Source organism: Tachypleus tridentatus, chromosome 4, assembly GCF_004210375.1.
Source record: "Tachypleus tridentatus isolate NWPU-2018 chromosome 4, ASM421037v1, whole genome shotgun sequence".
Taxonomy (NCBI): Eukaryota; Metazoa; Arthropoda; class Merostomata; order Xiphosura; family Limulidae; genus Tachypleus; species Tachypleus tridentatus.
The window spans coordinates 45652659-45718053 of NC_134828.1; the positions used below are offsets into that span (position 1 = coordinate 45652659).

A 65395-nucleotide genomic window follows, 5' to 3' on the forward strand; every position below is an offset into this window, starting at 1 on the left:
GTTATAAAGTGACAGTCAATCCCACTATTCGTTGGTAAAAGAGTAGCCCAAGAGTTGGCGGTGGGTGGTGATGACTAGCTGCCTTCCCTCTAGTCTTACACTGCTAAATTAGGGACGGCTAGCACAGATAGTCCTCGAGTAGCTTTGTGCGAAATTCCCAAACAAACAAACCCAAACACCGAGAGAGAGAGATTTAATACCATGTATTTGAAGTGAAGTAAATCAATAAGTAATTATTGAAAAACAAAATTGTAAATGTTATTATTGTATTTATAATTCTCTTTAGTAGAAAAAAGGTAAAATATTCTGTTCTTCAGTGCTCTTTTTTGTTCTTTTTATAAGCAATTAGCCGGCATAATAATTGTACAATGCTAAATTAAGCCTGAAAGCTAATGACGATTTGGAGCATGACTGAGTAAGTTATTTTAGGGGTTTACACTTTATCATAGTTACTTTTTAGAATTAAGTTTTATAGTTGAAGAAGTACGATATTAATGGATCTATGTATTTAAACAAGGCATGTTAGCAAGTACTATTAATTCGGCTGCAGTGGTTGATAAAAGCCCGTGTTTAACCTTTTTAGGGTTACGGACCCATTTGAGTTTGAGAATCTAACTCGAAGGCTGCGAATCCTGTCCCAGAAATATTTACATATATACAAACACACAAAATAACGGAAGAAAAAAATCAGTTTTTGTGCCCCCAGTTTACTGACTCCTCCATAAAGCCCTTCCATGAGCCACCAGTTAACTGTTATGAACCTTCGATTTAAACTATGGTTAGACAAAGATGGAGGCTGTGATATTAGTAAAATTATGAAAGCATAATTTCAGGAAAACATACAGAAATGGTATAAAATATGAAAGTGTTTTAACATCTAAGAATAATTGTCATTACTGCAGTGTTAGAAGTATTAGAAATAAAATTGATGGATTCAAAATAGTTGTAGAAACAGGATTTTGATATTATGGGTATCCTGGGACTTTGTCGGATTTCAACAATTTTTTATGATAATTTTGTTTGAAATAGCATGTTATGGATTATTTACTATAGATAGAGTATTGAGAAAAGGGGATGAATAACTGTATGCAAGGAGTAAGTTTCATCTGGTTGAGTTGGAACATATTAAGAAAATAGCACTGGGTTTGAGTGAGTGTTGGTGGATTTAAAGGGAAAAGTCTTTTTTTTTTTTTTTAACTACAATTTGTTGTAGACCACCAACTCAGAATATGGAATTTTATGAGAAACTGTATAATGAAATCAGAGTGGTAGTTGAAAATGATGTTATGGGATATTTTAATTTCAAGGATGTTAATTGGAAATATTTTGCAGTTTGACAGTGAGAGGGATAGGTTTTTAAAGATTGTTCAGAATACTTTTATACACCAACTACTGATGGAAACTACAAGAGAAAAACTATATTAGATTTAATATTAACATGTGATGTGAATATGATAAAGTTGAGGTTGGTGAGCACTTAAGTACAAGTGACCATTGCATTATTATGTTTGGGATTTTATTACATGTAGAATTTAAGAAGTGTGGTTTAGTAAAGGTTTAAGAGGTTGTGTGAGGGATAAACATAATGCATTCATGAAAATTAAAGTTATTGAAATTAGTAGAGACTTGGAGGACTATAAAAAATCAAGATGGTTAATGAGAAAGTTAAGAGGGCAGATAATTCATTTGTATGATGGTTGGTTCAAACAGTTGAATGATAAGGAATTCTTCAGAAATATGATGGGTAAGCAAAATGTCAAGACGAGGATTGGGCCTCTTAAAAGACTATAGTGAAGGGCTGAACTCAGAAAATTATGAGATATTGATCACATTACATTATAAGAGTTCTTAATTTTTTATAAAGGTATATACAGGTATTATGCTTTAACCAGGGCACTTAATGTTTGGGGAAAATATTGATGCGAAAGATATTTTAAGTTCTTAAATTGTAAGAGAAAGTTTGGGAAACCTAAAAATTGTTAAATTCCTTGTCCTAGAAGTTTAAAGAAACTTAAATATTTTTATTTGTGAACTAATAGCCAACATTTGTTTATAAGTCATTGGCTCATGGAAGAGTATTGGATTAGAAGTTGGCTAATAGTAGTCCAATATTCAAAGAAGGTGATGAACATTGTCTAGACAATTATAGGCTATTTAATCTTACATCAGTAATTAGAAAGGTTTCAAAAAGTCTGATTAAAGATGTACTGCAGAATCATTTGAAGAAGTTTGATGTAGTGTCAAAGAGCCAGATTAATTGCAATGAGGGAAAGTCTTTCATTATGATGAGAAACCTGTTTGAAGAAAAATGTATTCTCAAGATGGTTGGTATGTGTATTAAAACTTCAATTGAAATAAAGTACAGATAACTTAAGAAGGGTGAAATTTTGTTGTGTACTTTATTTAAATTAAAGGGAAAGTCTTGTTTAAAATTCCTCTGATCTTTTTAGAGGATGTTACTGTAAGAGTTGATGAAAGAATTTTGAATTTGGTTTATCTTGATTTTCAGAAAGCATTTGATAAGTTACCTTGTAAAAGACGTGTTACAAAAATTAAACCTGTGTGTGTGAGGGAAATGTTATTAAGTTGGAAATAAAACTGTCAGGAGTATAGAAAGCAGAGAATAGTAATAAATAGAGTTAGGTATGACTGTGTGATAGTTACAAGTAATGTGCTTCTAGGCTATGTGCTGAACCCTCTGCTGTTTATGACTGGTATAAATGATATGGACTCTTGAATGACTAATAAAAGTTTACAGATAATTTTAATATTTTTAGGTTGGCTACCTGTATCAAAGATGCTGCAGACTTACAAGGAGATTTAGATAACTTGATGCATTGAGTCAGTACATAACAGATAATGTTTAACTATTCAAAATTAAGGTGATGCACGCAGATTTTCATGATTCAAAAAACTGTGGTTGAACAAAAAGATCTTGGTGTTGTGATCACAAAATCACTGAACTTATTCAAATAGTGTATTGTTGTCAGAAGTGAGGCTGATAGGATTTTGGGTCGCATCTGAAGAAATATTGAATATATGACAAGAGATATAATTGTTTCATTCTATAAATCATTCATAAGACCTTATTTACAGAACTGTACACAGTTTTGGGCTCCATTCCTCAACAAAAATATTGAATTGTTCGAGAAGGTTCAGAGAAGAGCTGTCAGGATAATATCTTGGCTGGGGTACTGTCTCAATTATTTTTTGGATGTGACACTTGGTTAAGGTGTTTAACATTATTAGGGGTAGGAGTTTAATATAAAATATTGCTTTATTGATGTCAGTAAAGGATTATGGTAGTAAATGTGATGATAAGTGTTGTGAGATCTGGTAATTTGTCTTGTCGTCCTTTTAAAATCAGTTTCAAACAATAAAAATGGATTGAATTGTTAAATTATTGTCTTTAAAGAGCTCTTTGTTTATGAGAATGAAGATTTAACATCACTCTGATTGTTACAAGAAGTTTGAAGATCATTTCCACTACAAGAACAATTTCCACACAATTACACCACTTCTAGTACATGCACTGTCAGAAAAACACATTCCAGACTAATATATCTTTCTTCATGTTTTTCATAATTTTATTCTTACATTAATATAAGACATAAAATGTTGCTCATCAGACCATGCCATCTGTTTTCAGTCATTCATTGTGCAGAATTGTGTTTTAAGCATGATTTTATGTATTTTTAATTTACATAAACATTTACATAATTTATTTACATTTGTTGTAATGTCATTAGGGTGGTATGGTTGGACATAATAAAATCCTGGCTGTTGTTGAAGAATTTGGTAGTTGTGTACAGTCCACTTTAATATATCTGCTTCTTCATTTGTCTTTCCTTGCAGCCATTGGTGGAAATTTTTGTCTCTTTCTCTTCTACTCTGCACAAACTCAGATGATATGTCTTTGTGAGAACCCAGTGAAATGAAAGGTTTCTGGGAATCATGCAGTGTTGAATGTAAAATTAGAAGGATTCTTGTTGCTATCTATTTTCTTCAATTCTAACATTTTGGAACAAGTAATAACCAGCAATTCACATATGTTTTACATTTGTAGATAAATAGTGTTTCTCAAATGTATGTGTATATGTTTATGAAGTAGTGACTTGTGTATAAAGTTATTACAATTACATAAAGGTAATATTTTCCAACACACTAGAACTATATATCTTTTCCCCATTTTTAATGTATTTGTTAAAGAAGAATATACAAGATACGTAGAACCTGATTAATAGCTGTCTTGATACTTTTTACCCTGAAACAAATTCAAGTATATATGTTGCTTTTGACATGTGACTGTTTTTATCACAACTGATGTAATCAGACTTAACTATTCATTTACTATTTTGTTTGCACGTTTTTTTTTTCTTCTTACTGAACTGAATCAACTTTACATTTATAATTATAGTGCTTATAACATTTAGAGGTTTCTCTAAACTTTAAAATAAAGATATGATTATAATACCATCCTGGTCTTAACAGTGTATTTTTGTATTTAGAAACGTGTGTTCAAAATTATAGCCACTTGTATGTTGACTTAAAGCTTCTAAAATGGAAAAAAGGATTTTATTATACCTATTTTAATAGGTTATTTCAGCATTTAGTTCTGTTATGAATTCAAATTTATCATAATTTGGCTGTTATTAGTTACATAGATTGGATCTGTGTCAAGATTTTGAAGTATATTCATGAATCAAATTATGTTTTCCAAATTCTGGCATTAGATACATGACATTTGGAATGTGTACTACACAATTTAAAACTAGGCTTTTGGATAGTGTGGCAAGTTTAAGATCAGTTTCAAATTAGTTTTGATACATGACTAAAGATACAGGTGTGTAGGAACAAATGTTAGAAATATGTTCAAGTCTGTCTTTTAGCTGAGTTTCAGGGTTAATTAAATCTAAATTGTGAAAGATTATGATTAAAATATTCATACTTAACACTTCAGATTAAGACAGTTTTTGTTTTAAAGAGCTGTAGGAAACATGCAGATGTATTGTAATCAGTTGAACCTCCAATTTTGGATGTGTTTTGAAAATCTTTTTATCTTGTAAGGTGGTACCCCTGAGAGTACACCATAAATATTTTGAACAGTATTTGTCTTCAACATAGATGCAACTCTGAAGAAACAATTACTTGCAAGTGCCCCAGTGTTTTAGGCTTCATGCAACCTAGTACATTATTTTGGGACCAACTATTGAGTTTATAGGAATCTAAAGACCCACCATACATCCAGAGCTTTTTGGCCAGTTAACACTGATGTATTTCAATAGCCATTTGCATGTCCTTTGATATTTTTCTCTTCTCCTTTCTCACATTAGGTCATATGAGAGTTCTAGCTCAAAAGCTATGATATAGGACATTCTTATATCTATGATTAAAATTTTCATAACAAAATGAAATTCAGATAAATTCTTATCTTTATCACAGTCTCCTCCTGTATGAAAGATTTGTACCTTTTACACAAGAAATGTCTGTCATACTCTGCTCTCTTGGAACTCAATTTTCTCATACATGCTTTCTCATTACAGCTGAGTGATTGCCATCATTTGATAATTGATCAGTTAAGAACCACAGTAATCAAATACATTAAAAACCAGTTGTCTTTGTTCTAGTAAGTAGTTGCACAGAAAAAAAGTGTTGGTTGTAGGATCTAGTCAGTTCCTCAAAATGAATGATATTGGCTTATGGCTTGAGTGGCTTTGATAGAACAAAGAGCGAGCAAATTTTGTGACAATGTTTTGTTCATCTGGAAAGGTGAAATAATTGGAAATGGTAATTTTGATTAGTTTCCTGATAATTGATGTAACTGAAATTTCTATTAATTGAATGTTGCAAATAATGAGAAAACAGTAATAATTGGAAATAGTAACTTTGAGTTTCACTTGCTAATCAGTGTAGGAGCATGAGAGAGAGATCAACAAACACAAATTGGTAACTTTGTTGTTCATCAGGAGACGAGTTAAAATGTTTTTGTAAAAGTATTTATTTAAAGACTATTTTCATATTATATTAACTTTATAAATTCTGTTGTAATTTGTTTTGTTAAATGTTATTTCTTTATACATTTTTGAGAAAAAACAAATACCTGCTCAAATTTTATCATTTTTCTTACTACATGAAAATGGAGATTTAAGATTGTTATTAGAAATAGTAGCTCATTGACAGTTTAGTTGTATATTAATCTTGTTTTTATTGTGATTTCCATTAGGATAAAGTTTATGACAACTGCCGAAATTACTCTAGTTCTGAATGGCACATTTTAAATTAATTCTTTCTGTTAAAATGTTTGAAGTTATTTTTATCATAATTATTTAACCTATTTTCATCTTCTAGTGTCATAATAAATTATAAATTTAAATTTACCACATAATATGAAGAAATTTGTAATAATAATAATTTATAATAAATTATAAATTTAAATTTACCACATAATATGAAGAAATTTGTAATAATAATAATTTATAATAAATTATAAATTTAAATTTACCACATAATATGAAGAAAGTAGTACATATATGTGTGTAACATTTCAACTTTTACAGCTCGGATGTTATGAACCTGTTGAGATTGCTTTGTCAGAATACATTTTGAAATAATTATATGGATGAAGCAGAAAAATCTTGGTTACAAATATGTTCATTTCTATATCTCTGTGGATCAGTTATGTGTTTTAATTTACAGTTGCTGAATATCTGGGAAAGTAAGCTGCAGCATCTCCAACTCTTTTAACATGTTAATAATTGTAGAGAAAAATTTCCCCACATTTTTATCATGGAAAGACTGAGTAGTAAAGACCAGGAATGTATGGAAACTGATGCTGGAGATATTACAAACCTGAATGTGACAGTTCTGTCTAGTGATAAAGTATTCTGGCTTTAGGTCGGTTGTTTAATTGGAAAATACTCTTGAGATATGCTTTAGAAATTATTCTTTGATTGTATATGTATTGAAGTAACTCAGTGGTTTCATTACAGTTAGTTTTCCTGGAGATATCTCTCCTTTTTCACTGGTATTTCCTGAATTTTCAGTATTAATCCTGTCCATCCCTGAATATCTTATGTTTTAAAAATTTCTGTGATAATTAATCCAAAATTGATACAAAATAAAATTATAAATGTCATGATATGGTTTCAAGTTTATTTGTCTTGATAAAATAACTCGTAAAATTCCATATTACTAACTGTAAGTTTCTATTTGGTCTCCTCCATCAAATTTGTAATATTTTATTATATTTCCTGCATTCACTGATACAAAACAAAGCTACAAACCTGTAAACTATGATCTATTTACATTTTTATAATATCTACCCCTGACTTTGTAAACTTTGTTGCTTCTTTTTAGTTATTAACACAAATGGTTCAAAAACTGTATTTTTTCAAGTTCATTGCAAAAAAGTGCAAAATTTTCTTTTTTGTCATTGATTTGTTATAAAGCTTCCTTCCTCTTTTATATGAAAAGTTTTAAAAATTCACTGCTACATTTTGGGCATATTAACACTCCTACGAAAAGACGTTTCTAGTCCTGATTTCTCCAAGCCCATTATCCTGGCTGTGGTTTCGCTAGATAGTAGATAGGGACAGTGGGAATCTCGTTAATCCATTCATTAATGGATTTAAATGGCAATTTTATTTAAATACAAAATTATTAGCCTAATATTAATAACCTTTCAAGTTGCTCTGGGGCCTATTAGGCCCCAGTTTTCGTAGGAGTGTTAAGGTTTTGCAGGTTTAGTTTCTTGAAATTATAAAAGTTTTTAGCAGTTTTATATAAGATGGAAAAAGTATGTGGACTTCTCTGCATTATTTTTTTTGTGTTAAAGTAATTGTTTTTGCATTTTATATTTTGTGTACAAGAACTCATTCTGTTGAAACTTTGTACAAAGTGGATCAGGTGGAGGTCCAGATCATGATGGAGTGTATTCCTTTTAAACACCATTTCATAAATTTGTAAAAGAAGGGAGAGATAAGTTTTATTTATAAAATCAACTACCATTTATTTACATTTGTATAGTATCTACCTCTGACCTTGTATTTAAAAAGATTTATAAATCATAAAAGTCACAGTATTTTAAACAAATGCTTTATTCACTAGATAATGATGGAGTGTACTGAAATAGAAATTTCATTTCTTTGGTCGAATTATGATTTACAATACGATAGCAATCACATTTAAATATGTTATTTTACTGAATGGTTCTTTTTTAACACAAATATGAAAGATAAATATTTAGGTGAAAAGTATCTAATGCTGGTAAACTAAAAAGAAATAATTTATTTCAAGTTATATTGACTCTAATGCATATGGAGGCAATATATTTTGGCTTAATTTTCATGTACGTGTTAAAATGACGTGATTACTAATTTGCTGTGTGTTTGAGGGTTGGTGTTTTTGTTGGGAATCCAAACTAAAGCATTTCTAATCTTCAATAGTGAAAATGTGGAGATGAAAAGTTTCTGGTCATTTAATGTTATGAACCTATAATTTTTTTTTCTTTGCACTTTGGGTCTATTAGCTGTATACCTTTAGAAAAACAAAAATAAGATTTTATAATGTTTTCATACATTATTAAACAATATTACTTTAGCATGTTTTTTGTTTCTCAAATTTCAATAGCTAAGTCAAAATGCTTTGTTTGCTGTTGAGCCTGAGGCTACAGAATGGACGATTTGTGCTATGACAACTGTGGGCATCAAGACAGTGATTTAATGATATTTACTTGAGTAATGGCCATTTATCTTTAGGCTATCATAGGTTTTATAAAAATTAACATTGAGTGACAGGCAATAACATAAGCTACAACTTTATTTTTTCATATTTAAAGTGAATTTGATATGTTGGGAATATAGTCTTGAAGTGCAGAAAAGTCTTAATAAATAAAATTAAAGAATGACTTTAATATTGTTTTGATATTGTATGTGCTTGTGGTCTGAAAACAACAATCAATTTTGTTAGATCCTGTACCGGGAAAATAGAAAGGTAAAATCTTTGTAAAATAATAAGCTACTATATTTTAAAAACTGATGTTTTTCCCATAAAAGTAATAAAATATAGTTTTGATGTACAATATTCTTGTAGGTTTTTGGGTTATAGAAATATATAAGAAAAACTTAGCAACATAATCTGATTTATTGTGATTTCAAAGAACAAGCTTAAGTGAATCATGTTAATAAGTGAATAGTGTTCTGTTAAGCATTCCTTATCAATCACATTAAAGTGCTATTACAGCTAAAACATTTGTTTATGACATAATGTTTCCCAGATTATGATGATTTTTGTTCAAAGTGCAGTTCGTTAACATTGACAGGTTTTGACATCTTAACAAATCATGTCTAATATTCCTTGAAATTATACACAAAACTTTTCTATCAAACTAAGAAATGTTATCTTAAACTTAGATTACAGGGAAGATAACAGAAGAAGATGAAACTTCATTCTTTCAAGATTAAGCCTTCTTTAACTATGAAGAAGTCCCAGGAATTTCTGGAGGAATCTGGAAAAGATATTTTGGTCTACTTGACAGAAGATAACTGGTTGGTATCTAATCATATTTTTATAATTCATGTACATTACAAGTTGTATGCAGGGTGTCATATCACTATTTTAAGATGCAAGTTTAATTAAACGACTGCAAATAATCGTGCGATAACAGTGAAATCACTTGATTCACGTAAGAAGAGTTTGTGAACAATATTTAATTTATTAGTGTTTATTAGTCTTCGTGCAGAGACATACAATGGGTTTCAGGCACTATCTACCTCAAGAAATGAAACCCCAGATTTTAGCATTGCATAGTAGTGGTGCAGTGTTAAATAAAGAAGTTGGGGAACATGTTTTAAAAGTGTTAGTATTATTTATATTTATCACATTTCCTATATATTAAAACACAAATTTCAAGAATATTAGCTATAATGGGATGGTTTTTTGAACACCGAATTAAAGGATTCAGATCAGATGTAATTTGGTGCCCAATGTTCAGAAATTCTCTATATGCAGCAATTGAGTTTGAAAATGACATTCTGAAACATTTTCCAAGGAGATCTATTTCCTTTTCTTCAAAACCCTGACTTTTATCTGCTGACCATTTATTGAATTTTAAGGTACTTAGCTCAGAAATTATGTTTGGAATGGAATTAGAAGTGCCTGACCTTGTTCCAGTTGGTTCATGAAAAGAATCTGTGAAACACTGTTATCTCATATTTTTTATAATACTAGTTATAGGTCACTATGACTGATTGAAACAACCTTGTTGCTACCTGCCAGTTATTGATATAAACTTCATTTCCTTAATGGTATTCCAAGAATTTTGACTTTACATTGTTTGTAAAAAATAGTATGGTGCAGCAAATTAACTTGTCTGCATAAACTGTAGTAATATTTTCTGTGCATGGTTTTGGAAAGAAGAGGTAGTTTTAATACATTACATGAACACTGGTCAAATTTTGATTGATCTTTATCAATGTTACTACTAATTGACTTGAAATGGTAACACTAAGACATTTAACATTTCTGAACAGCTGAAACAGTTATGAACGAACTTACAACTCATCTGGTTCTCAACATGTCTTTTTTTTTTTCTTCATCCCGATTTTATACTACTGGAAACTAAATTTGCTACTGTTGTAAGTATGGCAAAATAGAAAAGACAATGTTCAAAAGCTCTTGCACACTTTGACATCTATACTGCTAAACCCCAACTAATCAGGGAGGATAACTAACAAGTTTATTGAATCAGATCACACTTTCTGTAGAGAAATGTTGTAACTATTTTCTCCCATTTCTATACAATACTTTAGATAATCACTATACCACATACAATACACTATTGTCTTCAAAGCTGGGAAAATAACTATCCATAACATCAAAGTAGAGTGTTACTTAACAGTAATGTGATCAGTGGAAATTCATTGTTTCATTTTCACAAGGTTTCTACTTGAGCTGTTAACAGTAAAATAAACATAGGAAATATGTGTCAAAAGTTCAGAAGTGGAATATCTTGGGAGATTTACTGTGGAGTTTCATGGTCCATGATGAAAAAATCCCAAGTGTTCTCTTAAGTTTTCAAGTTAGTTGCTTATAACATGATAACTACAGCAAATAAGTATGAAAAGTATAAACTCTGTCCATAAGTTATTTGGAATTATAACTAATAGAACTACACAATTTTATTTTCCAGTCATTTCTTTTACTATATTTTAATAACTACAACTTGAATGAAAGGGTTAATGAATCATTCTTCTGAAGGTGGACAAAATTTCATGAAGTTAGAAATTTCCAAGTTCTAATATGTTTGAAATTGTGAGGGATGGAAGGGAATGGCATTCTGCTTAAACAGAAATGTAGTTGAAAGCTGTTCCCACACTATTACATCACTGCTGTTAACTTATGAAGAGAACAGTTTTTAATTTAAAGGTGGGGGACATTATTTAAATTTGTGGGTAGTATTTAAATTAAAGTAACATTTTTTTTATTCAGTAAACTTGAATATTACTTAGTCTAATAAATTGTGGCATAAGCTAAACAAAGGTTTCATAATTAATAATTTCAAACATGATAAATCACATAAACTAGGACTTAATTTAGAAAAATAATATATTAGTGGATTGCAATCTTTCTGGCAACACTGTTTAGGCCTATTTGACTAGCCTGTTGCTTTAGGCCTTCCATTTTACTTGCAGCAATGAAATCAATTACAAAACCAAAGTTTATTTATTACTTGTATAAAAAAGTTGAATTGACACAAGTGAAATAACACAAAATCACACTGATGATGAAAATGTATAGCACATCAAGGCAGTAAACTAAACCTGATTATTTTGTTGCTTTAAATTAACACTACAGTCTCTATTAGTCGGCGAGTCAGCTGAAAGCTAACAAACATATAAAATCAAAGTTTGGGATTCGATTCTTCACAGTGGATGCAGTAAAATCAGTGAACACATTTTATATTAATTTTACAGGGAGACAAAAATTAAAGGAATTAAATGCCTTGTAAACCTGGCTAGAAAGACACAGTACATATCCCTGTCTTGTGTTAAATAATGATTTTAGTGAATAACTTTTTGTGTGAACTGGTTGACCTTGTTCTAAAGATGCTCCTACTAAAAGCAGAAGAAATTATGCAGTTTCTTCAATGAGATTAAAAACCTTAAATAACATGGTGGCCAATATTCCCCCTAGATACTTTGTGTCAACCCTTCTAAAAGTTGGAATAGGGTAACTGTCAAGACTGAAAATAATATCAGTTTAATTTTCAGTAATATTTTAAACTGTTAAAGTAAAACACAAGCTTAAATGTTTAATATAATGGATAAGAAAACAAAACACAGAACCATAACAATAGTATACAACTTAAGGTAAATATTATTCTTTCTTATCACAAAAGTGTTATATCAAAGATAAAAGCACAAAGCTTAAACTGGCCAGAGGAACACACAACAACGTAAATACGATGGTAGCACCTATCATGAAAACAATTCAAAATGTTGCTTTAAAAGCAGACTAAAATATTAAAATTATTTTATTACCCTTCCAACAGTTTAAAATTTAGTTTTCAACCACCTCAGTGAGTACCTTACAACCCTGAATAATGATATTTTTATGATACTGTTCTGAAAAGAGACAAAAAGAAAGATATATAGGATTATTAATTAACTTAAAGTATTTGATAAAATGAATTAATTTATATTATTATTTTCTGCTAGTTTATCACAATTATCAAACATATTTCTAACTTGTAGTATCTGAATATGATAAGCATTGGTTTGTTTATTTGCATGAGGACTACCTGAGGTCGACATCCCTAACTTTAAAGTAATAGAGTAGATAAAAGACAGAAAGTCAAAACCAGCCACCGCCAACTTTGGAGTGCTCTTCTTAGACCAAATTAAGTAAGTTGAACTCTTCGCTGATATCACTTGTACATGTACGTCTGCATAGAACGGGTAGCAATATTTTTTGGCGTTAACATCACCTTTCTTTCGAGTCCTTTAACTTGTTCTTTCGTAAACTTTTATTATTTTGGAATTTGATGATAACGTAACTTAAACAATTCTTCTGTAACTGTAGCAAACGTACTGAAATTTTTATATGATCGAATGATAAAAGAAAAAAGTAAAAGAAAAGTTCGAGATTTTGTTTGTAGCAGTTGTTGATAAGCTGGAGTCACTACACTAAAAGTTATATCAAAAGTGGTAAAGGAACAAATTGTTATACTATGATGTTTGTTTTGAACAAACCGTCTACTGAGAAATTTGTAGCATCATTCTTAAGTTATCGTCTGAGGTAAATGTTTGCTTTTATTTTCTAAAAAAATAAGCAAACTTAACTTATAGACATTAATAGAGGATTGGCTATTTTGTTCTCTTTCTTTTAGATCAAAGACATACTGAGCTCTCTGTAGTGTCCACTGTTGGGAATTGAACACCAGATATTCCTAAACTTTCCGCTGTTCCACCAGGGAACACAGGGGACTAACTAGTATATTTGTGTGGTACATGATTTCTTGCTTTTATTGAGTATATATTGCACCATATTTGAAGGTTATGTTAACTGGCGTAATAGCCACAAATATCAAATGTTTTATAAACGTCACTGTACTGAAAACTATTTATACGTGTTATAAATTTTAATAAAGTAATAGTTTGTCTCAGAATCTTTAAGGAGACTTGATAATCAAAATGATTGATTTCAATATATAATTAACCTATTACTGTGAACAGTATACCAAATGGAATTGGTGCTTAAAGACTGGGCTGGTTTTGAACAATATGTTTTAAAATGTGAACAACTATCCTAAATGTTAACAAACGTGGACAATACTTGTATCTTAAGGCTGCAAATACCACATTAAAATACAACACTATTCAAAATATCCAAACAACATTGCACAGTACTAATAGAGCTAGCTGTAAAATAAAAGCACAAATAAATTCACTGTTGCAATGTTCGTGTACGCACGGTATCCATCTTTTATACGCCTTTTGGTTGGTCATCGATAAGTTTACAAATTGAAAAGGCTTAAACCTAGGTTTTTACTTTCTGCGATGAAGAAAACGCAAATAGCAGCAATGAATCGTTTTGTGCTTCGTAAACAATATCCATCTTGTGCTATTTCGTTCTTCAGATGTTCGTTTTGCCATCTGTTGCGCAATGTCCAAAGACTGCATGAAGTTTTCGGTTCTAGTAATTTAGAATATTTTTGTTTTGTGAAATTCTTACTTAACTACCAGACGTATCCATCTCCTGGATGGAAGTTATGTAAATTTATGATTACAGAAAGGTTATCGTCAGACGTAAAATTTGTTTCTCTGATACGCAATTAATTGTAAAAAAAATACCCATAGAAACCGCAAAATTGAACGTTTATTTTTTTTTTCACGTAAACCCCATGAACGATTCATCCACAGAATGTAAGGTCGTAGTGGAAAACACAAAAATGGCCATAAAAACCGCAAAACGCAAAATACAAACCTAAAAACTGTATGTACTTCTGCATGGAGCTAATGAACCATCATATCAATTGTGTTAAAGATCCATCCACACCTTGCGAAGTTGTTTTGTGGACAGAAAATAAACAATACTATTATATATATGCAAAAACCTAAACCCTCAACCTCAAAATCATTTTCTTGTGGAAAAGTAATGTCATAATATTTCTAACCGACGGGAAAATTTTACACTGATCTCAGGAAAAAAGAATTCAAACATTTAAATTTTCTGCTTTAAAAGAGCAACTGTAAGAAGTAGTTTTTAACCTGTGTTCAAAACTATACAATGTATCCGCACATTGCTCATCCCAGATAATCGAACCCTGGATTTTATCTCTCAAAATATAGACAGACTACAATGGAACTAACTACGTTATTGATAGAAGGCTGTCCTGACTAAATTGATGTTTGAAGGCACAGAAGATCTAAACATCTAACTTTATATTTATGTTGATAAAATATCAAATTACAACTTGTTGTTTGACTTTATATATTTTAAAGAAGATTTAATGTTCATGTTTATTTCATTATTGAAAGATTTAAGTCGTGGAAAGTGTTACACACTTATAAGAAATGGTAGCGACGCGATAAGTATTTTTGTGAATTTGGATCCTCTGATTGCTTGTTTAAATTCTCGCAAAACAATTCTTGGGGCAGAGCGTGACCAGGTAGTTGAGGCATTCGACTCGTAATCCGCGGGTTCGAATCCCCATTATACCAAACATGCTAGGGCGAGCTACGCAAGCCGTCCATATTTCATCTGCAGATAGAAAGAGAGGGAAGATAAGTAGTCTAAAGCATCCACAGTAACTTTTACCAAGGAATAGTGAGTTTTACCATCACAATATTTTTCTGTCACAGATGTTCGACGATGTGCCTCGATCCTATAACACATAGATTGTGAGTCTTTTGCTGAGACAGTGAGTCCACATAAAACTTGACAGCATTTTTTATTTGCTTGGAATTGAGCCCAAATATATACAATGGGCTGTCTGTGCTTTGCCCATCACGAATATCGAAACTGTTTTTAACGGTTTGAGTCAGACATACCGCTGTGCCATAGGGAAGCATCTGAGAGCGAATTTGGATAAAATGCTTGAAGGAGACAAGAGAAATGTAAAGAAAACTCATTATAATTTCAGAAATGCTTTATTTTCATTTTTATTTACGCTTGCCAGTAAGTTAAAGAGAAGGCATAATTCACGATATAATCGAACATAAAATTTAGGTTCTAAATTTAAAAAAAAAAAATTAAATCACACTATATATTTAAATGTTTAATAATTAGCTCAAAGAGCTGTAGAAGAAATTATTATTTTATTTGAAATGGTAATTAAATTCTCTCTCTAGAGTTCTATTGCTTGTATAATTACATAACTGCACTTTTCAGGGTAGTTAATTTGAATAAACTGAAAATCATTTCTTTAGATGTCAGTGTTGGTTATATTACACAGAAATAAATATAGCTTCAAATACTGACTGCTCTATCTGGGGAGAAAATAACAAAACATATTTTAATATGGGACAATAAATGTCTTAATGATGTTGACAATAATAATCTTAGGGAAACAGATAGGTTCAAGAAACCGGTTTAATACACAAATATGATACCCTATAACATAAGCGTTTTCAATATGAGGACATTTCTTCTTCAAGTACAAAAGTACAAACTTAGATTATTAGCCCCTGAATAATAAAAAATTAACTATTTAACAATTGTATAAACAGTTAAAAATTATTTCACTATGTAAACGACCCACAGAAACTAGAAAAGTAATAAAAAATATATCTACACAGAATGGAAACAGGGTCTGGAAGGTAAAGAACCAAATATTTTAGCTACTACACCACATGATAACCTCAGTCACTTTCGAGAACTTTAAAAAAAAAGAAGAAAATATTATGTTTGTTTTTTATTTATTACTTGTAATTTTATACAAGAAGAATATCATAAGCATAAGCCAAACATTTTTAAAGAAAATCAGCCGATTTAAACTTCCAACTTATACATCAACCAAAGAACCTAATACTCGTGGAATAGCCCTATTTATCGAAACAATCTCAAAATAATAACTATCCCCCATATTAACATACCCTGTACCACTGAGATCATTATTTTCAAACATACTGACTTCGGTTGTACAATAACTAACTCATACTGAAACACTTTAGAAACTCAGTAACCTAGCATTTATAAATTACGACACTATGAAACGATAAAAGACTCGCTACAGGTTTTTAAATATGAGATAAAATTCGAAAGTAAACTTATGAAAGTTATTGCCAGTTTGTTTTTGAATTTCGCGCAAAGCTACTCGAGAGCTATCTGCCTACATCAGAAATTGCAGTCACTAACATTCAACCTCAACTCAACAAATTTAGTGAATACTGCCAAAAATATGGAATTAAAACAAACACAGCAAAGACACAGTTAGTGATATTTTCAAAATCAACGAAACATCAGAAAGTACATACCCAGATTTACATGAACGGAGAGCTTCTCCAGACTGCTACATCTGCAAAATGTTAGGACTAACACATGATTCTAAACTTACCTGGATAAAACATGTAAATAACATAAAAACTAAATTTGGCGAAGAATAAACTATGCTAGAAGTCTAACTGGTAAAAATTATGGAACAGCACCTGAAAACATCATTAAAGTATACAAAACATGTATAAGACCAGAAATAGATTTTGCAGCTCATGCATGGATAAACGTAAGTAAAAAACAACTGCAAACCAAACTACAAACATTACAGAATACATTAATAACAAAAGCATATAGAGTACCCAAAACCACTTCCTCAGAGTTCATGCACAAATACTTTTATACATAAACAATACCACATGGAGTTCTGGATAGTACAATAAAATATTTCGATAAAAATTCGAAAAAAAAAAAAAGAGGTGTTATGCGAACTAGACAGGTATTGCATATATGATGAAGAGAGTCTTAAACACCTCTCCCGATAAACTTATACATTAGATCATTAAGCTAAAATTAAGTTGAAAAATAATAATAAATAAAAATAGAGAAAGAAAAAATAAAATAAAAAGAAAAATATATGAAGTAATTAAAAAAATAAAACTTAAGAAAAAAGCTAGTGCTAAAATAAAATAGGCCACCTATGTTCTAGACTTATAAAAATACAAAACTGAAAAAACAACATACGTGGACATTGCCCTGTAAAGGGCCTGAGTTATGATTATCACTCTGTCCCTCTGTATTTACTTTAAATATATTAATAAGTCCACTAAAACAATGTAAAGGAAGGAGGAAGAGGTCTTGTGTACCTGACCTTCCTGGGTATACAAATTTATATACCCAAACAACTAGAGAGAGATAGAGGGCTATCTACGCATTATTGCCAGTTAGCAAGGACTGTGTAAATGTAAAGAAATGAAGAATAAATTGCAAATGTATTACATTTGTACACTTCAGAATAAATTAATAAATGTTAGTTATTATATTTATACTCACATTAGTATCAGTATAAAAAATATAAAAGTACTTATATCAAACACAAATTACAAAGCCGCTGATAGCAAATCAACGCTATCTTCATATCGTATTTTTCCCTTTAAGCCTCTCGGTAAGATGCGTGAAAACACTTTAAACTTTAAACGTTAACGACTTTAACCCAACATTAAACAAATCAATAACAACATACATTTTAGCGTAAATATTCCATCCAAATATCTCGTGCGATATTGACGCCTGCTAGTCAAAATCGCTATGACTTACCATAACAACAAAAATACATACTATAACTCTTTATTTAAAATTAGGCATAAAAGCACACAGTGAGCTATATGTGTTCTGCCGACCACAAGGATTGAAAGACGGTGATTAACAATATGAGGCCATTGACATACTGGAGGGTTATGTACTAGAAATTGAAATAGCAGTGTATAACTTATAATGTTATAAAGCTTTGTTACTTTTAATCATACTCTGATTAAATCTGATATTGTTGTATTAACAAAAAGTATAGGACAGTTTCTAGGAACTACCAATCGTCATGGAGTAATAAAGCTTTTCCTACGTTTATAATACATCAACTAATTTCCAAATATCCCTCCCAAATTACCGTACTAGAATTATTTTTTTACACGTATGTAAAAGGCATTGCTTTCGATGCTTGCTTAATTTGAAATTATATTTTGTTGAAAATATTAAATACAACCTTTCAGAAAAAGCTCATACGAAATAAGATGTTAGTCACTATTTTCTTTAGAACATTTATTTAATGAATATTTTTACACGAGTTTTTTTTATTCAAGTTTTAAAACTTTCTTTGCTGTCTTCAACTAAATAAGTTTGGTATAGTAGCACATATGGTTGTTCTTGCCATTAAAATAGAAAATTGCAGCAATATCCACCCCTCATAACAACAATTGACTCGTCTCGTTGCTATGAAACCAGTTCGAACTGCGTAAAACGGTCAAAGAGATTCAAAAAAACGTTCTGATAAAATGGATTTGCTTGCTTATGATATTTACGTTAGTCGTATAATTTTGATTTACTCTCCGTGGGTGGAAAATTGCTACCACTCGAAAAAGTATTCCTACTTTTCGTATGTGGTATGTCAATAATGTTAACTACGATGTATTTAAGACTAATAAGATCAAATTTGTCGAAAGCCATCAAGCTTTTGCGATTTTCACTCTTCGTCATTATATCACTAATTATTGCTTCACTTGTCTTCCAAGTTCTGTTCTTAACATACATACAGAAAATAACCCACGAAAGAAATAACCATGGGTGGAAATTGAAAAGCTTTCTTATCTCAATCATGAACACCAAATATCCTGGTTATGGGTAAGTCATGAGATTCGATGACACCAGATTTTATCGTTTTATAAGTAAAAAATTTACTTGATTATTTCGTGTTAACAGAATTTGCGAAACATATCGGTCTAAAACAAAGATGATATTGTGTCTTTTATTGGACTGAATGCGTCATCAATAAGTTGTCTCTTTAAACATGTTGTGGAATGAATAATTAATGAAGCAAGTCTTTTGTGTTAATTTTCATAGTTACCGTATATTTACAGAAATGTAATTGCAGTTGTTGGTCGTACGGATTTTTGCAAAGATTTGTATCTATATTATCGATATGTATTTAAGACTAATGTTACATAAATTACAGTAGAACTACTTAACATTCTAAATTTACTTTCTATTATCAGTTATCCTGATTTTAGGAGATGTAACCAAGGTTGCTCAGTGGAAGGTTCATATTTACACAACCTAAGGAACCTTATAATCTACTTTGCGGTGTTTATTGCATTCGTAGGTCTTGGCTTATGCCATCTAATCCTTCGGGTATTAAAGGTGAGATTTTAACTCAAACACTAATGTATTATGTTTACTGAGAATCCCTTAGGCAATTAAACAAAACAATAGCAAAATCTTTCATTTGTACGAAATCAGACGATTATCTATTGCATTATTTATTGATGATTAAACACTAACTAAATGTCAATATTACTTGTCTGGGCTTTCTTATTTTTTATTGTCATTAAATGATTTATATTGCACCAACGTAATAAAACAAGAGGTGCTAGAATAAAAACACGAGAGGTTGATTCTTTGTCTGAATACGATATTCAACTTTGTAGGTAACTTTAATGGTGTAATTAATAACATTCTATAAAAAAGTCGAGAGATAATAATTAATCTTTGTTGACAAAAGCATGTTCGTGTGATATTTTAGTAGTTGTTTTATAATACTTTATATTATTTACTTTCTGTTATGCGTATTGGTGTATAAAAGACATTATTACGAGTAGTAAACAACTTTACAACTCCAAATCAATTTGTTTGTGCTTAAGTACAAAACTACAGGGTGGCCCGTAAGTCCCTACCTACACCCATGTAATTTTACATCTAATAAAATTATCAGTGGGCTCCCATTAAGATCATGGGCTTTGGGGCTGAGCCTTCTCTAACCTCTACCTAAATACGCATTTGATTACGTCAGAGTTGCAAAATTAATAACTACGTATCTTTACCAGTACGTAATATCTGTTGAAAAAGAGGAAGTCAAGAACTACTCACCACTTGGGAAAGATGTCATCATAATTAAGAAGACTGTGTCCACCAAATGTAATGACAAGGAAGTGACAGATAAAGAAAACATGGACAAGTTTAGAACTGCTGTTTCTTTGAAGGAACTAAATAAAGACAGCAATGACAAGGAAGTGACAGATAAAGAAAACATGGACAAGTTTAGAACTGCTGTTTCTTTGAAAGAGCCAAATAAAGACAGCAATAAGATGTCAACCAAGGTAAATGAAAAAAGAATGACAGACGAGGAAATTATGACAGTGTTGAGAAGTATTGTTTCTGAGGGAGATCCCAATGAGAAATATACAAAGATGAAACAAATTGGCCAAGGGTGAGTTTGAAAGTCTTGTGTTCAAAAGAATGGTATAGTGGCTTAATTTGTACTCAGTACTAAAATATTATAGATAAAAACTTCATTTTTGGAACGTAGAACTAATTAATTAGAATGTATTATTTTACATTAATTATATCACTTCATCAGTCAGTTTTCTGTTTTTATAAGAAAATATGTTCCTTTTTGTTTAATTTTTGTTATACGTTCAGTAGCATTTAAAATCTTTCCCTTATAGCTCCGCAGTTGTGACCATATCTTTGGGGTGAGTTATCAGCTTTGCATACTAATCCTTGATTTGGCCACTTGTGTTTTTTATTGAATAGGTTTAGGATTCTCTCGACATTCCTCTGTTCTCAGGATACGTTTTCATTATTATATGGATGACTGGTTACTGATAGCTCATTTTCAACAGGAGTTTGCCTTTGATATTCTTAACGTTCTCCAGATGATAAGTCGAGTGGGCTGATTAATCATACCAGAGACGTCTTCCTTCAACATTCCTAATATCTGCCCCATTTGGGTGTTTTTCAATGCCCATCTTAGTAAGGCCTAATGTTCTACTCACCAACTTCATTCAATGGACGCTTCATTTCACTGCATTCTTACTGGTCTCTCCATCTATTTTGCAGTTGTGGCCTGCCCCGACTGCTCTAATCCCTTGTTATTGAGTTGATATTTGAGCTCTTCACAATTAGTAATCTTGCACAGGAACCTTTGCAGTCATCTATTGCTCTTCATTCTACGATAAACAACGAACTGTTTTTGTAAATGGACAAAATCTACACATAGGCAAGTATATTCCAGTTTATCGTCTTCATTCGAATTTACTTGTTACATTCATGAATAGAAGGAAATGGTCGATCAACAGGGAGGCTTCGAGGTGTTGGTTTGTAGCTGAGAAGTCTTATCATATCAACACTTTGGAGCTTCTGGATTTAGGATAATTTACTCCATCTGATCAGACATCGTTTGTCATAAGTCAATCAACAGTTTTGCAGTGGTTGCGTATCCGAATCATCAAAGTGTCACCCTTTCTCAATATGTTTTATTTTGTTGGACTTTAGTTTCTTGGCCAACACGCAAGATATCCATATCACTGTGAGTCACGTTCTCGGAGTTTCAATCTAGCCGCAGATCATCTTTCTTGTCCAGACAAAACTATCCAATGAAGTGGTCTCTTGGTCCTCTTGTTTTCTGGTGGCTTCAACTGCAGTGAGATACTCCTTATACTGATGTCCTTACCACATCCCTCAACCACCAACTACTTCTATTTTCACCTCCAGTCTCTTATCCTCTCGCCATGACTATTTGTGCTTCAGTTATGACTGGACCAACAAATACCTATATATTTATCATCACATGCAAGTTTTTCATTGGATAATTTTTCATCCATACCACTCAATCTCAGGCTCATTGCCCATCATTTCAGCCGTGATTTCCTTGACTTATCCAGCTTCCTCTTTCTCCGTCTATCTTCCTTCATTTGTAACTCAATCATCAGTGCCTCATCTTGCTCTTCTTGTCCTTCATCTTCATCCTTCGTTTTTACCTGGTCCTTTGTGAGAATTTTTAAGCATGTTAGAATATGCAGTTTTATTTCTGGAATGTTACATTTGCCCCTCCTCCATGGAATGTTAGTTAACTAAATGGAATGTTTTGTGACATTGGTCTCCGGGCCAGGAGTTTTCAGCCGATTGGACCATTGTTCATTGTATTTCTAAGATTATTACTTGGATTTTTTATTTGGAATACTCTATGGCCTTTGGTTTTCTGTTATCGGTTGGGTTTGTCCCACATTTTTCATTTTCTTTCAGTATCATAGGGTATTTACCTCTCACTCCATATTGATAAGTTTATTTCAGATTTGTCGTCCTCTGTGGTTTTCTTAACTGATATTTTAATGTGGTTCTCCAATGCCTCAATCAGCCCCATTCAAACCACTTTCTACGTGTTCTTTGTTCCAACTTTTCTTAATATTTCTTTCATTATACCCTTAATCTTGACGTTGGTAGTCTGATTTATTTGCCAATGATATTTCATTTATTCTTTGTCATCTTACATATCTTCTTTTTTAGTTGAATTGCTCATTATTTTCCAAAACCTAAAAGACTAGGGAGAGTATATTCTACTTTTCTCTGATTCACCTTCCTTCCGTTTTTTACTCTTATCCTATGTGTAAATCAGAAAGACTTTTTTTCCTGTGCGTGCTCTTCAATGTTACATTGCCACATGGTTTCCATCTGTGATTTTCCTTCCTGCCTCTCTATCCCTTTGCAACCATACTCTGTTTGTGATATTTCTTTTTCTACATTTTACCGTCTATCTGCCTTCTTTTGCAACTGATATAGGGTTTTGGATATAGTTTGCTTGCTTATTCGTTTCTTTCGTTGTCCTCTCATAGTTTGTTCCAGATCTCTTTTTATCAAATTTGACACCTTACTTTTTCTCTGTCGTCTCATCTTTGTTATTCCCAAGAGGAACTTCTTCAGTCGGGCATTTAGACGATTACTAATACATTAATCTCCCACTATTTGCATGATATCAAATTTCTTCCTCTTTGGACTATCGTATTCCACATGCAGTCATTCTTCAAATTTCCATGTGACTTTGACTTGTTATTTTTTAATTCTTATTTAATTTTTTCAGGAACCTTATTTCCTTTTTCATGCTAATTCTTATTGTTTAGGTCTCATTTTATAGTGAATTGTACCCGACGAGAGTTTCTTTAACGTTTGAAATTCACACTGTTCAGCCATATTGACTTGCTTATTATGTTCCATGGCGATGCAGTGCATACTGCTGGATTGGTTTGGTTGTTTTGAATTTCGCGCAAAGCTATACGGGGCTATCTGCGCGAGCCGTTCCTAATTTAGCAGTGTAAGACTAGATAGAGGGAAGGCAGTTAGTCATCACCACCCACCGCCAACTCTTGGGCTACTCTTTTACCAATGAATAGTGGGATTAATTGTCACATTATAATGCCCCCACAGCTGACAGAGTGAACATTTTTGGTGTGACGAGGATTCGAACTTGCGACCCTCGGATTACGAGTCGAGTGCCTCAACCACCTGGCCATGCTGGGCCACCATACTGTTGGAAAGATCACTTGAAGGTTTTCCTCACGATGGAATTTCTTTACAAATACGCTCGTCTCTGACCATACCACTTATGGCCTACATGGCTAAAGAACAATAGGATAGCTGTCGATCCCTACCATGTCTTGTATTGAGTAAGTCATCATGGTCTGCTTTTAAAATTTGGGTTTTTGTGGTCATCCATTGCACTGTTTTAGGTATTATTATTCCTTTAGACTCTCCACTGTGTTTTATGCGCCTCCCTTTTCTTCTAGTGGAGATTGGTAGTCCTTACTACCTTCCATTTCCAAGCTGGTGGGGTGGTGGATTCTAGGGGCATACTTTTTAATGATTTAATGCCTTAAAATTCTACATAGAAATATCATTCACTGCAGAGTAGGGTGGTGGTGTTCTGCTGGTGTAGAAGGCATAATAATCTCTACATTAAAGCATACAAAAACCAAGGAAGTAAGACGTCAAATTTCAGTTGAACCCATAAATTTGGATCTCTCATCCTACCCAGACCTCGATGTCAGTTGCCAATGGTTGAGTTTTGAATTTAGAGTAAAACCAACCAACATAAGTCCTCATACGTGTATTACAGATGCCGATCTTTCACGCTCAATAAATACTCCATCTGTGTCGTGGGTCATAGTAGAGGTGCTGAGGAATGTTACAGTTCCTTATGTTCTGCTGTCATTGATGTATCTTATTCCGAGGATGTTGCTGCACCTGGGTTGGTTCTGGTCAGTTTGACTCTTGAGAGAGAGTTAATTTCTCTGTGGTAGACATTTTATGAAGACTGGATATTGGGTTCCCAGATTGATATATCATTTTGCATTCTTAAAATGTGCTCTGTTCTGAAGTCGGGGTGGTTTGAGATCCTCTATGTCACTTAAACTTGAAGAAAGTATGATCATTATCCTCCCACAGTATGTATGTCGGCTCCCAGAAGTATAGGTTTCGGATATAATTCGCTTGCTTGGTGCTGTTTGTCACACTCTAGCCACTCTACACCCACTTGGATTATCTCCTTTGATTTACTACTCGTATCTATCACACCTTTCTTGGATGGTTGGAGAGTATACCTGGTTCAGACGTGGTACTGTCTCTCACATCAACATTTTGAATCTGACTCTTGTCTCCAGAAATGATCTTTGGATGATTTTGACGGATCCTTTTTTTCTCTCACACTGGATACTCTTGATAAACTGGCCACATGCATAGCAGAATGCGTCTGGAGAGTGCTTGCAGCTTCTTGATGCTAGCTTAGATAAAATCAGATAGGTCTATGTGTTCGCTTAGGCAGCTAGAACTAAACTGAAGTGGTTAGTGGTGAGCAACTGTATGTATATTTCCATGGAAAGTTCTAGAAAATTCCAAAAGGTTTTTTGTAAATTCTTGGAAGACATACCACATTCTAGAAAGTTCGAGAAAATTCTTTATTAGCTTCTTAGCACTGAATCTACATGGAATGTTCTGGAAAATGGGTAAATTTGAATATTTCATTACCCAGGTCACAAAAGTAAAGTTTGAAGAGAAAAATAGGTCTTTTTCATTTACATTAGGCATAAGCAATTGGGATATAAAACTTTCTACCCAGGAACAAGAAAAAGTAAAAATTTTGTAATGTAGTGTACTTTCTCTTATTGTTTTAGTGGATCAGGAACTGTCTATACTGCTGTAGCAACTGAGACTGGGTTGGAAGTTGCTGTTAAAAAGATCAATGTAACGAAGCAACTTAGAAAAGACTTTATCATCACCGAACTTTTAATAATGAAGAAATATAAACATCCAAACATAGTCAACTATTTGGATAGCTTTCTTGATGGTGATGAACTATGGGTAAGTGTTGTTAGTGTTACGTACAAATTAATTCTCTTTTGTTTTTAATCTTACCTGTTATAGAGTGTAGGCTAACGTACTGTTTTTTATTTAATTAATTGGTCAAATTCAAGCAACCCTACAAGTTTAAGAATATTTTTACATATCACTCTCAGAGGTCTGCTTTGTTTAAATTATAGTTATAAATAATACTTGATAGTTTTAGTGTGGGAGGTTGCAGCCACATTTGCTTCTGACACAATAACTTTCTATTTCCATTCTGAGCTTCTATCAGTGTGTTATCTCTTACCAGCATTCTTTAGTTTGTACTTTGATTTATTCATCTTCCTTGTATGTTTCACATACAAAGTTTTACACGTGGTTATTGAAATTATTTTATTCAGGAAAGGTTAACTTGTTAAATTAGCATATTATACAATACCCTCAAATGCAGCATTATTTACAAAACTGTAAACATTGTTTGGTGTGTAATACAATAAATATTAAATTTTCAGTTTCTCACACAAAATACAATCCAATTTAATATTTTATAAACATTGGGAATCAGATTACAGCTTTAGTTACCAATATATGAAAGAGCATATTTCATAAAATGTAAAACATCTTTTGAGGTAGAAAAATAAAAGTTAGAATTGAAGAAGTAACAAAAATGTAGAAAAGTGGTCTTTGTTAATTCACGCTTCCTTAACACTTGAAATTGAGTTTATATTTTTTTTTGAACCACAAATCTTTCTAGACAATAAAAATCTCACACTTAAAAAATGTTAAACAACTGATGTTACTTCAGTTCCTACTTCATGAACGATTGTTTGAAGAACTTTTCTGTTTTTATTAGATGTATGATTACTGACAGAATCTTAAAATAGGAAAAATATATTATTTTGTCTCATTGTTAGGTATAATTTTATTAACAAATGTAAGTGAAATTTTAAACTTTATTTATTTAGATAATAATGGAATATTTAGGAGTTGGCAGTATGGCTAGTGTTCTTTCCAAAACCCGTCTTCATGAAAATGAAACAGCAGCAGTATGTAAAGAAGTAAGTTATATTGATTGTTGTTAGTAACTATTAAGAGGTTTTATAGATCTGATGATTGTAATTTATTTTAACGTTTGTTCAACAGTCATCGTACTTCCTTGCCAAAACTCTGGATACTTGAGAGATGACAAATTTTAAATAACATTTCAGAGAGTAATTATGAAGCTCCATCTAGTGTAAACTCTCTATAGTTCTTTCTAGAGTTACAGAAAGTTTCATTTCCAGTGTATTATATAGAGCACATCTTCAACAAGTGTACAAAATTATTATTAATTTACTATTGGGAAATTTCAACTGCACTAAATATCACAAGAAACTTATATCTGTGGTATTAAATGCATAGCACCTTTTTAATCTTCTATCACACCAGCTGTTAATTTCAAAATAGAGTAACATTAAGAAAGAAGTGATAGTTAAAAAAAAATAGATACTGTGTAAACTTACAAAGTGGTTCGGTATGAAAATGGGTTACAAATTTACAATTATAGAATTGATTTTGTCCAAAATCACAAAACTAATTAAAGTTATCAAGAGTACACATTTAAAAACTACTGCAGGCAACAGTCTAGTCTTTCAAGATTACATGGAAACATGAAAAATCTACTATGTATGTCGTGCAAGCAATATTATGCTAAACATTGTTTATCTATAATAATAAAATGGTGTGTATCTTTGTGTATGTGTGGGCACCATAGCTCCAAAAGGAAAGAACCTTGAAATGTGAAATTTTGCACCCTTACTAAGTGGATCTTGATGGTGTGCATCTCTGTGTTAGTACTTATACACCTGTGTATGCATCTTCTTAATGTGGAAAGGAAAGGTAGCAAAAAACCATGTAGAAAAGAAGTGGTACCTTGTATAACAACTTCACGTGTATAAAATGGTCAATATATTTTGGTAAAGATGTTTTCCAATAATGAGTTTTATGTCATGTTGCTGAGCAAGAAAACTATATAGGTTGTAGTTTTATAGTGAAATAGGCTCAGAATATCTACAATCACATACTCATGTAGCAGAGGTGGTCTGAGACCCTTTGTGTGTGTGGGGGGGGGGGGAGGGCATGCCATCTCATTATGAGATGGGGCTCATACCATCCCACCAGTAATCAGAGTCATATGTAACCTATAAATTTCATACAAGGAAGCCCATGTGCCTTGGCACAATAGCCAGTTCACCTCCGTCACACGGAACATATCAACCTTAAAACATGACAGTTGCTGGGTACATTCGTTTGTTAAACATCTAATATATAGAGAAGCCAATGTGTTTTGGTAATCGTACTTACTTTTGTCATGTTGCTTAGCAACAAAAGTATCGCTTAATATTGTACTGTAAATATAAAATAAAATATATAAATAACAAAAATGGAAAATATTAAAAACTTCATTTTTCATTAAAAACATTGGTGACATAACAGCAAATACCTTAATTCAGAAATGATTTAATTTTAAAATTACCGAGGGTAGTCACTCAAGGTTTGGGTGTCAACCTACAGAGCCAACACTTCACTCATGGCCAGCTTGATGTTGGATGTTAGTGTTAGTAAGAATCTTTACCTGTTGGCAACAGATGTTAAAACAACTAATATATCAACCTAATAACATGATGAAAGTACTTCTGGAAGTTATTAATGTGCAGAAACTTTGATATTTTTGTGTTGTTGTCTCCAGCTATCACAGTATATACATACATATATAAAATATTGAATACAATAAGCATACTGAATTAAAATTACACTTCTCTCTTAAAATATTTAACTTTGAAATAAATTCATATTTCATTTAGATACTCCAGGCAATACAGTTCCTTCATCAACACAATATAGTCCACAGAGATATCAAAAGCCACAACATTTTACTGGGAAAGGACTGGACCATAAAACTAGGTAAGTGTTTAAACATATAATGCCTTAGTGAACACAAGCATTTTTAAGTATTTTAGCTTGTTTGTAACAGTTTCACGTTAACATAGATTACTTGACAATGTATATATATTATAATGCTGAAACATCACGTGATATCAGTGGGTTGCTTGATTATATAAAAGTAACTTATTAATCAACATAAATTGCATACCTGTAAGTACAAATGTTTCCAATTCTCACGTTCAGTACAAAATATGTACATTTTATAACTTGATACATCTTCTGAATGATTTCTAAGAGAATATATCCATGTTTTTATTTTATTATTTTAAATAGTTGCTGTTATATTTCATAGTTTGAATTTACACTCTGGTTCTTTATTTTTTTCGTTTCTGCTTCAATATCAAATTTGAAAAATATTATTAAGAAATAACTCCCAACTAAAACTTGACTTTTCTAGCTGTATAAAGCACTGAATACTTTTAAATCTTAATTCGATTTTTTCTGTAAACTTACAACATATAATGAAATAAATCCAACTGTGTAACACAGCTACTTATTGTGCTGTTAATCAATAGGATTGTAACTTGACATAAAAGGAAGATTTTATGTGTACTTACTAGCAACAATACAATCTATGTCAAATGAACTACTAGCCCACATTGTTGCAAGAAATTATCATAAATTATTTTCTGATTTGATACCTAAACGTTTATAAATATATGATCCATATGAATAAAGAAAAGGAAATCTGTGGCAAATCGATTGCAAAAAATGGAAATCATTTCATTTTCAGACTGTATTTTTAAGTGTTGGATTTAGGTATTTGGTAATTATAAAATTAACTAAATTGTATATTTAGTTGGATTTGACATTATTTAAGGGGATTTATATCTACTTTTCGCATGCTGACAAGTTTTATTTGTGCATTTGGATGATTAAATATTTCTATTTTACAGTCAAAATTTACAATAAGAGCAGAAGAAACCTAAATTAGAGTTAAGCTAGTTTTTTAAGGCTGACTACCAGTTATTTATGTTTTCTTTTTCTCTCAAATGGTAACTTAATGTTTGTTTCTTTCCATCACATAGCTGATTTTGGAACAAGTGCTCAGCTCTCCCCCAGAACAAAAGAAGCGAACATCATTGGTTGGAACTCGTCACTGGATGGCTCCAGAATTAGTAAAACAGATAGAGTATGGACCTGAGGTTGACATTTGGTCCCTTGGCATAACAGCCATTGAAATGGTCAATGGTCTACCTCCTTATCATCAAGAAAGTGGTGACATGGTAAATATTGGTACATTTACAACCAGTACCCAAATTCTTAAAAGCTACATATTTGTACTTTAAAACCCAATTGTATGCTTTGTCAAGAATGTCTTTCACCAACTACGGAGAATAGCTATAAGAAAAACAAAACAAAAATAACACTGTTCATATTATTCAAACATGAAGATGTATTGAAGATAGTGATGACAGCAACAATGAACATTTGACAAGACTGTATACAGTAACAAACAGTTAATTATTGAATGTTGTGGAATGTACATGTTATATTATTATCTTTCAACTTCTTAAACTATATTTTCTGCAGTAGTATGACTACCATTTTGTTACCCCTAAAATAAACACTAAAACACTAGATAATTCACCCACAGTATTTAACTACTATAAAGGTATACCTTTAGTGATATTTAGACATTATTAGGAAGGATTATCCAAAAATTTGTACATACTGTTAAGTTAGGTTATTGATTTAGTCATCAAGTCACACTCTTTTCCAGGTATTTGATTTAATATCAAAAAATGGAAGACCGAACATTGAAAATAAAGACAACCTGTCTCCAGTGTTTCAAGACTTCCTGGACAGGTGTCTAGAAGTGGACATCAATAAACGATACACTGCATCTGAACTCTTAGAGGTGTGGTATAAATTACTGTTATTTTACGAGGCTATGTTTGTTTGAGTTGAACCTATTATCCTCATAACACACACCAAAAAAGCAGTTTCATTAAATGTAGGAATTCATTGTTATTACTGGCTGTTCATCTTATGTTGTGAAAACTTCAGCTTACTATGGCACCATCTCATAGAGATAAATTTGATGGAGAGATCAACTAGTATCACATAAAGCTCTTATGCAAACTATCTGCTCTACTGACAATTCTTGGACATTTTGGTCTGTGGAATGACAAGATAACATTGTATATGTGTTATTACTGTTTTTATCAAGATTTATTTGTGGTTTGCTATTTAATTTATTCCTTCTAGTATATACTGGTACAAAATGCTAGCTTCTTTGTACACAGTTAATACATTGCATACAGTACCATGACATTTATTTCAGGCCCTGAATTTTATCACTATATTCATTCAAACAGAACCCTTATGACATGTTCAAGGTACAAGTGTAGGGAATTCTAAAAATAATAAGTAACACTATCCTGGCTCATTTAATTGTTAAAAGTGATCAGTGAATCACCACCATCACTACAATCAGTAATAACATAGAAGAATTAGTCCCATAAAATAGAAAGAATGACAAAATATTCTTTTGTCCTAACACTTTCACACAGTACTGTATAAAAAGACTAATTAACCAAACTGTATGTGATGTAGAATAAGCACTTTTGTTAAACTAATGTTTTTCTTAATTTTTACACAGCATCCGTTCATGGAAGTTGCTGATCAGTGAAGACAGCACAGGCCGCAACAGTAATAACTATATATATATTAAGAGCTCAAAAACCAGATATCCCAATATACATGTTGAAATATGGTGGCTATGAAGACTGGCATCATTCTAGGACAAGAACAGTAGCAAGTTGAGTGGCATGATTTCCTATAATTCAGTTTCATAGATTTTGAAAATAATATTCATTTTCTCTACCGAATGTGTAGCTTTGTGCTTAATTCCAAACAAACAAACTAAATTATGGAAATTATTTTATTAATTAGTAAATCTTAAACCATATCAAATGTTTCATAGTTTAAAACACAATGAATTTGAAACATAGATAAACCTTTGCATGAAAAATCTTGGAATATGCTTTTATTGTTAAGGAACTTATCAAAGAGTGCCTTATTGTGGAAACCCAAGAGTATCCTTTAATATCCGAAGATTTGTGTGTTTTATGTAATATTTATAAGTTAACAATAAAAAATCAATTTAGAATACATAAAAATATATTTTTCATACATATATGCACATTATTTCAAGTTGCTCTCTACTATTTGTTTTCTATTCATTCCATATTTCTGATGATTCTTTTGGGAAATATATTAACAAAGCAGCTCTTACAGAAAACTTATAAATACTATAACATATTTATCTATAATTTTCTTGTTTTATCAACTTTTTGATGTGTAGGATTTGGTTAAATATATAAGTTATAAATTATTCCTTTCTTTAAGTTTCATGCCCTCCTGGAGAGTTCAGAAGTAAACAACAAGAAGAACGTGTTCCTGTCCCAAGGACCGTCACAGTGGTTATTTTGGATCCTGCAAATGTTCGGCTTGTCCAGAAAGACGATTTACAAACCCTGGACCCTCTTTACGGGATGTATGTAAATGTAAGTTTTATCAGATACTTACCATGAACACTATGAACAACTTTATCTCAGTTAGATTTAGAAACTATATTGCTGCCAGTGCTCAACTCTCAAATAGCTTTAGAACTTCTAGTCAGTATCATTAACAAGTAATGTTATTTATGTAGTTTAATATTATACACTTCTCTTACAGAGAGTAAAGATATGAACTTTATACCAAGTTCAGGCAATTTACCTGTTTCTATTATTTAGACAAATTATTTTGCTATAATTTTATTCTTTGGTATCCATAATTTTTTTTGAAACAGACGTTTGACTGGTTTTTGTTTAGATGTTCGTTATCAGTTACCTTTAAGGTTTTATCTTCTCTTATTTTTTTGTTGGTCTTATTGTCACTTCTGTTATTTTTATTATCACCGTTTGTTCTCCGACCTTCCTCTTTGTTGTATAACATACATTTATCTTATCTAGCGATCTGAATTATACGTTCTCACAATACAGAATGTAAAATACAGCAGAGTGTTGTTGTATTTGCAAGTTATGGCCATCTTATATCTGAATAAATACAAAAACGTTTCAAAATAAAAATATTCTTGTGTTATGGTTGACAACGACATAAAAGTGTCTTTTAAAGTTTTGTTAAAGTTTTAATTTACTGGAGTACAGTATATTGTATACTTTTAACGACCATGAACTCCAGAAAAATAAATAACAATCTGCTTAAAATTTCGTTTCTACCGTTCTTTTTTTCAGGAAATATCATTCATAAGAAGAATATTCAATAACATGTGAAACATACATTTATTTATTGAAACAAGCCTCATTTGACAATTATTAAAATAATTTTTAGCATACGAATTAAATGAATTCAAATGTTTGTGATAAAAATTACATTTATCTCTAGATGTCACCTCCTCCCCCAACTCCCCCTTAATCAAGGGATCGCGGATTCGAATCCCAGTCACATCAAACATTCTTGTTCTTTTAGCCATAATGGGGTTACAAAGTTACGGTCAATCCCACTATTCGTTGGTAAAAGAGTTGCCCAAGAGTTGGCGGTGGGTGGTGATGACTAGCTGCCTTCCCTCTAGTCGTACACTGCTAAATTAGGGATGGCTAGCGCAGATAGCCCGAGTATAGCCTTGCGCGAAATTTAAAACAAAGAAATCTGACTTTTAGCATTAGGCCTCTCAAAACATTTGACATCCTAAATAATGACCCTCTCTTAACGGCTTCACAGGGAAAATAGTAATATCCTTTTTCAGGGATATAATCGCCTGAAAACAGGTGCGGTAATTCCGAAGCTCAGAAGAGTGCCCAGAATGGTAATTGTTATGAAACATGTCTTCTCAGGCCGAATTAAAGCATATGCACACATTTTGTGTTATAGCATATGGTTCCCAGATGAATTGACAAGGAGGAAACACACGAGATCAGTTCCCCCATATTTTAAATTTACTGGTACTTCCCCGAAATTCTTGCTAGGTTTATTAACATAGTTATTATAGTGCCTATCACTCGTAATCACACTGAATTAGAATTTTAAAATTCTGATATTAAATTATATACTTTTCACTCATTCTTTCAGTAAACTGATGTGCAAATTACAACTTTTTGAATACAAAATTTGTATTAAAACAAAATAGGTTTGATCCATGTTGTTTTTATGTTAGTTTAATGAATTTATTTATTGTACGAAATAATTTGTTTTCATTGTGAAAAGTAGAAGTTTTGAAGAGGTGCAGAGTTCGCTCCACAGTGGATTTATACACTGAAAACCCCGTATGTACAGAGCACAGCTAGCTTGTTATCTAACTTTGTACATAACTATAGAGAAACAAACGGAGGGAACGCTTATTTTTTTATCAATATCCAAAGGAATTTCTATCTAGTTTTAGGTAGCCAGTGTTTCTTAACTTTATCATTGTAGTCTTATAATCGAAATGATAAGAAACCAGTTTTGGGTTGACAACATTTAAAGTCAGTTAACACTTAACATTAAATAACTATGTTCATGGAGTTATTGTTTTAATGAAAGTCTCCCGATGGGACAGCGGTAAGTCTATGGATTTACAACGCTCAAATTAGGAGTTCGATTGCCCTCGGTGGACACAGGAAATAGCCCGATGTGGTTTTGTTATAAAAAAACTATGTGTATTTGATCATTCGAAAAGCTTTTCATTCTCTACAGTTAATTAGAAAGTTAAGTTCTTGTTTTCTACTCTAAGTAAGTTGTCAAATCTATTAGACAAAAGTGAAAGAAGATTATCTCATACTTACAGTTTGTGGTCCTTACATATAGTTTTCAGATTTTCATGTATTACACGTGGACTGATATTAATAAGTACAATAAGTACAGTTCTATGTAATAATTTGTCTAAACATTTTCAAGATATCTCTTATTGTAGCTGTATTAATATCAGTCCACGTGTAATAAATGAAAATCTGATAACTTTGCATTGGGACCTCAAACTCTAAGTGTGAGGTAATCTTTCACTTTTGTCTAACAGATTTGATAGCTTACTTAGAGTAGAAAGCGAGAACTGAACTTTCTATTTGCGGTCTTAAACAGTGCTTGTACTGACTTAGCTAATTTCAATCCACTGTTTTCCACTGTAAAAGCTGACTACTGTCAATTATCCTGAATTGTGTCATTGAAAACTAACATCTCAGCTCTTGTTTTATATATATATAATTTGTTTTTCTCTGATATGTATTGATATATTTGCGATACTTACCAATGATCTGAATACTTTTCTCATCATGGTATTCAGTTGGTTTTGTTAAATAATTCATATTATTCATTTGTTCACCTACAAAGTAAACAATTATCTCTGCTGATCGAACTGTTGTTACTGCACCAAATACGAATTTTAAAACATTCCCATCTACGTTAATTAAACTGTGTTTTTATCGATTTCGTTCACAAAACGATACGTTATCTTATATATAATTTAATTCTAATGATAATTGAACTGTCTTATCTTGATATGATATTTTTTAACAACCGTCTAATACTAGCTGCGTTACGCTTAGTATTCTCAGAATATTTTATAAATTAAAAAATATTGTATATTAAAATTATCATCTTCAAATTATAATACATCGAACAAGATTTATTGATGTTTATTAATATAGATATAAAAGTGTTTCTTTATGTTGGTTTAACGTGTGTTTGCCCTTGTATTACAAGGAATTATTTGGTTTATCGTCTAATGATGTTGGATTCTCTGTTTGGAATTTAAAACTTACGTGTTGTATATTTATTTGAGTTTCAGTGTTCAATTTAAAAAGTGAGATTCTATTTTTTTGTGTTACATGAAAGTTGTTTTGAGTTTTGGGCTTGTTTCTCCGACATAAAATACGTGGAAGTTGCCATAGTGTATTTTATAAGTGACAGTATTGTATTTGCTTTATTTTTAGAAAAATTTAGGTATTTTGTTTATTGTATTTGTTGTTATTGACTAGGTGAGTATCGCGTTGTTGATTGAGGTTTCTCTACATCACCGTTATTTCAAATCTCATTCGTAATCGCTTTATAACCTCCAAACGTCGAATTATATATGAGTTTTGTAATAAAAAGGTTTAAGTTACCCATTTATTATCAAAATTTATTAGCTTCAAGTGGATTCCTCAGAAATATAAATGCATAAAATAGATTATTACAATGAATTATTACTTTAGAGATAACATGAAATCAGTTTCTCTTAATTTTCATGAGAGGAAGTGTTAATGTTGAAGAATGGTATGAATAAGTATTGGTAAACATGTCGACATATTATTATTATAAATGTTACCATCAATGTTACACATTCTAAAGATAAACCCCAGGACCCTTTGTTTGTCCATATACTGGTCCAACTACTCCAGTAATGGGTGATATTGCCCAACTCAAGGTGCTAAGTGGGTCGACATATTATTTGAAGATGTTGATATTGACAGCTGTATTATACTCTTGGATGATGCATCACATTCCATCAGTTGATGCTAAAGATGTCCTAAAAAGAGCTATTTCAGGGTAGTGATGAAGACGAACTCGTAATCTTATTGGCACTCGTATTGTAAACATACACTATCAATGACAGGCTGCCACTGATGTTCATAACAATAATACTTTACAGTTTATAGGGATTAGTAAGCCATACCAAAACAGTTTTGAAAAAGCAACCTGACAAATAATGTGACTCAATCTCATATAAAATAGCGGTAGAACAGAATTTATCAGAACTACTTTATGACACAGATTAACATTTCGTAAATGGTGTGATGCAACCGAAAATTGTTTGTTTTTAGGAAAGGTATGGAACAGACCTTTCCAATGTAAATATTTATATGCTCGAATCATTAAAAGATATTCAAATGAGAATATAAATTTTTTGAAACAAAGATATTTATTGTACTTGAGAGCATCGAAAAAATAATTTTGGTTCATCAGAACAATTTGGAAATAGACCTGCAACAAGCCATACGAACATAAATGTAAAAGATAAAAACCGCCTAAGTGTCCCAGGCTACAGTACGTAAAAAAAAAATATCTCAGTATAGGAACGAGATAAACCGGTGAGCAATTAAATAGATATGCATGTTTTTGTACACAGACATACCATTCAAGTCACTGATGTAGTAACTATGGATTTCTGTGTGATCAGAGACGAGATGGATTATGCAAAACCTGTATAGAGAAGTGGTGAGGCTCCAAAGTTATTTTGATATAATGAACTCAACTTCTGTATACTGAAGAAAAATCTTATGAACTGTAAAGACACAAATCATATCTACGAAGTGTTTTAATAACGTATTATGAATAAACAATATTTAAAATTTATAGCGAAAGGTGTTATATCCCAATATTATTTAACTTGATAAATTCACAAAAAATGAAGTATTAACTTTTATATTAACTTCAAATGAAACATTTACTCGGAATGCATTTCATGCAACTTCTGCATTATATGGATATTATTTGATATTTTGTTGTTTGTCAGACACAATCATATACTGATCATTTTACCAACGTAATATTCCCAAAAGAACCTGTACTTTCATAACTGATATAAACATAAACAGTGAAAACAGTTTTACGTTTATCTGTTAGAAATAAGAATTTTGCAAGGGAAACACCAACAGGCATCAAATGTACCTATAGATATAACGTAATATATAAAAAGATCGTGTGTAATTTAATAAATTTCCAAGTTTGTGTGATTAGTTTCATTAGTTAACTTAATTATGAAGAACATAAAGAAACAAAAGTCTACTGTTAAGAAACTCTTTTGACACGTTTTATTTTTCTCACTAAAGTAACATTTATGTTGTTATTTTACAGAGTGAGTCATAATTAATATTGTAACTAGTGCGTCGTGCTCATTGTGAAAAACCTTAAAATTCAAACGGTGACACAAAACGTGCTAAAAAATATTAACTCTCTTTTTTTTTTCCCAGTGTATGTTCCAGCTGAGAACCTCAACTGTACTCGAGGATACCGAAGAGATGCTGACGGGTGTTGTAAGTATATATGTCACTCAATTACTTTAAACTGTTCATATTAAACACAAATAGATGAAAGACTTTTATAAATATTGAATTTTAGTTCAGCAAATACGTTTTTTGATACTAAAGACATTGTTAGAACAATAAAAATTAACACTGGGTAAATAAATGCTTAGCTATGTACTTTTAACGCTTTTAGATCTACGTCCTCCTGGTCACTATGACAATGGATTCCAAACTTACTGCCTGCCGTGCCCATGAGGGACTTACATGACATCTTTTACTGCTGACGCCTGTGTAGCTTGTCTTGAAGACGAAATTACTGATGAAGATGGAGCTGATGTGTCCGTCACATTATTACTGAAAAGACCTAAAGATATTTAACTAAAACAGTATATGTCCCAAAACATAACTTAAATCTATGTTTATTTTGTGTACATTATGCCATTTTTGTAATTAAAGAAAGTAATTTGTCCAAATACAAAACAAATGTTTTAATATAAGATTATAATTATATTGGATTATTAAAACGTTAGCACCGTGTCAATGTCAAACACATTCAGAACCATTTACTTCACTGATAAAAAAGTTTAAGTTTCTCGATTTAATACATTGATATGCGTAGTTTTCCAATCCACCATCGACCCACGATGAGATGTAATCTCCATCAAGTTCATCTGTAAAATCTACGAGAAACTATCCTAGAGGTGGATCGTTAGTTCCAACTGATTATGAACGATACTACACCACACAATACAGACAGAACTAACTTTCCAATGTGTTGCGCAATTTCAGATGGTGTGAGAAGTAGCGAGTCAGCTGTAAAGATGTTAGTCACTCTGAGGAAAATATTCATGTTTGCGCTTCCAGTGGGGAGAAATAACTCCATCATTGATAAGGGTAACATCAGTAATAATCTTGGCTGGATCACGCATTAATGTACAATATTTTTTAACAAATGCTACATACATCAACTGGGTGGCATCCATGATAGTAACACTCTCTAAAGTTATAGACATTGTTTTGTTCCGTACAGAATAATCTACCCTTTAATTAAGAAGTTGTTTTTTTAAACCACTCACGGCATATCTATTATTAATCCATTTTGATTCCCCAATAAAATCAAGCCACCGTATACCGACTGACCTTATGTGTCATATCCACGGTTGAGGATCAGAGCGATTTGTAATGAAGGACTAGAGTTACACGTTTATATAACCGTACACGTGAAACAATGCTGGTGTACCTAAGAGGGAATTATCATACGTTGAAAAAACATCTTGTCCTTGAATTAGATAAAGTACTATCGGAATGTGTTGTCATCAGAACGATATATGTGAATAAAAAATTTAGTTATCGGTTGGTTATGTACATATGTTTTAAACCTGTATAAAAATTCAGTGATAAGATATCTTAAAATTTGAGGTTCAATATCAAAATATTTTCTGTACATCTGTTTCCAGAAAGCAAGGATGTAACTTTCCTCACGTTACTATCGATGCCATTCCAGGAATTTCTTGGCTGACATGGTGCCTTATGAATAAAGTCTGATGTTTGGTATGAGTCTCTGGCAGTTATCTATGGTTCTTCTGTGTAACAAATATGGGAAATATTCCTTCTATAATTTTAGTAGGCCAAAGGTTTTTGAGAACACAGCTAAAGCTACAGGAATAAAACTGAGGTTGTTAATGATCCCAACTTGAGGTATTTTATCTCCACTGAATAAGATATTTGGCTTCGTGTAGTTTTGTGCTTAACGTCAAACAAACAAGCTTTATATCCTTCAAAATGTTTTTCCTTACCGTCAAATTCATGGACCACTTAGTAATAAATATCATATCTTCCTTTATTTATATCAAAATAATATTTTTGTGAAATATCTGTAACATCTCTAAACTGAAGAAAATACCAATGATTTGGTTCTATAAACGTAAAATTTACAGCCTTCATACTTAATTTTCCACACCAATAATTATCTGAAAAACGTTGTTTTATTGGTTTCTTCAAGATTTTGAAATAATATCTGTATTGATAAAACCTGAGATGATTGGGTTTGAGTTTTATCTATAATTTGTAACTGTTATAACAGCCTGATTTGAAAACTCAGCTGAAATCTATAGTTATTGACCTTCTGTAGAAATGTTAGAGTAATATACAACATAATAGGTGGAGCAATGATGATCGTTTAATTATGCAAATCCTTTATCACAATTCGAGCAATTCAAACTTAAGCCAAGTTAACCTTTCAACGTACTTTTGATCGTGCCTATGAGAAGAACAAATAACAGAAAAACGGCCAGACTGATCACCATTAGAACGAGAACACTTGACCCTTGATATATACCCCCAAAAATGTCTTATAAAATAATCAGCAAACATGTAAAAAGAATTTAATTACATAAAAAGACTTTTCCCTTTTTCATCCTACAAAATCACATAACTTGTTATTGTCTCTTTCTTTAACTTGTAAGTTTCCTTATATGTTAATAGTTGAGGGTGAATGTAGTGAAATCTAAACTGTAAACTAGCTTGTCTCTCTGGCTTCCTCATTTCACTAGAACCAGTGAATAGTGAGTTTAATTCCTACACAAAAATAACATATATATATATATTAGTTGAAGCTTCATAAAACATAAAAATATTAATAAAGGTAAATATGCTTATGAACACAAAATCACTTTTTGTATCCCATTGCAGAAGTAGATAGTGTTTGTTACATAACCTTCCTAAACATTGCAAAATCAATTGACCAATATGTGTAACATGCTGACTTTATATGCATAGACTTGACCTTCAATCTCTAGTTATATATTTATACCATATAAATCTGAGAACATTAAATATATTAATAGATACTTTTAATATATGGTCGTCTAGAAACAGGTAAATACAACTGTACTACGTTACTTGGCTTAGCGATAAAACAAAGGGCTAATAACGCTACAAATCGGGTTTCATTACTTTCGGTGAGAAGAGTGTAGATATCTGTTTAGGTAGTTTTCTGCTTAACAACAACAACATAACACTTTAATACATTACAGATAGTGACACATTTACTGAGTTTGGACATTTTATGTTTAGGGCGACACGATACATTCCTTTCAGGAAGACTTAGATAACACACTATCTATCCTCTGGTGCCACTTTATTGAACTATACGTCCCCTACCAAATTCTTCTTTTTCATCTGAATTCGGTCTATGTTTTGGACCAGGGAGAAACTGGTTTAGCGTAGACATCTTCCTCCTTCTCTGGAACTGTTATTTTATTTGCACTGCTACTAAATCCTGTGTAATTAAATAGCATTCTTACTTTGTTGTTGTATTACTTACAGTACATTAAATTTTGCCCATTGTCTGCAGTTTTAACTAACATTACCTATTCATGGGGTGATATTAATTCATATATTTTTATATCTTCTCTTTTTTTTATAATCGCACTATTAGTCCGTGTTCACAATACAGTTTCACTTGGCAGTCATATACGCACAAACACATAATCCTATTTTTACATACAAAACTTTTAAAATAGAGCTATGTTTGTATCTATGACTCAGTTTGGACTTTTTTATTTATGACGTTCAGAGTGGAGAGGTACTTACGGCAAGGTTCATCATGCATTATGTACACGTAGCTCTCCAGTTTGCTCACCAGTTCATTTTGTTTATTATTTTTCTTATAATATTGAAACGAATTATCCAGGAGTCTGCTTAATAGAAATGACATGTTTGAATAGTTGTGTAGAAATATTAAGTTCGTTGATCGTGGAACTGTATATGCTTTCGTTAAAATACAATGTTGTATTTATTGTAGTTCGTTGATGTGCGTTTTTGATACATTTATCCATGTTATACAAACATATTCTATGACAGGTCTTATGTATGTTCTGTAAAGTTTTAATGTGTTTTCTGTTGAAAATTATTGTTTTTTTATCATCCATATTCCTAAGGTAACTCGCTATTTTCCAAATTTTTGTTTTTATGCTATTAATGTGTGATATCCAGTTTAATTTTGAGTCAAAGTAATCCCTAAGAATTTTGCTGATATTGTCACGTCTAGATATAACTGTATTATTAAGTTGATTTTCTTTCTTACGATTTTGTAAATAATATGACATGTATTTTGTGCGTATTGATTTTAATTTACACTACTGCAGTAAAATTCTATATTGTTTAGTAGCGGTTGTTTGTTGCTGTTATTAGTTTGTCGGCACTCTTCTGGATTGCAACATCACCTGTCAACTGTGAGAGAATAGTGTGGTTTGGGTCTTTGAGAGGCTTTTCGCTGAAGCGCCCCCTATCAAAACGCTTCTCGTCATACAACTCCTACTAATACTGTATCTTTGTTAACCTGAAGATAATTAAAGAAGGTCGAAACGTTGTTCTTTGCTTTATTAGTAAAAGTGTTAATACCCACACCAGCGGTCCTGAGATACATTTTTACTTCAAGTGGGTTTCTCGTTATCACGAATTACTCCCACTGATACTGCCTTCTGGTAACAGTTTGGGAAACCATGACTCACGTGACCTGCTAGACTCCCTGATGTGTGAGTTTGACAAGTCAACTACTTGGATGGTTTGAGAAAAGTTTTTTTACTTCTTTACGTAATAAACAAGGATATGTTTGACTTGATATGGACGTCAGGCAGATTGGTATAAAAGGATAAAAAGAAAAGGTACTTTATAAGAGCAAAACACCATTACACAGAATTTCATATCAGTCTATGTTTAGAAATACATATATTTGAACATTACATGAAATTTGACACAGGAAGTTTACATCAACTTCTTAACTTTCAAAATTTATGGACAGTAAATGTAAAACTAAATTTCAACATTAACAAATCTGTAGCAGACGAATATAAAAAAATAAATTGATTTTTTCATCCGTAAATAAACCGAATGTTAATGAAGTTCAGAATTGGGATTATTTTAGTGAAATGAAAATATAATATTAATTAAACTTTAACCTTCGAGATGATATCATGAGTATTTCTGGAGTTGTTTGTTGGTTTGTAGTTAAACATAAAGCTATCGAGTGGAATATCTGTGTTGTGTCCATCTACCTAGTATTAAGTTTTATAAGTCTGAAAACATGCTGCTGAGTTGCTGGGTGGCTTATTGGAGTTGAAGAAACAGTGAAAGGAAATCAACAATAAATAAAATAAAAAATAGAAAAACGAGACAGAAAATTAAAATATTATAAAAAAGTAAAATAGAAATAGTAAATTGTATTAATGATCAAGAAACGTCAAATATCAGGAAGAGTGTCTTCAAATGTAACAGGTTTAATACTAATATTGTATTACAAGTATAATTGTAATCATTCTTTGACAGCTTCTGGGAGTCGAACACGACATAAAATATTAATTCACTATATTAAGGTTTACAATAATTGATAACGTATTGACTACCGATAATAAGTTGTTAAACACAGATAAATATAAAATACTCTATTCTGTAGATACAACATTTCAGACAACGTATCTGCCACAAAAAATACTTCATTGCTTCTAATTTGTAAAATGTTCCTCACGTATGTATACATAAATGTTTAGGCAATGTAGACCTTACATAAAACAAAAATAAAATGACAAGTTAAAATTCGTGAAGACTGACTGTTTCAGCTCAGTCAAATAAAATTATAGTTACTGCTGGAACTAAATAGGTAGCGAGTCTGTTGAAGGAAGAGGATTGTGAAAATATATTAGAAACCTCGGTTTTGGTTATTCGCTGGTTTCGAATTTGAAACAATAACTGAAAAGCAACATATGCACAGGATTTCGAGCGAATATGCCAGGTAGGTCTTCATATCTAACTTCTAATGACCTGTAGATAATATAATCCAGATTAATTTTTTGCTACTTTCATAAAGACTTAAAAGCATTGCATAGAGAGTGTTTGCTCTACTATCACCCTCCAACTTCCCAACAATTGATTCACCAATATTATCAAACCACACTTCGAACCACGTTTCGCAGGTTCTCCTATTGTTAAATATGCTAGTGACATTTGAATGTGTCCTGTATATACGTCTTAGAAGTACATCACCAAAAGAAGATTTAGGCCCGAGACGCTGTGTTAGATTAATGTATTTCCTACATTTTACTATCTTGTATTTAATGTTTTGTTGTTTTCTTAAATTTTATCTTGTATCTTTACCTATATTAACCTTTGTGGAAGTTTACTGCAGAGGTAAATTTGAAGCAAACATATTTGATAACTTGTTGTTGATATAGGTTCTTCAAGTGGGTCAACAGTAACTTGACATAGTTACAACCATAAAATCTGGGTTTTGATTCCATAGTCAGAGAGTATAAAGCCCATTCTGTAGCTTTGAGTAAACCGACGACGATAAGAACAACTTAAATATAGAGTAAATCAGTCACAACAAATTAAAAATCTTAGGACTCATCAGCAAACACACAAATGGTTTTAATAGAAGCGGAGCTGAATACCTACATAAATATTTGTGCCAGTATATAAATGTAGTACTACAGTATAAGATTCCGTATAATCGTACTCTGTGATAAGGGAGAAAATGAAGAACTAAAAGGTTGTAGTTTTAAAAATATGTTATAGAAATGAAATGAACAATATCAGATATTAACGTATATACAATATTTTCAAAGGAGTACAATCGTAAAATTTTGTAGACCCATGTAGGAGCAACCTCTAATTCAGACATATCCACTTCCAAAACGTAGTGTGTCAAAATTCAGCTGCAGGTTGTAAATTAAGAGCTGCTATTTCACGTTAGATGTCTGGTTACAGAAGTCCACTGTTCAAAATTCGTCTACACCAAAACCTGTCAATATTTCAAACGGTTACAAAATTTTAAAAAGCAACAAGTTTTACAAATGTTATAAACACTTAACACTCACTCGTAAGCTTATAAATTTTTCAGTTTTGAAACAAAAAGCTAATGACAGCTTACAACAAAAAATCTAAGAGTAATACGTAGGTTCACAAATTCTTTCAGTCTTTCTTTCAAAGGACCGCTGAAACTAAACTAAACAACTCAAACTCGGCACTCTTTTTTTTTTTTTTTGCTATATTTATATTCTCAGAAAATCTTTCTACAAAAATATGTTCTAACCAAACATAAACAATTCAGTCAACTAACAACTATTATAGACAAAAAACATACAAAATCTTTCAGCTCATTCCGTCATTAAAAAAGACCATGAAATGTCAGGTTCTTGTGTTTAAGGTATCAGTATTTAAATTTTGTAGACCTGGGATGATCAGTCTCGAAAGACCTCTTTCGCCCTACGTCCTGCATTAATATCTGTTCAATATTTATTTACTTATTGTGTTAATTGTGTTAATATTGTTGTGTTAAATATACTTTCAATTTATTTTATTGTTTTTGAAGTCCACACTGCACGAACAGTTCCAATTATGCTTTTCACATTTTTCAATAATTTTAAATTTCGGCAATATTATTTATATAGAGAAAGCGAGAATTGGAGAACTAGACGTCAGAAAGATATATTTCGCCAAGGTAGAAGTTGTCTTCAGCAAAGACAATTTTATTTTTAAAGTGGAATGGTTGGTCATTATATTTATTATGTTATGTTCTTTTCTTCTTCATTGGTATTCCGTTCATGTTTTGTATCAGAGAGAGTCATGTTCACTGTACACCTTTCTTCTCTTTTGTTTGTACTGTAACTGAAATCCAGTTACTTTGTTGTTGCATTATTAGTAGTATGTTAAATTTTGTCCATTGTCCTTATTTTTAGTTGGCATACCCTTTTCGTGCCACATCCAATTTAATTTGTTTTGTTTGTTGTTTCTTATTATCAATATTTAGATCCTTTGGGCGGACCTGAAAGGATCAGATATAATCTTGACCTCTTTCTCCCGCATTTGTGGTGTTATTAATAAGTTTATGTTCTGGGTAACTGCTATATGTTGAACATACACAAAATAGGGTATTGCTTTCACAAATGTTCACTGATATGAATTAAAAACCACTATAAGGGCCATATACATTAATATTGCACAGTTCATCCTTTACACAAGGACATACTTGTTATGTAAGTAGTCCATATATTCCAACACATTAATATTGCACAGTTCATCCTTTACACAAGGACATACTTGCTATGTAAGTAGTCCATATATTCCAACGTTTTTCTTAATGTTGGATTATTTTATATTTATTTATAAAAAGACCATTTTAATATACTACCTGATAAAGCAACAAAATGATGAGTTATGAGGGTCTAGAAATAGGTAGCATGTTACTAAACATATAGTACATAATTAAGGGCGAGAGGTACTTAGGCTCATTTCCATCATTTTCGATATCGCGATCTAATGCTCGTAACATTTTGTTTTTAAATTGTTGTTGTTGAAGTTCGTAAATGATTCGCTTAGAAAGCTGTCATGAAGTAATTGCATGTTTGCGTACGTATGAAGAAATTTAAAGTTTGTTGAGCGGGAAACTATATGCACAAGTAGGTATTGTTTAATTTCATAATCATATCTTGTTGTTACTGATAAATATAAATTGAATTAATATTTTGATTTCAATTTATTTCGATGTTTTTCTCTGAAAGAGTCCCCAGTTAATTACTTTACTCATTATTATATATTTCGGACAAGTCTACGATTTGTTGTATTACATATGTGTATTACTATTTCAAATAACCGAAAATTTTAATTTAGAATATAATTAACTGTTAATATGTATCAAAGTTGCAATATTTGCCAACAAGATTGATACAAGCAATTTTCTTTGTTAACTTAAATATATTTTAATATACAAACAAAAACAATACACTTTATGATAACGGTTATTTCTAATAGTTATTATAAATGATGGTTTACATAGAAGAGGTTTTGAAAACTTACATACAATACTGAGTCTTATATCTGGTCTGGTACTGAATATTTTATCGAAGATCTAGATCTACGACAAGTAGATATTGTCACACCTCGCTTTAGTTATCTTGGTTCTTGGTTAGCCTCACACCCTTACAAGCTGATATATGCTGTTTTGTCAACTAATCTTGAGCTATATGGAAAATTCACCTTTTATAAAACCGTTTTACCCAAAGTAAATTGAAATAAAACTTTTTATATGTAATATAATTGGGTATAACTTTTCTATGAGAAGCAACTTTATGCAAGACAAAGATGATAGATGGATTCACAAAAAAACGTGAATAATGAAAGAGAATTGTTAAAGAATACCAGGAACAAAAGGAAACTGAAAGTTATATGAACGACGTCATGAAGACGTGATCACGACGAAGATTTTCACAACATTATACATAATGTCAGAGTCGTTCTCTTGTTATTGAAAAGTCAATTGGTTTAAACATTGATGTTAAACTTAGCATAAACATTATTATAAAATCTAATAACACGACTTATAATTAAGTTACGAGATAACATTGAACATAAATCTTGGCTAAACACATATACAATATTATTAAATATTGTTAATATTTTTCATTATATAGTGAGATTCAAATAATCCGTTGTACAGCTTTGAGTTCACATATAAACAATCAACAAAAGTTTAAAATATTATGTATAGTTCAAGACATAAAACCAACCAATAACATATTAAACAGTATAATGACCCAATTACTTTTAAAATATGCAGTTTAACTATCACAACAATATAAAATTTTATATTATAATTTAGAAGACTCACTAATACTTTCTTTCTTCTACGTTCTTTATCAAAAGCATAATTTATTCTAGATTTATTACTGAATTGCAATCGAACTGGTAATTATAGCCCACATATTTCAATACCACTTTATTAAATTACGAATGTTTATCATGGAAATTCTTTCATTACACCTACAGGCATATATTCATTATTATATATTTTCAATTTTATATTTTTCCATATATTGGTACTGTTAGCCTCTATTCCCTCTGGGCAGCGGTAAGCCTACGGATTTACAACTCTAAAATCAGGGATTCGATTCCTCTTGATGAACATAGCAGATAGCACGTGGTTTTGCTATAAGACATTGCATACGTTCTCATACTGTTAGCCTCCTTTTTTTTCCTGTCGCACTTTGGTTTCTCTTAAGATAAACCTTGAGACATCTGATAGTAAAGATTGTACACTCTTTTCATTCGAACTGGAAATAATCTGGAAAAAAAAACTTGATTTATTACGAATGAACTCTTAATCTTCATTGTAAAATCTAATCATTTTATAAACTTCTTGAACATTGTATATTAACATATGTGTATTGTTTAATTACGATAATGTAATATAGTTCAAAATTGTCCAATAATTATAAATAACATTTAAGGAAAAGAAAACAGAAAATTTCATACACTAACAAAATAAAGTGTTCAGTTTCTTGGCAAGGAAGACACGATTCAGTTACTTTGTATGAATATTATAGTATTTACCAACTTTAATACGTAGTAAATTCTGATATTATTTCTAGAGTTGGAGTTATAGTGTTAGTGGGACTTTCAGAACAATTTATTCGTAATTCTTGTAAAGGATTTCATTTCAAAACCGTTAACGGAAATCTTCAAATAAACGTTTTGATATCAAGATATAGATTTAATTTTTTCGTAAGAGCTTTATCAGCAAACTGTTTTCCAAGACAGTTGTCAAACATTTTTTTTTTTTTTAAATTAGTGATATTGAACAATGTCTTCTCAGTATAAATGTGTATTTAAAGTACATCCTTGGACTTTCTTTTGTTAACAAGTCAGATCATTTTGGAAACCGAACTTCACTAACGTACGAGTGAACCATGAATAGCTCAAAATATAGAAAGATTATGTCTCAAGTGATCTGTATACGTTTAACGGAAAATTTTCTTAGTTTTCTGTGGTAGAGGAAACGTCTGATGTTTCCCAGTATAGGTTAAAGGACATTTTGAACGTTTTATCCACGACAGTGTGGGGAATAATGTACCTTGTTAAAGAAGGGTTGAAAGGTCAAATATATTGAATTTAAGAATATTTATAATTCACTTTTCTTCACAAACTAAACAGATAGACGTATCGTGAAGTCTTGCATCTGTTTCACAAAATTCAGATTCTTTTATTGTATATTACTTTTAGAATATGTAGGTTGGTTTTATTTGTTAACACATAAAGAAACATATTTATCAAAGGATAAGTTTCTCTATATAAATTTTAATGTTAAAATAGAGAAGGTTTTCACTTTAACGGCGACTAAGAGAAAATAATTAATAAGTTCTACACAATGAAGAAACCTAAAACTCTAAAGATAAAGAAAAATTAAAGTTAAACTACAGATAAAAGGAAAGGTTGAACGTGTTTAAAGCTCTACAACTGATGTAATTTAAAGGTAAATTTACGTCACTCGAATACAAGACGTGTCAACACAACGATGTCTCCAGACTGTGCAGATATAAGACGTTGAGACTATATTGAGAGTAACAGGGTGGATTTTAGTGCTTACAAGCCAGTAATAAATACATATGGTAGAAATAAATAATATAAGCCATAAAAAACACAGTCACTCGCAAAACAGTCACCCTGAACCTTAACTTAACATCAGAACACGTGACCACACCTTAAAACCACTCATTAATAAGCCAATAACAATAACTGGAATAGAGGTTGCAAATCAATCGATTTTTCGAAATCTAACCCGCGCTCTTCTGGCGTAAATTTAAAATGGTAACCAACAGAAACAGTTTATCGGTCACTATTACTTACAACAACAACACGATACACACAGATGATAAAGCCAAACTCTTAACACAATATTACACACCACATTCAGCACACCCAATTAACTCCCTTGACAGATGGCATTGCACTTTCATCACAAAGAGTGTCAACAGAAATAATTCAATATACACGTAATCATTTTCTGTCAATATAATAGACTGTCAAAACCAGCACACCATTTCCTTATCATACCTTAAAATAACTTTAAAAGAATCCCAACCCCCCAGAAAAGATGCATACTCAGAAACCTTTCTGACAGGAGTTTAGACCACCTAGTAGCCTTATGTAATTTATCTATATCAGCCGGTCATTATTCGTCAATCTGGGAACCCGCAGTAATTAAAGTAATCCCGAATAAGACGCGAACCATAAATTACCAAACGGTCATAGACCCATTAGTCTTCTTAACACATTAGGTAAAATGTTGGAGAAAAAAACATTTTTATACCCTTACTGCACTTTCTAGAAAGTTGTAACATTCTAATCAACAGCAAAAATACCAGCAGAAAACAAAGACAAACAACTGACATCTGGTTAGAATAATCGAGTCAGAATATAAAGGATTTAACCGCAAGCATACAACAATAACCTTTCATTTCCAGATTCAAACTGTTTAAATATAATGCACCATATATAGGTGGTTATTTAGTTTTACACAAACAAAAGCACTAAAATTAAAATTAACAACCTCATTATCAAATCGGTCCTGTTAAAAGCACGAGTTCTTCAAGGTTCCGTTCCCGGTTCACTACTACATGTCCTATTTGTAAATTAATATAACATTCTATTATCTCAGCAATCTCACCGATGTACCAATAATATAAAACCAATCCATAAACTAAAGAGCGGTAACCAACAACTGAGACACGAAATGTTGTGAGAATATTTCACCGAAACTAACAACAACACAACAAAAACTAATGTTAGTCGCTTTTGAGTTGGGAGACTGCTGTTGCTATACAATGCAGTATACCAGATCACTTTAAAGTTTCTTCGTGATTAGTCTACAGTCAACTAAACTTACTATAAGTTTTAATGCAAAAAATCGTTTAAATAATAATATACTATTACCGTAGGATTTTGTCAAACAAACCTTCTGACAAATGCTACTGTAGTGTATGAATGATATCAACGACCAGCACGGTGCTGGTTTGTCTGTTGATATTGGACAACACAACCAATAGTATTTTGAATTCAGACAAGTACATAAACTAAATTACTTTCAGAAAGAAGAATAAACAATTATAATTTTATGTACTAAAGAAGAAATAGTACCATGATTATTACCTAAAATCATTTGTTTGTGGGTAGATATCGCTAGACGAATATAGTTTCGACAGTTATCTCGCTTTCTTCGTGTGTATACTATCCGGAGGAAATTTAACTATACATGAGATTTTGAGCACACAGAACTCTTTGTTCTTTACTCAACTTATTTTGAATTTCTGCAAAGCTACACGAGGACTACATTTGCGTCAATCGTTCATAATTTATCAGTGAAGGAGTAGTTATCCCACCCACTCCTAATCTTGGACTACTCTTTTTACCAATGAACAGTGAGATTAGCTCACAAATTATAGCGCCCTCAACGCAAATAATAACTCTGAACCTAGGTACAATTTCTCACTTAATTTAAACAAGAAATCGAATTTTATTGGAAATTTAACATCTTCCGACCTTTCTTACTATTATCTCTCGCATGTCAGTTTTATATTTCTTTCCACCTTTTTCTTCTGCCACTCTTTCACTACGTCATTTCTTCACAACAATTGATTAACCAGTGTTGTGACGTCACCCTTCGAACCATGCCTCGTATTTTCTCTTATTGTTATATTTTACTGATATTTGAATGTGTTGTGTACATTTAACAGAATTAAGTTGAAGAAACGGTTTATGCTTGAAAACCTGTCTGAAAAGAAAGGTTCTTAGATTTTATTATCATTGTATCTAAAGTTTCTTTTTTTTTGTTTCTCAAAATTAATTTGCAAGCCAGAAGAATCAATTATTGGCCAATTTAAAACAACGTTGACTTGTAGCAATAACCAATAGAAACAACACTGATACGTCATTACGTCAAAAGTAGAACGTTCCCGTACCAAAGCAACAAGTTTTGTTCAAAAAAAAAAGAAGAATTTCCGCAGTTTTAAAAGTAAAGCTTTTAAAAGGTTTATTAACATTTTCAGATTTGGCAACAAAGTGAAATAGATTGTTCTTTTGAGCACCATATCTTATTGTTTTAAAATATTTTGCCAATTAACGTTTAAAATTGGCTCTAATTTAGGATAATAACTTTCACCTCGGTAATGACTTTCCAACTTTTTTAACAGTCAAAAAATAAGGGTTAATGTGTCTAACTCCTACTCTGAACCTTTTTTGCCAAAAGCAAATGTCCCATAAAAAGATATAGTTAGCCCTATACCAGTTATCATATATGTCAACGAAATATCCCTTATCGATCAATTTTATTTTTTCCTTCAAATTCGCATATTATGCGTTGACGCGGAAGAATTCAAAAACGTATTCTGTAGTAGAAACGGTGCTTTAGGCCTAGGTATATTTCAACTCACTGGTAAATCATCAAACGTGTTAAAAAATCGTAATCTTTTAACTAGTTTATTCTTTTGTTTTTGTTTTTGAATTTCGCGCAAAGCTACTCGAGGGCTATCTGTGCTAGCCGTCCCTAATTTAGCAGTGTAAGACTAGAGGGAAAGCAGGTCATCACCACCCAATGCCAACTCTTGGGCTACTCTTTTACCAACGAATGGTTGGATTGACCGTCACATTATAACGCCCCCACGGCTGAAAGGGCGAGCATGTTTGGTATGACGTGGATTCGAACTCTCGGATTACGAACCGGGTCCTTTAACCACTTGTTCATATATTTTAACATAAAAAATTATAATAACTGTTATTACTAACAGTTATTGCAAATGGTGGTTTATATTCAACAGTTTTATAAACTTGGAAACAATACCAAGCTTTATATCCGGTCTAGAACTGAGTAATTTATCGACGATCCAAGTCCATGACGAGCAGATCAGTGCTGAGTTGATATTGCCACGCCTCGTTTAAGCTAGCTAGCTTGATTGGCCTCACATCGCTGACCTTTTACCGAGAAAGAAATGCTAATGTTCGAAGTTAATTCACTAAATTTGAATAGTTTGTAATGTTCAAAATCTATAAACGTTCCTGGTCAAATTCTGTAGTTTTCCAATTAATAGGCGTTAAACACAGTTATACCTTCCGAGATCTATAATCCACTAACTTCAGCTGTCCAATAATGTTCTTGTTTACTACAACTTGGCTAGTTGCTCTTATACGAATCATGCGAAGTTGGCGCAGATAGCCCTCGAGTAGCTTTGCGCAAAATTAAGAAAAACAAAGTGCCAGTGACGAGAAAAGTATTTTTACGCTGGTAAAAATTATCACATAAAGATGTCGTTTTTTTTACCATTCCTTGATTCATGTCTGTTCATTCTTAAGTGTTTGTTTGTGTTTTTAATTTCGCGCAAAGCTACTTGAGGGCCATCTCTGCTAGCTGTCCCTAATATTGCAGTGTAAGACTAAAGGGAAGGCAGCTAGTCATCACCACCCACCGCCAACTCTTGGGCTAGTCTTTTACTAAGGAATAGTGGGATTAAGAGTCACATATTAACGTCCTCCACGGTTGAAAGGGCGAACATGTTTAGTGTGACAGGTATTCGAACCCGCGACCATCGGATTATGAGTAGAACGCCTTAACCAACTTAGCTATGTCGGGCCTCCATTCTTGTGTGATTCTTTCTACAGACTTACAAAATCTGTTACAAACAGTAGAAACCAAGGGTTTAACTTTCAAGGCTTCATCACAATGAGAAGAATTACGATATTCAGAACAATTATGCTTATTTAAAGACTCAAATGCTTTGTCACATTCTGAACAGTAATAATTTACACTGAGGAACCTTTTCATTGATTTTATAACGTTTAAATGATGAGCTGGTACCATTTTGTCTTGGCGTGAAGGACATTTATATATTACACAGTTGAAATTTTCTGAAGACACTAATGGTATTTGAGACTTTAATTGACTTTCAAATGTAGAAGTGCCTTGTATACCGAATGGTCTTTCTGTCACATTATATGAAGTATGCAAGTCTTTAGCCATAAATGTAAATAATGGTTGTTGGTAATTTCTAATTCTGCTATATTTTTGGTTTATTTCTGAGCAGTATCGAGGCGAGTACTATAACAAGGTCATTGTTATTATTTGTAGCATTGTTGAACAGTATTAGTACTGGTTGATGTGATTTCTACAGGTAATTACAGTGTAGTAACTTAAATTTTGAATAAATCATTTAATAGTATGTCTTTTTTTTTTACTTTGATTTAGTCTTTTACTGCTAGTTAAAACATTTTCAGATGAGAAAGATCTATATTCTGTAAGCCTGTACTCATTGGTTTATCCAAATGATCTGAATAAATGCCTATCCTTACTTTAACTCTACTCGTTAGGTGTTTCGTTGTACTGTCTGTTATATTTTGAATATTTTTATACGGCGTGTCGATAATGTTTATTAGTCTGTGTATTTTGTGATTAAAAATATATTGTATTGTAATAGACGATATAATGTAGTTTAACTCTCTTACTCACATACCATTTTCATTTCCGTTTTCCATGTGGTGATATTTAGCAGATACTTGTAAAAATCAGAAAAATATATCAATAAGTATAATTTGAAAAGGACATGGCTGGTGGAATACATTTTGTCAAATAAGAATTAGACCTTTGATGTGTGTGAATGATTCATTCTATGTAGTGTTTCCTGGGAACATAGAGCTTTATTACTTCAAGTTATGTTTCAAAACAGTATATTTCATACAATAATTAGTACATAACGAAATGTTATACATTTCATAGATTTAAGTAAAAGTGAATCGATCTTTCATTCTGAAAAATTATTCTTAGTTGACTGAAATTTACTTAACGGCTAACAGTATTTTAAAAACTGTGTGTAATAAAAGTATGCTAACTAATAAAATAAAATAAAATAAAATATTATTTAATACAAATAAATAAATTTAATAAATAAAGGTTTTGTTCTGTATTTGTTATATGCAGAAACTCTGTTGGGATGTACGTAGTGTTTGGCCAGCGTTTCTCGTCTTATATGTATTTGATAAATACTTATATTGTGTTTATATATTAATTAGTTATGTATTACTTGTGTTTAATTTTTATTTTTAATGCAAACATTCAACTTGATGTGGTTTGACTTGCAGAATTGTCTAAGCAATATGGCATCATTCACGTGTGCGAGCGTTTGTGAAAGAATTTTGCGGACGACCTTTGCCAAGTTATAACTAAACGGAACATTATGTGTTCACGTTGGCAGGAACAAGTTAGCATACCTGCACCAAGAATAAAAGACAAAAAAATTGGAAAAGAACAATAAAAATAAACTATAAGTGAAAATATAAAGATGTGAAATTTGGCTTATGAGAAAAGAAAAAATACAAAATATTATAAGAACATTTAAAATTTATGTACATATTTTCGTTTCTTAAATTGAATAATTTCATTTCACTCTATGTTGATGATAAGATAGAATTAATGATATAATTGAGAAAATTGAAAATAAAATACAAACATTTTCTTTCAAAATCACTTTATATTTATTTAGGAGGTTCTACAGATTATACAAATAAATTGTTAAAACTACAAAATAATTAAATGAAAATCATTTTACATGTGAACTATTCAGAGTCAAAGTGCATATACGTACATTAAATAACGAATGTTTCTTATAAAAAATAGAAAACAAATCTAAATTAAATGTTACATTTTTTCTAAAACTACGTAATCTTAGGATCGTTTAAGACAAAACTATTTTACCAGTTAGTTTCATTTTCATAAAGAACTTTCACAAGAGTTACATACCTACTCACAATGTAAGTAGGTTGTAATATCCATTCTGTTTAAGTGTGTTCTGTGAACAATTAATCTTAATTCTCCTTAGCTTCAGAAAGGATACATACTGATTAAAATGTATCTCAGAACGGCTGGAATGGGTATTAACACTTTTACTGATAAGGAGAGAACAACGTTTCGACTTTTCTAGGTCATTTTTAACCTGAAGATGACCTAGGAAAGTCTCAAGCCAGGTGGTTAAGGCATTCGACACCTAGTCCGAGGGTCGCGGGTTCGAATCCCCGTCGCACCAAACATGCTCGCCATTTCAGCCGTAGGGGCGTTATACTGTTACGGTCAATCCCACTATTCGTTGGTAAAAGAGTAGTCCAAGAGTTTGCGGTGGGTGGTAATGACTAGCGGCTTTCCCTCTAGTCTTACACTGCTAAATTAGGAACGGCTAGCGCAGATAGCTCTATTGCTTTGCGCGAAATTGAAAACAAACAAGCAAATTCTCTCTTAATCAGTAAAAGTGTTAATACCCATAGCAGCCATTCTGATATGCATTTTTATTTCAAGTGGATTTCTCGTCATCAAGAATTACATTCTGGTTATATTTCTCATGGATATTTTGTCAGTTAAATCACATTCACTGATTAAAACCGTGAGTTCACCCGCTTTTACTGGTCGTGGCGTTTCTAGAGTACTGTTTTTACTAGTTTCAGTTCACTAAAATTACACTTAATTTTGGATACACTTGGTGCAACTGTTAGTAAAAACCTATGAGATTAAGCAGTTTCTGAGAATACCTTACATTTATTTTTTATATACGAAATAAACTGCCTCTTTGAATGCTATCTGTTTAGCTGACGAAACTGTGGACATATTTACTTTACTTTCCCCGTCGCACCAAACATGCTCGCCCTCTATAATGTGATGGTCAATCTCACTATTCATTGGTAAAAAAGTAGCTCAAGAGTTGGCGTTGGGTGGTGATGACTAGCTGTCTTTTCTCTAGTCTTATACTGCTAAATTAGGGACGACTAGCGCAGATAGCCCTCGTGTAGCTTTGCAGGAAACTCAAAACAAACCAAACGAAACTTTCCTTTCAACTAATGTTGAAGGGGTTGGAAGTTTATTAGAAGAATGATTATACAACTGTGATGCAACATTCTTTCAATGATTAAGTATTTGGGTTCAGTCCATTTAAGAATGATGGGAGCACGTATTTAATACCAGACATTTCGTCATTACTTTCCAATACCATAGAATCAAATACTTTTGTAGATTCATTTCTGTAATATTATTCCATTAGCAGAACTCTTTGTATGTCCAATGTCATTAATTTGTTGAAGAAGTTTAAGTGATATCTGAATATTTTTATATTTATATTCTGCATCATTACTGTTTTTTTAGTCTACAAAGCTGTTTGTTCAATTCCGTATTACATGAAGGGTCATTTCTATGACATGACTGAAATTAAGTTGGATCCTCAAATCCTATTTAGAAGCCCTGATGCTCTGGCTCATGTTTCTTGGTAAAGAACATTCATTTCAGTAAAGTTCGATTACCTAAACGGTAAGTAAATGTTGAGCAGCTGTTTGCTGTGCAAAAACAGTTCAAGCACTGCTTGGAATGCATTAAATAAATTTGATGTAGTCCCAACTCCCAGTTTGTTCAAAGTAATTGGTAAAACCAAAAATGAGACTAGACTATGGGTAAGGTAGATGCTTCTAGTCTTCAAATAAAGCCTAGATTAAACAATCAGCAAATAGTAATTGAAATTTGATTTGGAGTTTGTGTAATTGAGCTTTCACACTCAACTGTGATATTCGTTTTGCAGTTACGAGAAATTGTTTTTAAGGTTTTAATAATTCCATTATGTGGACATGTTTTCAGACGAACTAATCAGGCGTGTGAAGTGATTGTTGCCAAGATGTCTCCGCAGTCAACAAGTTCTTCGTCGATTATCTCATCGATTTCTCCGGTAAATTTTAGTGGATTACCGCTGGATTTCATCGGACATCACACTACAACCTTTATCGACCATTATAAACCATGAGTCTCTATCGACCCGAGATATACAAGAATCCTCCATCGAGGCAGAGTTTTCCTCTAGCCTTTTACCCTGACCGACTACAGTTATCTCTGTGGATCCTGGAATGCTGACATAAATGTCATGTGTTCCACCCATGAAAACAAAACTAATTTTGTTTCTGTTTTTCTTTGGAGCGTCCGCCCCTCCATCTACACAACAGATATTCAACATTCTTGAAGCAACCACCAAATCTAATCTCCATATGACTGTATCCGGTCCACAATTACAGACTTCCTCACACAGTTCATGAAAGTAGTAACTACCGCCAAGCTAGTGAATGACCATGTTCTAGCTAATGGCTATTTCTTTCACTTCTTGTACGTTTGAGCCGAACGCCCACCATCATCTATCGCCACTACATTTCTACAAATTCAGCAAGCCTGACTTAAAACCATATCTATCAAGTTGCCACGCACAGTCTCACCTGCCATTAATACTACTTTATTTGCCTTACAGACGATCACACACGTCAGTCTACCGACAAAAACAACAGCATCAAATTCACTCAGACACCACCAATCTCGAAGTTAACAACTACCAGGGCCCAGTCTAACACCATACGTGTAACGACAGGCAGTGTGACGTCCTATTTGGATAACTAGCGAGCATCCTAGCTGTTCCATCGTTCCAGCACCCCCCAGAAATCATCCGTGTCTGACTATGATAACTGATGATGACCATGACACCTTCTCTCTTGCCATATGATCCACCCAATCCAATTTTAATTTTCTTATTTTGTCCCATAAGAGGTATAAAATACTTCTTATGTTTTTTTTTTTTAATTTTACCTTCTCTTTCAACTACTTTCCAGCATCGTAAGGGTATTCTATTCTGGCCATGAAAGCGGGTTATTTTGGGGTACTTCCCTTCCTTAGTAAAATTATCGCCTTGAATCGCTGAATCCTGTGTTCTATACCATGCAAAGATACCTTCTAATTTAAAACTTAAATGTAAAGTTAAAATTAAAACAAAACTAAAAACATTTTCTAAGCAAATTTTATTCTGACGTTAGTGTTATAATAAATCAGTTTGTTATCTTGTGAGCTATAACCACATAATCCAAGAATTCTCTACAGCCTTGGCATCCTTTGTCTTCCATGGAACCACTACTTACCATTACCGATCATCCAAACCTTCCAACCTTTTGTACTTTCTGTCTAATGTAAACTTAGACCAACCCCAAGTAATACGATATTTACCACACCCTCATTTATTGTCATCACTCTATTTAAGTAGCACATAACCTTAATTCCATGAGCGGAGCTGAAGATAAATTGATATTTCTGAGAGCCCCTGTTATAAAACCAAATCCTTTGCAGGATGAATTAAAATTATGTGCCATTTATATCGACTGTACTGAATTTTGTGACATAAAATGGTGGTATGTTACATCCTCATGACATTCCCCTTGTAGACGGACTGTTTGCAATTGGTGGCTATTGCAGAGAAAAACTCAACGAAATTTACTTACCACTATAAGATGTTTAAATGCACTACCTGTATCAAGTGACGCAGGTATATTTGTGGGTTTAAATTAATTTATGTTGAGAAGAAACTTGTGTGGAGATCACATGACTGGAGAATATGTGAACTGCTCGTCGATTTGCATATTAACCTTCTCTAATGTTGCATTATTACAGGAACTGATTCAGTCTGCAGCATGTAACTTATAGAGTCAACGACGTCCTTTAAAAAGAGGTTCATGGAGAAGGAAGAAAACAGAGGATTTCATTTCCACGAGAATATCTTGTTGAAGATAAGTTAGCTAAATCATTTTGTTAAAGGGTGACAGACAAGGCTTCTGAAACTGTTATTGCTATAGCTAGTTGAGGAGATTCCATGTTAATCGTTTTTTGATGAGGATTTACAAATATTGAAATATCTTGATGTTGTCAAGTTTCAAGTTATCCTTTTGTGACAATACATACACTACCGATATTTGCAAAAACAGTATTGTGGTATGTCCTGACATTCCTCGCTTTGTTTCTGTGGAGGGTCAATGACTGACTTGCCAAGCTGATTTCAATATATATGCTGATGTTCGGAGGATAAGACAGTAGAACCAATAATATGTGTATCAGAGTAACATGAGTAGGAGCAAAAGCATCACCGGCATATGACTCCCACCATGTAGTTCAGTCAATGGATGTATTTCTGCTTTATACCATCACAGGTTAATAAAACAACCTCGCCACCCTCCTTAAAACTGCATCTTTGCGTGGCCGTTTGAGATAAGACCTCTTTCGGCAATAATCTTTTGTTGTTTATTTTCACAGGTTGAATCCTGTATTAGGGTATCTTTTTGTTTCTAACATATAGCGGAAATCGTAACACCTCTATGTAGTCTACCCAATCTCCTGAATTTGATCTCTTCGACTCGCAGACTGTATGTTAATACAAAAATTGCTCCTTTAATATTCAATGTTTCCCAGGAGGAAGATGAACTAGCGTTTAGAGGTTACAAGAATATAACTGAGCCCAATGGTAGAAGGAAAGTATACAAACTATTCACAAATTCATAACTAAAACTGGGTATTTAGTGGTATTTTATAATAAATTAAGTAACAGTACAATTAATCGATTACATATGATTAATTACAAACGTACAGTGCTTATTCTCTCCTATATTTTAAATTTTCAATTGACGTTATGTTAAACTTGAACTATTTGGATTACTTTAGGTTATCTAGTCTTGTTTGTTTGTTTTGAATTTCGCACAAAGCTACTCGAGGGCTATCTGTGCTAGCCGTCCCTAATTTAGTAGTGTAAGACTAGAGGGAAAGCAGCTAGTCATCACCACCCACCGCCAACTCGTGGGCTACTCTTTACCAACGAATAGTGGGATTGACTGTAACATTATAACGCCCCCACGGCTGGGAGGGCGAGCATGTTTGGCGCGGCTCGGGCGCGAACCCGCGACCCTCAGATTACGAAGCGCACGCCTTAACGCGCTAGGCCATGCCAGGCCTGTTATCTAGTCACTATTGATTGATATAAAATATTATATCATTATAGCGGTATTTGTTCTTTTGTGATAAAAATACTGAAAATTTGGTTATTGTGTTACACAGCTATATTTTAAAAATGTTTACGCGCATCCTATCATCACTGTGGAAATAAAACATGACAGCTTGAAGAAGCTAAATAGTTTTGTTAATCATTGTATATTCTGGTAATAAAGTAATTTAATTACATTTTAAATATAGCTCTAAAAAAGTCTTGACATGCGCACTTCGTCCTACTCATAACGAAAGATTTTAAGTTTTAACGACTAAAGTCTCTATGATTTGCAAAACGTTGTTTTTAACAGTTCAACTGATCTTAAAGTATTGTTATCGGGGTAATACTACACGTTCTTGAAATTATTAAAAACATTATTACATTTTGAGTTCTTAAAAAGGAGCTAATTATTTAGTGCAAGAGAAAAACAATTTTAAGACTAAGGAATTGATATAGAATATGACGAATATTACGGATGATATACACTCGTTGCCTTTGATCTTACCACCCCATATATCTTCTGATGATTTTTACTTTAACTTGATGAAACATGTAAATTTACAAGTTAAAATACGTTTCGATAATGCCTTATCAAATATTACAAATATTCTAAGATATGCAGATTTCATTCAATTTTAGAAATCGATAAGTGAAAAAATATTGTATCTGTTATATAAAAAAATGATGACACCCTTTATAAATGTATTTGATACTCTCACAAAAATGGACGATTTTTATATAATGAGAATAACTGAAACATGGTAAATTGTAGATGATACATAAGTTGTTCTGAAATAGAATGTTTCTGGATGTTTAATAGGAATGGAGTAATAAAAAGATAGGAAAAGAGTGACTTTATATGTAAAAGATAGGTAATCTCCTGTTGAACTTGAAAATATTAAAGATAATAATATGAAGATTAAATCCATTACGGTCTGTGTCAGTAGATAAAAAGGGAAAAACTAGTGGGAATTCCTTAGAGACCATCAAATGATGCTGATGTAATTAGTGAGAATCTGTACAGTGCGATTTAGATTTAAGTTGTTAATGAATTAATAATTCTGGACGATTTTTATTTTAGGCATACATATTGGGAACTGTTAGAGTCAAACCATGAAGACAAATGTTTCAGAATCTTTTTAGGATTAGTTTCTTTACCAAATAGTCAAGAAACCTATCAGAAACAATGCTATTTTAGATTTATTGTTAATCTCAAATATAGAAATTATCAAGAGGGTTGGAGCTGGAGAACATCTGGATGCAAATGATAATTGGTTTATTAGGTTCAATGTTTTGCTGCAAATGGAGATAAAGAATAAGAATATTTTGGTTACAAATTTCAAAAAACATGTTTTGAAAGGACGCAACACGAATAATCTGTTGTTAATTGCTCAGATACGTTATGTAGCGATATTAAACTTTTTTCAATGTTTAATTAAACATACGAGGTCTGTTAAAAAAAATACGCGGACTGGCGTCATAAAACAAAATGTACTTTATTTAGAAGTTACAGGTCTGGGACCCCTTCAAAGTACTCTCCTCCCAACGCACACACTTGTCCTAACGGTGTTTCCACTTGTTGAAACAGTCCTGGTACGCTTCTTTTGTAATGTCCTCCAGCTCCTTGGTCGCATTTGCCTTAATCTCGGGAATCGTCTCAAATCTTCTTCCTTTCAAGGGTCTTTTGAGTTTGGGGAACAAGAAAAAATCGCAAGGAGCAAGGTCAGGTGAGTAGAGGGGGTGGGGAAGAACAGTGATCGAGTGTTTGGCCAAAAACTCACGAGTTCTGAGGGTTGAATTTCGCAGCAACGCGCTGCATCTTCAAATTTTCGGTCAAAATCTCGTAACAAGATCCAACTGATATCCTACACTCTTCAGCAAGCTCCCTGACAGTCAGACGTTGATTTGCCCGCACCAGGGTGTTGATTTTGTCGACGTGTGGGTCGTCAGTTGACGTGGAAGGATGTCCAGGACGCTCATCATCTTCAATGGACTGTCGACCATCCTTAAAACGTTCATGCCACTTGAAACATGCCGTACGCTTCAACATCACCGTAAGCCGTGTTAAGCATAGCAAAAGTTTCAGTCGCAGATTTTTCAAGTTTAACACAAAATTTCACAGCAAGTCGTTGCTCCTTCAGGTCATTCATTCTGAAATCCGCCAAACGAAAAAATCGCACTTCATTTAAAACCGTGTAGCTAATACACAAATGAAGATATCTGCAATCGGGAAATGGCGTCGTAATCAGCTGATATGTGCGAACCTAGCGACACCAAGCGGATTCCCCTGGAACCAACTGGAGCCGCGCAATTCAAACAGTCCGCGTATTTTTTGAACAGCTCTCGTATTCCTTAGAGAAAGAAAAGGGTAACAGCAATTAAAAACTAACAAGTTGGTTCAAAAAGAGTTTAAGAAATAAAATTAAAAATATCATAAATGTAAGAAATATAAATTGACTTGTATAACAAGAGATTCACAAGATTATATACAATAAAAAAACCTGTGAAACAAGAAATTAAAACCTAGAAAAGGATTTGTGATAAAAGACTGGCTGGAAGTTTAAAAAATAACATTAAGGATTACTTTTAGCACATTAAGGGTAAACAAAATATTAGAATGATGTTAAGATCCTTCAAGGGTGATACAGGGAGGTTAGTATATGACGATTATAAGATTGCTGGGTTTCTAATTTTTGTTTATTCTTCGATTTTTATTTACGAGTATTCAAGCAGTATTCCACGTTTCGGATAGTTGATAAACGAGTTTGAACTAACTTACTGAATTAATTTTAAACTGGTTAAGAGAAACATTAGAAGATTAAAATGACAAGACTCTTAAGTCAAATCACATTCCTCTAATGGTTTTGAGGGAGGTTAAAAATTGGATAGTTGGGACATTTACTACTATTTTTAGTGTTTGAAAAGTGGATAAATGTAAACAAGTGTGAAAAAATAACTGAATTAATTTCGAATCAGTTAAGAACAAATTTAGAAGATTAAAGAAATGATAAGACTCTAAATCATTTCCATAATGGTTTTAAAGTGGGTTAACATTGGATATGCGAGTCATTTACTACTATTTTTTATCAGTTCTTAAATAGTTTGCAGCAACCAGAAGAATGGAAGTTAGTTAAGGTAAGTTCTGTTTTCAAGAGAGATAATAAAAATTGTCTCAATAAATGTAGACATATTAGTTTTACATCGGTTGTGGGAAAATTTGTAAGTTCTGTTAAAAGATGCTTTGGAAAATCATTTAACAAAGATTAGAATTTTATTGGATAGTGAACATAGTATCACTAAGGAAAATCTTACTTTACAGTACAAATCGTTTAATATTCTTTAAAAAGGTTACTGCTTATATAGATGAGGGTAAAGGTGTAGATATGGTGTATCTGGATTTTTCAGAAGGCATTTTAAAGTGCCACATAAAAGGCTTGTGAAGAAACTTATCTCTGTAGGTGTGAGAAATAACTTAGTGAACTTATCTTTAGTTTCTTGTCATCACGAATAAAGAGGTATTACATGCTGTTGGAAGACAAACATGGATTCTCTTTAGATAAAGATAAGATTCCCCTATAAAATTAAAACCACTAGGGGATCCACTAGTAAAAAGTAAAATTTTAAGGTAAACAATCCGTTCAAACAAGGCCAATTAAGTTATTCGGTCACATTTCTGAAGAACAGTTACACATAAACATGGCGTCTTTTAGGGGTAGCCTAAGTGATAGTAAAGATTTAGAATAGTGTATTATATAGTTCTACATAAAGCACAGAGTTACACATGCTGAAAGAGGTTTCATAACCCACAATTAATACAGGAAATATTTATAGTTATAAAAGGTGTCTTCTTTATCATTATATTATCATAATTCTCACCTCATCTTTTTTAGTGTAACCGAATTACACTTAATATTAAAACTCATTTAATACGTATCTATTATCTCCACTTGAAATATCCATCTTAAAATGAGCAAATGACATAAAACAGACCAATTAGAAATCTTTTACTTGATGCCACCATATAATTCTGGGACAGCAGGCTACATCTTAGAAAATCACCGATACATTCTAATAATTAACACGCTTATTCTACGGGTAACTATTAAGATGACTAAAAATAATCTACAGCAGAAGACTTAGTTGGAAAGAACAAACTGAGAGGTTTAATGAAGAACTGAAGAGAAAAAGTGAAATATATAATAATACATATACAAATAGTTACCCTTCCCGTTCTGTACTTAGGTAATAAACAGGGGGAGGTAGGGGAAAGAGACAATAATGTAACCAGTGATGATAACATCAGAGTATTACAAAGTATCATCAGAGGGCAGGCAATAGAAGATGAGTAGGGTGATGACGTCCACAAAATGTCACTAGAGAGCATGCAGTGGAGGAGATGCAGCGATGTTAATATCACCAGAGAGTATTTTGTTATAGTTCAAAGAAGTGCCAGCAAAGGGAGAGTAATTGGAGGGGATTAGAGAAGATGATGTACTAGTTACACAAATGGAACTACAATCATGATGAGGTTATCATCCATATCTCAAAATGTAATCAATGGCTAGATTTATTTATGCTCAATAACCTTCTTAATTAATTAGTTCTATAGTTAATCATACTTTTACATTTCCTGACCTTTTATACGTAAATAAATTAAAGTCCTGAAAAGGAAGCTTATTTAACATACAAACTTAAGACAATAATGTTGTTTCACTAGTTTGTTCTTATTTGCATAATTGTTCTCGACAATATATTTCAGTTTGTTGTTTTTTATGGTAATAGACAGGAAAATACACAGACGAGTTTTATTCAACATACTGATTATAGTTTTGTTTTCTATATTCAAGTATACTTTTTACAGTTGCTTTATATACTTTTCATCCTGAAAACGACAATTTACATTTTCCAATAAGTTAAAATAATGTTTCA

The 65395-nt window shown here is 32.1% G+C and overlaps 1 protein-coding gene and 1 long non-coding RNA gene across 4 annotated transcripts; both read left to right on the top strand.

Annotated features, from left to right (window-relative positions):
- Positions 1-253: 253 nt before the first annotated feature.
- Positions 254-13666, top strand: LOC143249035 (uncharacterized). Of its 3 annotated transcripts, XR_013027388.1 has the most exons (6): positions 254-415; positions 6697-6894; positions 8968-8991; positions 9411-9545; positions 12794-12902; positions 13388-13666. It is a non-coding gene; the product is annotated as an uncharacterized LOC143249035 (long non-coding RNA). The 3 variants fall into 3 exon arrangements; XR_013027386.1 differs by lacking the exon at positions 8968-8991 and having other exon boundaries at positions 257-415; XR_013027387.1 differs by lacking the exons at positions 6697-6894; positions 8968-8991 and having other exon boundaries at positions 270-415.
- A 5384-nt stretch (positions 13667-19050) lies between these two features.
- LOC143249036 (uncharacterized) lies at positions 19051-38268 on the top strand. The gene is made up of 11 exons (XM_076498226.1): positions 19051-19326; positions 19698-19842; positions 20526-20908; positions 25644-25830; positions 26778-26870; positions 28656-28755; positions 29826-30023; positions 30521-30658; positions 31403-32309; positions 37731-37793; positions 37978-38268. The coding sequence occupies exons 1-7, from the start codon at positions 19091-19093 to the stop codon at positions 29939-29941; spliced, it is 1260 nt and encodes a 419-aa protein (XP_076354341.1). The 5' UTR covers positions 19051-19090; the 3' UTR covers positions 29942-30023; positions 30521-30658; positions 31403-32309; positions 37731-37793; positions 37978-38268.
- The last annotated feature ends 27127 nt before the right edge of the window (positions 38269-65395 follow it).

Coding starts and splice junctions, on each gene's coding strand:
- LOC143249036 (XM_076498226.1), top strand. CDS start 19,091: ATGTCAATAATGTTAACTACGATGTATTTAAGACTAATAAGATCAAAT. Junction 19,843..20,525: donor TAATCCTTCGGGTATTAAAG/GTGAGATTTTAA, acceptor TATCTTTACCAG/TACGTAATATCTGTTGAAAA. Junction 20,909..25,643: donor ATGAAACAAATTGGCCAAGG/GTGAGTTTGAAA, acceptor TTATTGTTTTAG/TGGATCAGGAACTGTCTATA.